The sequence below is a fragment of the Lacerta agilis genome, chromosome 4 (assembly GCF_009819535.1).
Source record: "Lacerta agilis isolate rLacAgi1 chromosome 4, rLacAgi1.pri, whole genome shotgun sequence".
NCBI lineage: Eukaryota > Metazoa > Chordata > Lepidosauria > Squamata > Lacertidae > Lacerta > Lacerta agilis.
Genome location: NC_046315.1, coordinates 75,127,834 through 75,199,922, shown reverse-complemented (window position 1 = coordinate 75,199,922; position 72,089 = coordinate 75,127,834). Strand labels below are relative to the sequence as shown.

Below are 72,089 nucleotides of genomic sequence, written 5' to 3'. Positions count from 1 at the left end.
GAGGCTGATCTACATATGCAGCAAATTACATTGGGAATAAGGTGGTGTCGTTTTGGCATGGCAGAATGGACTGAACCACTTTAGATGGGGAATCAAATTTCAGAATGTTTATGAAGGTGGGGAACCTCCAGATATTGATTGACTGCAATTCCCATCATCCCTGACTGTTGCCTGTGCTGACTAGGGATGGAGTCCAACAACATCCGGACAGTTTTTCCACCCCTACTGTGGTTGAAAAATTTGCCACAAGTAGAAAATTAGTACAGCAGGGAGTAGGCCAGTCTAGAACCACCCTCTACTTTAGATATGAATGAGACTGGGATGTGAATAATAGAATATCACTCCCCATTCCCAGCTCTCAGAGTGCTAAATTCTGTTGGATATTCACTGTTGGGAGTGTGCAGCAAGCAATACTGTGGATTTCGTTGTTTCCTGCAAGAGGACAATGACAATTCTATTCTATTCTATTCTACTAGATACGTGAGCAGTATAGAGTGCTGGACTGTGACACCAAAGGGAAGAAGGGAAGCACATTCTCCAAAATATGCTGCCCAGCTGTTCTGAGTGCCACACTTGTCTTCAACATTTCACTGTGTCTAATGGATTTTTCTGCTTCTGTGTAACAAAACTTCAAAAGGAAGAATAATGACAGGACTAAATGGATTTCTAGGGTAGGTTCACATTAATTTTATAACCACTCAGTGACACTATTATTTGCTAGCTTAAGATGCCTGCTGGCACAGTTCTCTCCCTCTCCCTTGGGAGTTGAAATACCTGTACATTTCCAGAAATTGTGTGTGTGTGTGTGTGTGTGTGTGTGTAAAATAAAGCTTTGGTAGATGTGACTAATAGGCTGTTACACAGTTCAGGCCTCTAATAATTGCATGCCCTTTACAAATGCTGCATTGTTTGTTAATACGGCAATGCAGAGGTGGCATAGAAAGAGAACCTGATCCTCCTGTGTGTGCTGATTAACCGATCTGACAATACGGTTGGAGTATGAATTTATGATCAGTGTAACTAAGAAGCAACAGCCTCAGTTCCAGGCTCAGTTCTCAGGCGAATGGAAAAGCCCTCCCATCTGTTTGCTAATTCCAATGAACTGCTCCTCCTTGTAAAGTGTGTAGGATTACTATAAAATAAATCAAGCCCTGGAGAGTGCTAGTACACGTGTCCTTCTTGTGGACACCTGGTTGGCCATGGAGTCAAACAGGATGAAGGATAGAGAAGATGATTGTTCAATGTTAAGAAATTACTAATGATGATATTCAGTGAACGCAGAAGGTGAGGATGCGAGGAAGTCACACAAAAGATGTTAAGGATATATGATGTTTATTACTATATTTGTATTTTTGTATTTTTATTGTTGTTTGTAGTGTTTTATTGTCTGTAGTGTCTTTATGTTTATATTTTTCTTTTGTTTGAAAAATATTTTTTTTTATAAAAAACAAACAAACAAACAAACAAACAAACAGGATGAAGGACAATATTGGTCTTCCACCTGATCCACCAGGGCTCTTCTTAGAAGGCAGAGAGGTAGTTTTTTTTTGGGGGGGGGAAACTTAGGGTATTTAATTTGCACCTTTTATGAACAACGCCCCCATGAAAAATGGTCAAAGCAGAGAGTAAATTTTAAGTGCATATCAGATGCTACAAAGTAGGACTGTGGTATGTAGGGAGAGGGGTTTAATACCCGACTCCTCTGCTGTACTCCCCCCCCCCCCATGAAGGCAATGGACGCTCCCAGGACCGTGGCAGGAGAGGAAAGGGTGAAATATTCCTCCCTGTGTGCTGCAGTCTTGATATGTTTCACTACCTGACTTTTATTGTTAAAAGAAAACAGAAATATGTCAGATACATTCAGGGCTTTTTTTCAGCCGGAATTCAATTCCGGCGCCATTATAAGAGAACCAGGGAGATGTTCAGAGTGAGTTCCAGCACCTCTCTTTTTTTATAGAAGAAAAGCACTGGAAATGTTTATGTGCTTGTTGTCCTGTCTATTTTGACCCTTAGCTGGACAGCTCCCCTGTTGCTTCAGCAACCTTGCCATGGTCTTGCTCATTTGACTTGCTGGACTGGTCCTTGGCTTCTTTAGTAAGAGATTGACACCAAATTACGTAATTCAGTAGTGGTGGTAGAAAAGGGGTATGAAGCTTCACTGGAAAAAGCCATATCAAGGTAGGAGAAAATTGACATTGTATCTGCTTGCTCCCATGCTATCAAAACTAGAGAAGAAGAGATCCAAATTCTCTGTGGGTAACTGAGAACTGCTCAATATTCTCACTGGAGAGGTTACGTTAAGTAATATGTTTGAACTTTGAATGTGTAAGTTTACATCTAGAGTCCATGGATAAAACAAACCCCATCAGATGTACTGCTGGATAAGTGTTTTATGGTTCTTGTTTTTGTATTTATTTAAAACCGATTAAAAATGGCATATTTCTATGAATCACACATTTTAGTCACAGAAACCTCCCTGGAACGTTGTAAATGACACACAGGAAAAAAAGACACACTGAATAGCAAAACTACACAGTCCCATATTCTGACATACAAACAATGTGGGTGAGCTTGAGCTGTATGCCATGCAGCTGGGATTTCTCCTGACATAATTGGTTTATCTTTCATTTCTCCATAAATCCAATTTGCCTCTTTGACTTCCTGTATTGATACAAATGGAGTAAATCGGAATATGGCTTAAGCAGTCATGTCTAGGCAAGCATTTTTTTCATTCCTGTTTTATCAATTAAATGAGTTGCAATTGCATTACAGACGACTCTGCCCCAAAAGCCCATAAATATTCTTAATGCCTTCTGTCTAGCTGAACCGAGAGTGACGCAGACAGCTGCATTCATGACCTCCTTTCTTTTCATTCCTTGACATATGGCTTGGACAATTGCAATTTGTTTTTGTTTTTGTTTTGCTGCGTGAGATGGAGAAACGGCAGAAGGGCTTTTCTTTTGTCTTCTTTTTTCTTGCTTACACAGAAACATATTCTCTGACTTTTGTTTTGCTTTGTTTTGAATACCGATAGGATGTCAACCGATTTAGCTGGAAGGGCAATTTTACAATGGCAAGGGCTTGCGTTCAGAAAATCACTGTGGAGCAGCCGACATCTGACACTCAGAGTTTATTTTCCAAGTGGCTCTCATTGGGTAGGAAACTAGACTTACAACAAAAGGAAATAGAAAGCAGCATCTTCTGTTTTAATAGACCACACACACACACACACACACACGACAAATGATGAAGTAGGGATGATACAGTTTAGAGAAAATAAAAAAGATTATCCCTAATGGCACTCATCCCTAGATGTATTGTCTCCTAAGCTGTCCTGTGCTAAGTTCCCTATTCCTCCTTCATTAACATATGGTACCACAGGTATATGCAATGGTGGGGGAAGCTGTGTGTCATGAACTGGCAAGACTTCAGGGAGGAGAAAAAGGAGGAAGTGGATCCTGGCAAGGGGTTTAGCTGGGCCTGGAACACACGGGGGCAAGCTGGGGATGGGGAAGGAGAGGTTGGTGTAGGTAGTACTCACAGGGTGACAGAGGATGGTGAAGGCACAGGGGCCTGTTCACAAAGTCGAGCAGTGGGACCCCTCGCCAGGACCGGAAGGGCCCCCATCCCCACGAATACGGCGGGTCTTGAGACGTAGGGAACAGCGAGCAGGGCGCTTCAGGAAGCAGAGGCAGGCCAGGGCCTGCAGGCCAGTTCACTAACTGGCCAGGTAGGGAAGGAGGCATGTGACTCCTTAGCTGGAGTAAGCAGGTGAAGGTCATGTGCCTCATCAAGCCCAGATGCTGCAATCAGCAGGCCCAGTACAAGAAGGCAGCTGAGCCGAGGTGATGTGTCTGTTCAGCTGCCCATGTTGAGGGACCATGTCTTGGATATTCCTGGACCTCCATGGGTTTCTACTTTGGGTTTGACACTGGACTGCATCCTGCCTTTGGACTAGGATTGACCCTGAATCTCATTTCCTGACTTTTGGTCTTTGATTTTGGATCTCGGACTGTGGACTTTGTGGGTGCTGATTGACCCTTGGATTTTGGACTTGGTCTTGACACACTGTCTGGCTGCCAGGTAAGCCAGGGGATAAGGACATTCTCCAGATGTTGTTGGATGTCAGGCTGCTGCCAGCGACTACCACAGCCTGTTGCTCAGCAACATACAAAGACAAGGAATGTTTTTACCATTCACTTTTCATTCAATATTTATAGAGAGGTTATAAAACCCAGCCTCTTGGGTAATGGCGTTGTCCCGAGTGAATCTCCACCCTCTGTCTCTCCCACTACCTCATTCATCATCCCTATGGGTGATGATAAGTGCCCTCTGTCTTTGAGCTCCTTGCTCTCCTACTTTTAAGGCTCGCCGGGTTCTGGGAGAGAGGCAGTCTGGAATGTTTTTTAAAGACACTGTGTCTGTCAGCTGTCACCCCCCTGGTGCCTTCTCTTCCTTATCCTCCTCTCCCATTATTTCCCAACTCCCCCCCCCACCTGCCTCTGAGCTGTGACCTCCCTCAAACCCCTGTTGTAAATCTAAACTGTCTTATTTTTTTTCTGGAAGGGTCAGGCTGGGGAGGCGGTCTCCACCATTCCTCCTCTGCCCAGTCCCTGACATTGGACTCTAATCCCCATCAGTCACAATTGCATATACAGAAAGTTTGAGGTGAAATAATGCTGAACTTTGATGGAATTCACCAACAGCAGATAGTTCCCGCTCCTCCAGCATGCATGACTTGGGATCACAACTAGTGAATTTATTCAGTAGTAGCTTTGTTTGACTTTTTTTGGGGGGGGGCGGCTTTCTGTTGTTGAAAAATAGAACACTTACGTTGATGAAACAAACTACTCGGACGCTGAGCGAGAGAACTACTGCTGTGGCTTGAAGCGTAAAAACACTTTTCATATTCTCTGCCCTCACAGCGTGCAAGGAAAGCTGCAGCTGGGTTAAAAAATGGGCAAAGTAAACAACTAACTCTTTAGATCGTGATGGCTTTGGTAATCTTCACAAGAAAGCACACCATGACACTAACAGGGCCCTGTGTGGATTGCTCACATTTTCATTGGCTCCCAACAATCCTAACTTGATTGCACCATTAGGAGGACAGCAATAATGATGACGGGGGGGGGGCGGTTAAAAGTGGTTTCCCGAAGTATTTGTGCTCTAGTACATTTCACTGTATTTTCATGATCGAGCACATCTGTATAAAAACATTCCCAAGGAGTCAAATGTGTAGCATTTATACTGATTTCATTCAATTCAGCACTGCTAGTATGACTTCATTTGGTATTCTGGCCCATTATGGTTCAAGAAAGGCACGGGTGAGCTGAAAAAGATTCGGAGAAATATTCTGAGCATTGCAAAGACCAGATATTTATTATAGATTGTTGATGGTTGCAATGTGCATTTTGTTAGACAGGTTCGAATTCATGCTTTTGAATTATGGTGCTGGAGGAGACTCTTGAGAGTCCCATGGACTGCAAAAAGATCAAACATATCCAACCTTAAAGAAATCAGCCCTGAGTGCTCACTGGAAGGGCAGATCCTGAAGTTGAGGCTCCAATACCTTGGGCACCTCATGAGAAGAGAAGACTCCCTGGAAAAGACCCTGGTGTTGGGAAAGATGGGGGGCACAAGGAGAAGGGGACGACAGAGGATGAGATGGTTTGACAGTGTTCTTGAAGCGACTGGCATGAGTTTGGTCAAACTGCGGAGGCTGTGGAAGGCAGGAGTGCCTGGCGTGCTCTGGTCCATGGGGTCACGAAGAGTCGGACATGACTGAACGACTGAACAACAACAACAACAACTAATTGAGTTGCATGGTAGTTAGTATGCAATAACTGCTTATGGGATTAGGAGCAAGGTGTTGGTGTATGTTGGGTGTGAATGCAGTTGCATTTGCAACTAGAAAGTGAGAAACTGATTGTGTCTTATTTCAGATGATGTGGGCTATACTCTCTGAACGAATCCTGTGAATATATTTTTTGTTCTTTTGCAATCTACTAATTGGCCTGATCTGAAATTGATTTTTTAAATATATTATAGAGGAAGTTTGTTGTGAAAATGATATATTGTTGTGTATTACCATCAATGATAAAATAAAAGGTAATTTTAAAGAGACCTAGTGTATAATTCTCCTGGAGGTTCTCCTTATAAGCCTCTTTTCTTCTTCTTCTTCTTCTTCTTCTTCTTCTTCTTCTTCTTCTTCTTCTTCTTCTTCTTCTTCCATAAACATGGTTTTTACAATGAGTCGAGTCCGTAAGTGACTGTGGAGGCCAATTGTGGATCCTCGCGGGAGTTGATCACGTTGTGGATTTGCCAAGCGTGCCTTTCTCTTAGCACATTTCTCCCTTGCGTCCTGAGTTCGAGTGTCTTCATAACCCATGACACCTTTGGTAAAGGTTGTTCTCCAATTGGAGCGCTTGCAGGCAAGTGTTGTAAACAAATGGTGGGTAACAAGATCCAGTAGGGCCTTTTCATTCATCACAGCTCTTAAACCTACACAGTGTGTTCTAGGCCTTGAAAGTTTACATTCTCCCTTTATCCCAAAGAACCCACTCTGTAGTTATTACAAGGCAATTTGGTCCAAAAATGTCACACTTTACTCAGCGCAATTCAATATTTAAGATTTTATCATGTTGCAAGAACCAAAGATCAGAGCAACAAAACAAATGTACAAATATATACATAACAAATTGCAGGGTATTGAACAGCCTTAATGATATACATTTGCCAGAAAAATGTAATACATATCAAATGTCCCACCCAGAAATAATAATAAAAACCCAGCCAACTGTAATAGAAATACTTTGGTGAAACCAAAGAAGAGTTGGGAGATGCTTCATGGAAAATGTGGCAGAATAATGCCTGGTTCATCATGGGTTAACCTATCACTCCCATGTTAGGTAGGTGTTCCCTGGGAGGCGGAGCTAGTTGGCATTCTAAAAGGAGGGGGAACAACCTTGAAAGGCAGTTGGGGGTTTGGCAGTTGGGGGTGGAGGTTTAGAAAGAGAAACTGCGAGGTTAGGCTTTGGGGAATGGGAGGAAAGGTCATTACCATTGCTAAAGGGATGCAGGAAATATTATAACTAAGCTGAATTACATGAGAAGATTTGTACAAGTAATAACCCGAGACATCCATGTTTTCAAGTTACCTAATAAAGTTAAATGTGCTTAAACGTTCGCTGACTGTGGCAGTGTATCAGTACCTTAAGAGGTGTGACCAAGAGGAGAGAACAAAGCTTTCCTGTGGAAGAGGAAACTGTTTGCTTATTCTCCTGTCATACAGAGGGCTGGACAGTGAAGCCCAAATGTGCCACGTAGGTGCCTAAAGGGAAGGCAAACTGCAGTAGTTGGGAACCCTGGGAGGGAGATCCCATAGGTGGCAAGAGGTTTTCAAACGTAAAGCCCTGAGGTACCCCAGAGACAACTCCCATATAAACACTGAAGGATTCATCCTAGTTGTCAGTGAAACTTAGGGAGAGTCACTGTTGGGGAAGTATCGGAAGGGGAGGGAATAGGATCCCTCACAGAAGTCATGCTAATGAAGAAAATGTATGGTTATGTATCCAGTTTACATCATTTATTCCAGTCTCAGTGTGGATTTTTTTGGCTGAACAATTTGAGATTTTTAGTACAAAATTAAAGACCCTCTGCCAGAATACCATTTTTATGTTTTTAATCATCACTTGTTCGGTGTTAGTGAAAAACAGCTCCTCCCGTGAATTATTACTGTGGTCTTGGAACACTGAGTATATCTTTTCTTTTTGCCCAGGGCAAATATAACTGATTATTCATCCTTTGGGAAGAGAAATGCACATATGACTAATAGCTAACTTCTAAGGATGGAGCCTAGCATTAAGCAAGGACTGCTTTTTCTTCTCCTGTTTAGGGCACGTTCTCATACAATTATAATAGCACAGAATTTAATGATGAGCCCTTTGAACAAATGGCAGTGATTTAAGATGGGGGACGCTGCCCACATCAATCTGGAAGCAATTTTCCCAACAAACAAAACAAATCACAATGGGTTTCTGTCTTATGGTTTCTCAGAGCTTCTAATAAATAAATCACTCGTAGAATATCAGACCCTTATTTTGTGCGAAAGGGTGTTGGTTTCTATCTCCTTTATGTCTTTTCTCAATAAAGTCAACTGAGTCCATTCCCCAAAAGGCCTATCTATTAGCCATTTAGCAGATTAGACTCTGTGTCAGTTATTTGTTTAGGAAGCCATGGAACTGGCAGTTAGTTGCTGAAAATGCAGAGGCTTAAATAAAGCCCGCACAGCTTGTAATTCCACGATTACTGCCTCCCAGCCAGGGACTTGATAAATCTTATGATTTGCTGCCTGTAAACAAGAAGGACTTATAAATTACCTTCGAGGCCAAAATGCAGAGCTACTGGTCTACTTTTGACCTGTCTTGAATTCTTATCTCAATTGCTTATTTGCATCCCATCAACACACAGGCTTGATCACATGTGCCTGTACATAGATATTTGCAAAGGTCAGCAATGATAGCACAAGATCTTGGGCTTATGAACTTCGTACACCACAAAGACATTGGGTTGCATCCAGTTTGTCTTGGGTGTGTGTACTTTGCATTTTTTAAAAACTCATTTGTTATTTTCTATGATGTTTTCGATCTTTTTTAAAAAGCTATTTTATTATATTGTGTACATCAACTTGAAACATATCATATTTGAAACAAATATATTTGAGTGGACCGCACCTGCAAAACATAGTCTGATTGAAGTGGTTTTGTAGAAGAGGTCTGAAACAGTATGAGATGTTGGTGGTGGGACTATTGCTGCTCTACAAGAAGATGGGAGGTTGCTAGGGTTCCTGCAGGGAGGCACGGACACAATGGAGCAAACTCAGAATGATTGCAATTGTGGGGAACCTGCTAGGTGAGCCTGGGCTCAATTTCTGAGGATCAGGCATTTCCCATCAACTTCCACCCTATAGCGTCAGTTACACTACCTTTTTGTGGGCAGAACTTACACTGGATTGCCTGGTCACATGACCAAGCTGAATGGCCTTAGGGATCCTGCATAAATCAGTTCCCCTGTCCTATTGTTCTTCTACCCCTAAGTTGTGAGGGAGGCCTATGCCCTCCTAAAAGCACATCACTATCCAGTTGCTGCCATGGCAACTAATCTGTTCTTGACCAACACTTTAGACATGTAAAAGGGGTGCTTATAAGCCTGACTAGGGCTATTAACGCAACAAAGAAACTGGTTTGACCACTTTAGCATTTCCTTCTTCAGTCTTACAGATAGAAAATCACAGGCTGTGGCGTTTCACCCCTAAAGGTTCTCCAAGGGTTAACTTGGCAGGGAGGAGATTGACCAATGGGAGCTCTCCAGGCAATTAGAGTGTGGAAGGATGGCAGTTAGGATAGAAAAGGCAGTTAGAGGTTGGAAGTTGGACAGTTGAGTCAGAGTTAGAGAGGGATAGAGAGAGGGAGATAGAGCTAAAGAGCAAAGCTAGAGCAGGTTGAATAATTAACAGGAGGCATTAGGGATAGTTATTGGAATACTAGGCAGAAAGTTGAAATATACTTATCTGAATACCCATACAGTTATATTAAACGTTTTACCAAGTCATTTGAAACCATTATGCTTTGTACAAACAATAAAGAAATTTATGTTTATTTTTACCACAATCGGAATCTGAAGTGAGTTATTCATTGCCAGAGTGAATACTGGCTGGTGGCAGCGGATATACCATATGTCGTTGGGGCAGTTACCAATAGACCCTTAAACGTCCGGGGGTGCTGCTCAGGTCTGAGAGAGTGACCGCGACATGGGCTTAATCCAAACCAACCCCCCTAACAATACCTATAAGGTAGGGGAAATAATTTTTCTGGGACGTTTGGAGAATTTCTTGTGTTTTTCACAAAAAGGACCTAAAACATTCTCAGTGAGTTTGGCAAAAAAAAAAAAAGGTGGGGGGGAAGCTATCCCATTTATCATGTCAGCACTCTCTCTGAGTAGGATGACTTTCCAATAAATTTCATGTCAATGTAGAAGACAAGGGAACTGCAGATGCTCTGTGTGACAGACTAACCAGCTTCTTCTAGGCTATTGAGAGAAATGTTGAACTCCTAGGGACCTAATGTTCATGGTATATCCTGTACAAACCAATACAAGATTCTCTGAAATCTGCACTAGGTTTTGAGCAAACCTCTGGTTTTATATGTTGGTCTTGATGTTTTATTGTACTCTTTTATCCTTTTGCGTGTCGAGGTTACCGGTCAGCTCCCCTTATACCAAATAATTCAGTCATCACACATAATTTTTGTTTAAGGTTTTTGGCATAATTTTGGCCACAACTTTGTTTAAATACAACCAATTGTGAGTGGTTGTTTAGGCATTGGTTCCGACTACTGTCCCCCGCCATGGGACAGCTGACTTTCGCTATTGAGCGAAGTCAGTAAGGGTAAACACCTAAGGGAGAACCGGAGCTGGGCCACAAACACACGGTTCTCCCCCAAATGCTCCCAGGGACTCTAGCATGGCCCAATCCCCCCAAATGAGGTGGGGGTACTGACAAAGCAAGATGAGTCCCTGGATTATTTTAACAGAATACCCTTTCTGCAGGGGTAGGCCCAGCCAATCCATACCCCTGAAGCAGCAATTCCTAGGGGCAGGCCCAGCCTATCCTGACCCCTAGTCCAACCAATTTTTTAACCAATGCCTAACCGCAACCTTACAAGTTGTGACGATTTGCTACGCAGTAGGCAAAACCAGTGACAACAGCCAATCAGCCACTTGGACAAATTCCTACCAGGCTCCTGCTCCAAAGCAGACAACCCCATGACAGGCATAGCAAGGTCAAAGCAGGAGACGCTCTCCAAACCTAGGGAGGGCGGGCGGGAGATCCGTTGCACGCAGCAAAAGTGAAACCAGAATTCAAACCCCAGTGGTTTTATCCAAACCGCCTGTCAATCATTAAATGGCAACATGCCCAACTCCCCAGCAACTCGCCCAACCAATCCCCTAGCTGTGGCCAAACCAAAAACTGCCCAGCAACCAAGAGCTGCACTTTAACCCTTCCGCAACCCGTGCTCTCCTTAATGGGAGAACCCGCTTTGTCTTTTCAGTCCCACTAGATGTGAATTGAAAGGAGAAGCTGACAGTGGCAGTGTCTGGTGCTGGTGTTACTCGCATTTTATAAAAATTCAAAACCTTTGCTTCCTTTCTGTCAAAACAACTGACTTTCTCCTGGCAATAAATATACATAAGATAACCTGTCATGACATTTGGTACCAAACCAAAGATTAGTCATCAGAGGAGAACACTGTGTTTGCATAGCACTCATTTCATATTTTCCACCATCTACTTTCTGAGGAGAAAATAACAGCAGAACTAGAAATAAATCATGGAATGCAGTCGTGACTTGATGAACAGTCAATAAATCATTTCTGCAGAGAGCAAAACTCGAGAGTTTTTGATTTTCCTCTAGAGGTGGTGGTTGTCATTATCATCATGAGCAGCGGTTTGGAAAGCAAAACAACAACAAAGTCATCCCCCCAAATGGCCTGCTGAGGCATCTTGGAGCATGGACTGCAATGAGCAATAAAACCCAGTCACAATTGCCACTCATCCCCTAAATACTTCAGACTGGTGTTCATGTGGTTAATCCAAGCATGATTGTACAGACCTACATAATCAGCTCTGATTGCCTTGCATACTTTGTTTTCTGTTTTGCAAAGTCAGGAAAGAATTAAAAAGAATTCAGGTACATAGAACTGCATTAGAAGCAAGTGCAGGAAACCTTTGGACATCCAGACATTGCTGAACTACAGCACCCACCAGTCCTGACCATTGACCACACTTGCTAAGGCTGTTAGGGACTGTGGTTCAACAACATCTGGAGGGAGAGATGCTCTCTACACCCAGGGCTTTTATTCTCAGCCAGAACTCACTGGAACTCAGCTCTGGCACCTCTCAGGTGGGCGCCATTGCCATTATAAGGGAACAAGGGAAGTGTTCATTGTGAGTTCCGGCACATCTTTTTCTAGAAAAAAAAGCACTGCCCAAACCTGATCTAAAACATGCATGAAAATATGGGATGTGTATATTTCAACATGTTTTGTTACCTGATTTTGGTCCTTGCTGGATAGAGAGTATGGATGATGTTGAAAATAGTAGCAGCAGTAGCAATACTACACAGGAATAAAGGGATCCATACATCACGGTATTGGGGAATTACTGTTGCATGGGTAGCACAACCCATGTTTACTTTCCTTTGCAAATGAGAGCACTCGAGATATTACAAAAACATATTATATTATATTTGCTTTGTTTGCAAATAAGCAAGTAGGCCCACCAGATCCCAGAGGCAGGTGTCCTGCACCTTAAGTGTCCTTCAGTTCTCTCACTACTCTTCCCTCTCTCTTTTCTGAATCACCAATCTGTGCTTCCCCCTCTCTTGCGCTCATAGACCTATGGTCAGAGCCGGTCCGCTGATGTGGTGGGGTGAAACACCCACCTCAGGTGACAGAACTGCCCAGCCCACTGCTTCCACCACTGCTGGAACACTCCCCTCTCGCTGGTGAGAGGGAGGAGTCCTGGTGTGTGGCATTGACACTCATCCCCTCCTGGGGTGGAGAAGACAAGCAGCTATGCCTTGTGGAAAGCCCTGGCTCTCACTGAGTCCAGTGAGAGCCAGGGGGTTTCTGTACACAGTGTTGTTGCTCGTATTTGCTGCCCTGGGGCAGAGAAGATGAGCAGCAATCCCTTGAGGAATGGCCCATCTTTCAATGCGTTTGGTGAGAAGGGGGGCATTCTGGCAGCGGCGGAAGTGTGGCAGTGAGGCTGGGGAGGGGTGGGACAGGGCAGGGCAGGGCAGGGAATGGCACAATCCCCTTTCACCTCAGGCGGCAAAATGCTATGGGCCACCTCTGCCTATGGTGACTTGATGAAAAAGAGGTCAGGGCTCCTCCATCTTTAATGTAGAAGACAGACCTTCAGGATGTGTAGCTAATCTTTTTTTTATTAGTACATTCCCTTCTGTGAGCACATTACATACTTGCATTTCAGAGCATACAGAGTATTTAATTATGTGTTTTAGATGTAATTTTGAATTGGAAATATTTGTCTCTTTGGACCAAAACGCAATATATAAATAAACTATAACATAATATTTACACAGGACCACACAGTTGTTTCCTCTATACTGATACCTGTAAATCCAGGATATTTACTACCCTCAGATTCTATTATCACAGTTACTGAAATAATCCTGAATAACTGTAAGGTTTTTTTTGTTGTTGTTGAGTCCTAACTTGAACAAAACTATTCAATGGATGGACAAACTTTATATTAAAAAACAAACAATTTAATATTAATCCTATGGGACTATATTTGGCTTTTTAAACTTACAATATTTGAAAGAAGGTACAGTAATGACAAGAAGAGGGTGGGGTGGGGGGAATCCCCAGAACTTCGTAATTCAGACACCAGTGTCTTCTCTTGAGACCTCACATCCTGGTGTTGAACTAGACCTTCTGCTTCAATGAGATGTGCTGGATCATATTCCTGTGACACAGCTAGGAGCTGGAATTCCACCATATGGATGTGACTGTATTATGAAAAGGGCAAGAGAAAGCGTGAACCTTTGACGAAGCTCAGCCAGAAGATCTTGGCTAGTTCTCAATGCCATTAGTGCTAATGAAAATGCACATTAGTCATTGGAACCTAAAAGCCTGCCACTCGGCAGGTCAGCTGCTGTGCAATGTTTGGCAACACAAATTTCCAATCAGTCAGGAGGACCTTTTAGCTAGCTAATGAAAATGCTCTGCTACCTAGAAGTGTACTCAATCATTCATTTGCGGTTTTGGTGCAAAGGATAGATATTGTGAACACTGTGCCGCAAAATATTTTCAGCCTCTCAAATCCACAGCACCAGTCTTTTTCATGAAGTCCCAGTAATATGCAACTCACAATTTGATCATACACATGCATTTTCTGTATCGACAAGTATCTTGTGGGAGGTATCTGTTGAGGCCTGCTTAGACCAAGTTTGGTTCCTGGCAATCATGGAAAAATTAACTCACAAGGTGCCCGTACTCAAGGAACAAATTAAAAGAGACACGCTTTATTCCAATTTATTATGCACACAGGAAACGAGGAAACAACTCAGAGGGTTCCAGAAAGTTATGCACTTTTATGGAATTTGCAGCCCACCGGCCAAGTAATGTGTAGAAAAGTGCATATACTAGGACAAAGTGTGCATATATATGCAGATCTTAGTGAAAATCACGCAAAAATCTATTATATTAGGCAAAATCCTATGGTTCTGTGGGATAATAATTTTTCAAGTTAAATAAGAAAGGGAAACATGAATCCTGCAGGCCTCCTTTCTTATCATTACTTGTATGCAATTAGCAAAGGAGGGGAAAGGTGATCTGTTTGGGGGATCAGATTTCATACCTTTATGTGAAATCCCTTTTCTCATTTCATGCACCAAGGTAGAAATATATGCCAAAGAAATTAGAACAAACCCCTCCGTTGAGATGTATGCCTTTCGGCTAATATATCAAGGTTAATTTAATAGATGCGTGAAAGAACAGCAACTGTGTTTATTCAGTGTGCAGAGGAGGAGGTGAGGGAGTTACCAGTATTTTGAGCTCTGGTTCCTGAAGCTTGACTGCTTCAGAGAAGGGAAGCAAATGCATGCTAAATCCTCAATAGAATATATGCAACATTATTTGGGGCTGCATTGCTACTCCATGAAAGAGAAATGTATGCAAAGGGCGTCTTAACATCAGCAATACACCCCTGGTCACAGGTTTGTGTTCCTGCTAAGACCACTGCAGAACCAAAATGTGTTTCTGGCTCATGGAAGTATCTCTCTCACTCTGTCTTGCCTTAGCACAGGTTATTTTGCTTGGCTGCAATCACAAAATGAGATGAGCCTTGAGTCTTGGAAGGTTACCCTTGAAAAGAAATGCAGCCACATGATGCCTTTGTCATTCACTCATGTACCCCTAGGCAGGTTTTCCGCTTTTATAAGTGATGAACTTATTAAGGCTCCTGCATCTTAAAAGCCCCTCCAGACAGACATTTGTCTGACTTTTTGCTTGCCTGTATTTACAGTTTGCAAGCAGCGAAAATGGGGGTGCCTCTTTTCTCAGACTCCCCACCATCTCCCGACATGTTATAAAACAACACTTTGTGAGGCTGAGCAGTTAAGAAAATGCTGCTGGAGACCAGCTTTTGTTTCTTCTTTGACATCAGAGCTGCTTGTGAAGGTAAATACACCTTGCTCTTCACTAAATGTAAGAAATGATGCATAAGAGTATTTGAAAGTACAAGGATCCTCCTCCCTGGAATAGAACAACATTCACAGGGGTGTTTGTTTAGAGAAAGTACGTAGAGTGGTTAGCAGGTTCGGTTAAGGAGTTGCTGCAAGTTTCCAGCTAAAAGTGTAGTCAGCCCAGGGGTGCCAACTTGAATAAAATATCCAGGTGAGCCCATCACATCATGTGGCGCACACACCCCATTTGAATAACAATGCCCATTAACTTTGCGTGGGCCTGGCCCCCACAAATGCCTTCTCCTAGATGGGCTACACCTTGATGGCAGAAAGTGAGGAGGAATTAAAGAACCTTTTAATGAAAGTCAAAGAGGAGTGTGCAAAATATGGCCTGAAGCTCAACATCAAAAAAACTAAGATCATGGCCACTGGTCCCATCACCTCATGGCAAATAGAAGGGGAAGAAATGGAGGCAGTGAGAGATTTTACTTTCTTGGGCTCCATGATCACTGCAGATGGTGACAGCAGTCACGAAATTAAAAGATGCCTGCTTCTTGGGAGGAAAGCAATGACAAACCTAGACAGCGTCTTAAAAAGCAGAGACATCACCTTGCTGAAAAAGGTCCGCATAGTTAAAGCTATGGTTTTCCCAGTAGTAATGTATGGAAGTGAGAGCTGGACCATAAAGAAGGCTGATCGCCAAAGAATTGATGCTTTTGAATTATGGTGCTGGAGGGAGACTCTTGAGAGTCCCATGGACTGCAAAAAGACCAAACTTATCCATCCTTAAAGAAATCAGCCCTGAGTGCTCACTGGAAGGGCAGCTCCTGAAGTTGAGGCTCCAGTACTTTGGCCACCTCATGAGAAGAGAAGACTCCCTGGAAAAGACCCTGATGTTGGGAAAGATGGAGGGCACAAGGAGAAGGGGACGACAGAGGATGAGATGGTTGGACAGTGTATTCGAAGCTACTAACATGAGTTTGGCCAAACTGCAGGAGGCAGTGGAGGAAAGGGGTGCCTGCCGTGCTCTGGTCCATGGGGTCACAAAGAGTCGGACACGACTGAATGACTGAACAACAACAAAGATGGGCTACCTTCCCAGGTTGACAAACCTCATCTGCCCCTCACTTCCCTCTACGGCATGTGCAGAAACTGCCTTCTTGACTGTTTAATCCACTATTGGTCTTGTCTGCTCAATCCACATTCAGGGAAGTCCCTAACTCACCAAAGGTTTGAGACCCATTGGCTACCCTCACCTGGTTTCGCTGGCCAGTCACAGCCATTTCCTAGGATGTGGCCCCTGTTGCATACTGACAGCTTCTAGGAGCCACAGGTGAGAACTGAGTGCAAGGTGGAGACCAAAGGTGGACAAACTACCCTAGAAGGAGCATGACATGTCTTCCACCAGAGGTACAGCCCCTCCCCTAACACCCCATACAACCACAGTGTGAATAAAACCAATTCACATCACCCCACCCTCTTTAAAACGAACATGCAAATGCAACGGAATACAACAGGGCAACATCTAAACCCCAAAGCTTAAACCACAATAACTAGCCTCCCCCCCCCCAAATGCTATAGGATGGAAAACAATTATTAACCCCGTAAAAGTGGGTAGTAAATACTATCCAAAATGAAACCATGTTACACAATACATTATTTATTGAGGAGTCAGTGTTGCTTTTATGTACTGGGAAGGAGATCTTCATCATGCGAAATCTTCCATGTCCTTCTCAGCATTGACCTTGCGTTTGAAGCTTTGATTGCGAATGGATCAGAATTGATGGCTGTGATTTATACCTCATTTTCCTTGCTTGGAGTCACTTGATTTCTGTAAGAAACAACTAAACTGCAAAATCTCCCCCAATCTCTTAAACTCCGAAAGAACAACCGCTAATGCATAAGAAGCTTAAGGCTTTAAGGAAAGTGACCTTAAGCCATCCACTTTAACTTGAGGAAGTGAAAGCATTGTGGGAATGGTGTCAAACTTTTTAGCTGCCTACAGTGGGGCAGCAGAGAGCCTGTTGGTGTGATGAATTAATCTGAAGCTCTTAAAGCCGCTGAATCTCACTTGGGTGGGTGGTCACTTGTAACTGGGTATCAACTTGACCAAAAGTGACTTGCACCACCAGTACTATGATTATCACTTGCAGGACAAGAAGAAAGAGAAAGAAGAGGGAGGGAGGTAAACAGAAAGAAGGAGACTGAGAGAAGTCAGTCAAATCTCAATTTGAAATGGGGTGGGTGTTCTTGAGCCTTTTAGGATAATACTCCAAACCTCCTCCTCCTCCTCCTCCTCCTCCTCCTCCTCCTCCTCCTCATTATGTATTTTTTCTTGAGGATTGTTTGGTTGTCAGACCTTGCCTTGCGGCTTCATTTGGGATTATGAAGGACAAGCTCCTGCCTGTCTTCTAGTGTAAGATCTCCAGCCCCATGGAATGGTTTTGTACAGGAGCTATGAAGAGTCCAGTCATCCTCATGCTGTCAAACAGCAGGGCTGGATTCATGTTTGCATCAGTGTTTAAGACTAAAACGTTCCGTTGTCAGAGCCTGGCATGACCTCGTCATCTTTAATCAAAGTCATGTTACATCCAGTTAAACTGCTTGTATTGTAATCACAGAATAATAATTTTAAAAAATGATGCGCAGTGATTTGGGAAAGGCAGATCTATCGGCAAACAAAAACAAGGTGTAAGTGGACTGCTAATATATTATGAGCTGCAGTCCTATTCCCAGCCACCTGGCTATGGAACAAGCACCACTGAACATCTGGGTCCTTGAACTCTCTTGCTTATCTGGATGGGAGAGAGCTGTTTGGGTGCGTCTAGAAACTAGCATCCTGCACAAAGGCAAAATTTACATTAATTGCCCCACCCACTTTTGCCTCTGACCTTTCACCTCTGGCACGTAGCCCTCGAAAGATTGCACCAAAGGAATGTAGCCCTTGGAATGTGGATCCCATACTCCACAGCCTTCATGTCTGCTGCCTCGTTTTGCCAAGTGTAGCTGGGTGGGAGAGGCCTCCCCATGCCGTAAGATAGAACTGTTTCAGTGTATGATCAAGAATAATGTATTTCTAAATCGGCTTTAATTTTTCAGTATCAAATTACACTCTGTACCTACCTCTGCTAATTGGATAAGTGCTATTTATCAACCCCACCATCTCTGGAATTCATCAAGCAGTCAGGCTCACCTGTTTATCTTCATTATGCCGCTCGGGAAAAATACATGTTCACCAGACTCCTGATATTGTAGGCTAGACTTCAGCTGTCAGGTCTTCTGTATTGACTCGAGTGTTTTCTGAATATTGGTTTTATGACATCCTCTGTCATAATGCAACCAGCATGCCATTACTCTCTGAGCTGCGCTGACAAATTTACATTGCATTTGTGTTGTAGGGCATTTAATAAAGAAATATTGTAATTGAAAGCGAGCTGAGAGCTGCAACCCCCTTCCTCTTGCCATGGATTTCATAGAATCACAGAATTGTAGAGTTGGAAAGGACCCTGAGGGTTATTTAGTCCAACCCCCTGCAATACAGAATTTCAGCTAAAGCATCCATGACAGATTCAAACTCTGCTTAAAAACCTCCAATGAAGGAGAGTCCACAACCTCCTGAGGGAGTCAAACAGCTCTTACTGTCAAAAAGTAGCTTTAGTTGGAAGCTCCTTTCTTGTAACTTGAAGCCATTGGCTCAGGTCCTACCCTCCAGAGCAGGAGAAAACAACTTGCTCCATCTTCCCATATGACTGCCCCTGAGCTATTTGAAAATGGTGATCATTTCTCCTCTAACTCCTCTTTTCCTGGCTAAACATACCCAGCTCCTTCAACTGTTCCTCATAAGGCTAGGTTTCCAGACCCTTTATAATCACGGTTGCCATCCTCTACACATATTCCATCTTGTCAATATCCTTCTGTTGATGCAACCTATAATAGCTTAATTTTTCCCTTTTTTCTTTTGCTACTGCATCACACTGTTGACTCATGTTAAGCTTGTGGCCTACTAAGACCCCTAAATCCTTTTCCCATGTACCACTAGCAAGTGCCACCCATCTTGTATCTGTGCAGCTGGTTCTTCCTGCTTAAGTGCAGAACCTTACATTTGTCCCTATTGAAATCCATTCTGTTAGTTTGGGTCCAGTTCTCTAATTTGTTATGGTCATTTTGAATCCCGATTCTGTCTTCTGCAACATCTAGTTTGGTTTCGTTTGCAAATTTGATGAGCATCCCTCGAGTCCAACCTGTATGGCAGAATCTCTATGGATATGGCACACCTAGACTGACTCTATGGAGTGTGGTACTCACCTCAGGCAGCAGTGGTAGCTCCTTAGCTATAGTTCCTGAGATAGCTGCCATTGACCTCTGTTGGAGGACAGAGTTGAATATGAAAGCCACATAGCTTGGTCTGGGCCTCTAAACTATCCTGGTGCTTCAGGTGCAGTGGAAGAATGCAGTCCCATTGCCAGTGTTGAAGTAAGATTCAGCTGCCAGTCCAATGGCCTTTCGTATGTGGAATGGGGAGGGGAAACCATATTGCTTTTGCTTCGGGTGGCAAAATATATTGGCCCAGACCTGATGAGGCTCCATCACAGGCTTAAGCCCAGGACTCCACTATCTCTACTGTCTTAATCTAGTCTTGATAACAGTTTTCAGCCTTTCCTGAAATGAATACTATATCAGAGAGATACTAATTGGGGTGAGTATTGGGCAGAACATGAATGTACAGGAGATAAAGTCCTGAGACAAAGACCAGAGAAAGTCATTGGCTGTCATGAACAGCTTGTACAAGTTCCATTATTCATGTCAGTGGTCCTCTTGTGTCAGTCTTGCTGACTTGATTCCCCTCATTACGGTGCATGCGTGGCAGGTGAGAACTGCAGCGTATTAGCCAAAGCTTCCATGCTTTCTCTGCCTATTATTTCAAATTAATGTGGAGATCCTTAATTGAAAATACAGAACAAGCCCCTTAACTGCAGGCTACCCACTTCCTTCTGACATATTTGGCATCCATGAGAGAGGTAACGTCTCTACTAATTAGTGAGGGAAAGAAAAAGGAATCTGTATTCACAGAGGCAAAATCAGGGTGCAGTGTGAGGTTGGTTTATGGTTATTGAATGAAAAGATAACCTCATGAACTCTAAGGGAAGATGTTTTGTTTCTGTGTTGATTGTGTTACCAACAGCTCGTCGAAGTAAACAACTATATTTTCTAGCTTAAGAAGTCTTTATATATTACATGGTTGACTTACTTTTTTTAACCTTTGCCAGGAAGCAGAGATAGGAAATGATTTTATTTCCACATCAGATTGAATTGTAGACACTTAGCCAGCCTCACTGTTGGCCTCAGACTTACACTCTCACAAACGTCCTAGAATACTTCACAGAGTTGTTGGGAAGCTAAAATGGCATTGTATCTCGTCACCTCGTCACTATAGGTTTGTATGGGTGCCTGGGTATTGTTTTATTTTTTGGAGCGGCTGGTGGAGGTGGTGGAGGGCTCGCTGGCTTGGAAGGCGGCTGGGGTCTTTTTAGAGACATATTTGGTTCTTCTAGAGCCATTTTGCTGCCTAGCACATATATATATGCGGTAGGTGTGGAAATCTTCCGGGCGAAATTTGTCTTTGGATTCCTTTCATTTCCACGACTGGCCTGCTCATCTTTTGCCTTCTGTTCATTTTTCTTCTGTCTTCACAAGAACTCGGACGGAGTACAGTTGAAGAAAAAGATCCGCGCTTCTTTCTAAACTGATGTTGTCTGATGTCATCGCATTCCACAGGTGCCCAGTGGTCCTTGTGTTCTAGATGCAGTTATTGAGCGCTGCGATTTGATCTTGCGAGGACAGGGCTTAGGTGCCCATTCAGGTCAAAACACAAACGCACCAACAATTCCTGTTCAGCAAAGCACATACCCTCACCCTTTTTGAACTGGGCAGCAGCCTTCTCCTGTGCTGATGGGGACTTGAGTTCAATCCAGGCTACACCTGTTTTCCTTCCAGGTGTTGGGGACCACAGATCCCATAAGCCCCGGACTGCACAACAGCATTGTATCTAGAAATCTGTCTGATAGCCATAAATGACCAGGAATCCCAGGTGTTCTTTTCTTTAAAACTGTGCAGATATTTCAAGAGCAAAATGTTTCATTATATATCAGACACAATAAACATTGCTTAATAATAAAATAATGTCTCTTTTTTTTTAAATAGCTGGACAAAAACAAAGCCAAAACTAGACAATATGTGACATTTCCCCTCTGAACCTCTTGGGTACTATTGAAATACATCACACATGCAGAGAGAAAACTTACACATCTACAGCATAGTTCTTCTTAGATCCAGCCATTTTTAATATATTTCTGACACAGACAAAAATATACATGTATTAACAAATAATAGCCACAAATACTACCCTGTTTAAATAGCAGACTTACAATTATATACTGACGAGTTGCACATTTTACTCAGTCAAATCAGCTTGAAGGGTAGATAGGTGATCTTGACCATTTTCTTTCTACAATTTAAAATATTTTAGATACATTTCAAAGATTAAATGGCCATACTCTATGAAAATAAAAGGCTAAGATCTTATTGTTGCTGTGTATATGATTAACACCGTTAATGCTTACATTCATTTGAGGCTCTCGTAAGGTTAGTAATGCACATCTATCACCAGCCCTTAAGGGCAAAATAGATAAAATAATATTGCACTGTTGACATGGACTCATCTGTGGACAGGCTTAGAACCTGGTCTTATCACCTTCTGTTAGCATTGCAGAAAATGAAGTCCTGCAGCTTCTAGCTTGTGCAAAGCTGTGCCACTGTTAATAGCAGTGAAACTTGATCAATTTGGGCAAATGGAGCACTGCCCCACCAACCTCAGTTTGTCCCCAGGCAACTTCCACCCTGCCCCTCTTTCTTGCAACCAGTCCAGGACATGCCTATCAGCTTCCACCCTCAAAGACTCAATGCTTCCCTTGTTCATCGCAGCAAGGGGTAAGATGGGGATGGAACTAGCATTAGTTGGCTCTGACTGCTATTGGCTCTGGTTCCACCTGTTCTTGGTGACCCAATGGGTGCCCGTTCCAATGGGCACAGGATGGCGTGATGGAGGACCCACTCTGTGGGCTTTACAGGGCTTGGCTCTCCTGTCCATATCTGAGCCTTTCCTACCCTAAAAAAACCACTTGGCTGGGCTCTTGCGCCATGTTGCTCTTGCAGCAACATCAATGGGCGAGTGAAGTGCTAGAGCTCCTTGCGACAGACATACAATTTCAATAACCTTTGCTAGTTATCAGAAGTCATGGTGGGGAGGCTCCCTCTCACTCATGTACAGAAAGAACAAACAACAAATAAAAATAAGAAAGAGCGTAATCCAGTCCCACACAGGCACAGTGCCCACATAAATGGAGGATTTTTGTAATTGCAAGAGACCCTGTTTCTCACCCCTCCTCCCTGCCTGCAGGTGCAAAGGCAGGCGAGCAACGAGGTCTCTGTTGAGCCTATGGGAATCCTTCCTTCATGGACTGGGCCTGTCCTGGTCCAGGAGTCAGCTTTGCCTGTTGAACAGCAGCCTGAGCTGGCTCCGGCATTCTCAAATGGAGCTCTCAGCAGCAGCCTGTGGTTCCCAGCCCTAGCTAGCTGCTTCCTGCTCTACATCTGGACCCTTGGTCCTGTGGATTCTCTGTCCTCTGAACTGTCTGACTATGCAGATTGCTGCCTGCCTGACCCTCAGAATGGACTTGACTTCAGATGTGGATATTGCTGTCAGGCCAATGTTTCTTGGAGACTTCTAGCCCCAGCCAACTCGGTAGCGGGACTCAGATTGGTCCGCCATTTTTAAGTGTATGCATTAAATGTTTTGCTTGAAGATATGAAAAGGTCATAGAGGGAAGAGCGGCTAGTTCCCAGTTCTGGGAATTCCCAGCACAAGAATTACCTTTCAGTCTTTGGTTGTACATTTCTTTCTATATATCTCAGTGTACAGGTGACAAAAATGTGCACCCAGCCAATTGGCTCAAAGACTTCCCATCCGGCATATACAGCAGAATGATTACAGATCATCCGCCAGCTTTTTGTGGTGCTCTGAACAGTGCTATGGCAAGGTTTTTGTCCGTGAAGAACTACAGGCCGTCCTGTTGTGCAACAGTGTATGCTCATACAATCATTTTAAGAGATGACCATAGGGAAGGCTATGCAACTAGGGAGGCCCTCTGAACCTTTGGCCATCGATGTTGTGAGGGTCCCTCTGCAGAAAACATATGGAAGCCACTGCAAAATATTGCTTCCTTCTCATCTACCTTGTGCCAGCTGTCCTGACTTGAAATAGTGTGTGATGGGCTCAAAACATCCCTACTTTCTTTTTCTTGTTAAGATACTCCCTGATGCAATACAGGAAGATGAGTCCTGATTGCTGAGCCATGATAAACCTGGGTACAAATGTGGGAACCTGCTACACTAGAAATGTACCAAGTTGCAAAAAAAAAATGATTACTTAAAAATGCCCCAACTTATCCATAGTTTTGCTTTGACACTCAGGAAAGTACATTTATAGCAATTCATTATTTGTCCCCGTCCCGCCCCCCCGGTCCCCCATTTCATAAAGGGCAGGGTGAAGTAGTTCTCAGAGTGAACTTCTAGAACTCCCGAGATATTAATAAATGTTTTTAAAAATGAAATACTTTTGGATGGAAATTTGCATCATTTAATTTTGTAACGAAACAATTAGCACAGTTCATTATCCCATTATCGGATCTACTCAGGATCAAATCATGTGCTATGTAAGAGATCTGTGAATGGATCTCTCCATGCAGTTTTGTTCTCCTAAATGGAATATCGGTGGGCTAGGGAAAGAGGAGATCTAAGCCTTGCACTGTATTCCCATTCCTCAGCCATCATGGCCCATGGTCAGGGATGCTTTTAGCTAGAAGTGGCAGCCAGGAAATATAGTTTTCCGCAGGGGATCATGGGATTTGTAGTTTTCTCTGCTTCACGAATTGAAACCCATGATCCTTGTCAGCAAATACTGGCTAAGATGCATAGCATTTTTAGTTCTCCCTGCCTCCCAATTCAATATGAAGGGAGAAAATGACAAATACCCTTATTCCCAGCGGGAAACAAGACTCCTTAGCACCTGTTTCAGTTAGAAGGAGGCACCACAAGCTTCTTCCCTTATGTAGTGAACCCTCCCTTGATGTTGGTTGCTCATGTTCCCTTTGCAAAAATATGGTTTTTATTGCAGGGGAGGACTGCCTAGCAGTTGAGGTGCTGAATACACCAGTCAGATGGGTGGGGTACAAATAATAAAATTATTATTAGTATTATTAGTAAACCACTTTTAAGATGGATCCAAACTCAATGGAGTGATGCCTCTCCAATTGCCCTTCCAATTTGCAGTTCATTTCCAAGTTTAAATGAAACATTCAGTACTGTCCTACACACTGAAATGGTACAACCAAGCCACAAATGAATTGCATGGGGCTTCTGTTCATCTGTAGTAGGGATTGCTGATTACACTTCCTCCGAACCAGATGCTGAACATTCATTATGGCTATAGCTGATTCTTTCAGGTACCTGAATAAAAGTAATTTTAAAATAATAAAAGTTACTTAATCTTTTTATTTTCAAACATTCCCCTCCCAAATACCAAGGTATTTGGCTTCATTCAAATGCTAGCAGAGCAACTTATTCTATTCCAGCGCATTTTATCATAAAACACAACAATTTATTCCACAGACTATTCCTAGAAATGAGCTGAAGAGGATTGTGCAGTGGTTTTTGCTTGTTTGTTCCCTGTCCATTCTGTCTCCCTCAACTAAAACGCCTCTAATCTACCTTTGCTGCATACCCTGTTGCATTGTGGGGGATGTGAAAGCGATCTCTCCCCTCCGTTGGGCCGTTGTCAATTATCTTCTGCTGCGGATACATCGGGACTTGAATCAATATCACTGAAGGCCTGTTTGTTTGTGAAAGTGGTGGTGCTTAGAGTCAAACTGTGCCGAGGGTTCACAGGGGCCAACTCGTTTAAAACAATATTGTCACTTTTCACAAGAGTGGCCTTGTCCATGTTCTCCTTACTATACTTCGCAACAACGGCATCCAAGAAGTCAAATTTGGGTGTCAAAGTGCCGCTTTCAAATAGGTACTTTGCCAGGTAGGATACTCCAATGTTAGTGAAGAAAGAGGTAAGCATGGCTAATGTTTTAAAAGGGAATCTCTGCATTTGCTGTTCTTGATCCCAACCAGGATAGAAAATCAAGGGTTGCAAGTGCAAATACGGTTCTCCTCCAGTAATTCGGAGTAGGACACCAAACAGATACCCTGCGATGGCGCCGTAGGTGTTGGTTCCTTTGATGAAGAGGACGCACAAGAGCTGGGGGAAGATGATGATGTAAACCAGGTCAGAGCTGAGGTACCAGAGCCCATAAACTGACTGAGTTAGTAGGGCCATTGCTGTTGCTGCTGCTCCAAACACAAAAATGGTAATTCGCATGACCCAGACTATTTCTTTGTCTGATGCCTGTAAAAAAAAGGAACGGGATTGTATTGTTTTATACCACTGAGTTTTCTTACAAGAACATCCATAAAGGACAGAATTATATAGATTTAACGCGATTAGCGAAAAAGAAACTCTTGAATCTTAGACATCCATAACCAAACTGACCTGAAAGGATTCTGATGGTTATCAAGTTCACTCTTCAAATCTCCAATGACTACAGAGCTTTGGAGAGGAAATCCCATTGTAGGATATGATGCTTAATTAAGGTTACCAGATTTTTTCAATGAATCCGGGGACACTTTTCAACTTCAATGGATTTTGTATGGGGACTGATTTGTAAATCCGGGGACTGTCTCCGGGAAACGGGGACATCTGTTAACCCAGTGTTTTTCAACCGCTGTTCCGCGGCACACTAGTGTGCCACAAGATGTTGCCTGGTGTGCCGTGGGAAAAATTGTGTTTATTTGATTCCTATTCAAGAGAATTACTTTATATATAGTCAATATAGGCACAGAGTTAAATTTTTTAACATTTTCTAATGGTGGTGTGCCTCGTGATTTTTTTCATAAAACAAGTGTGCCCTTGCCCAAAAAAGGTTGAAAAACACTGTGTTAACCTTATACTTAATATTACTGAAGTCAAGAACAGGTCTCGAAATATCACAGACCATGAGCTATATACAATAGAACAAACATTGGTTGCAGCTTGAGGTTAATCTGGAGAGACCTACCGGTAAACAGTGACCCCAGATTAGGAAGACACACTAAGCCAAACTATGACTTAGCTCAGTGCAGTGCCACAGCAAAATGAAAGGGGAGGACTGTGAATCATCTTCAACAGCTAGCTTGAACTGAGGCAGAGGATCATTGCTCAGAATATACAACCACTGAGTATACCAAGAAAATCTGGACTTCTTTGTGTACCAATTTAATGTGTGCTCAAGGTATTGAATTGCCTTCCCTTGTTCCTTGTGGATGGAACCGGGAAGGCATTTGCACACAGCCCAGAGTTTCAGGGCACCAGAAGCTGCAGTTGTAGCTTCCTTATATCCAGGGCTATTTTTCTAGAAAAAGAGGTACTGGAACTCACAATCAGCACCTCCCACATTCTCTTGGAATGGCAATGGCACCCACCTGAGAGGTGCTGGAACTAAGTTCCAGTGAGTTCTAGCTGCAAAAAAAGAGCCCTGCTCATATCTCTATATTTTGTGCAGCTCAGAAACAATTAAGTGCTCATTTTTCTTTCTCTGTTCATTGTGCCACCAGCCACTATTGGCAGCATTGCTAACCCTATCACAGAACGAAACTGTGGTTGCAATAGTGAATCTTACACTTTGCCGAAAAGAAAGCTGGTAGATGTTCCGGGCAAACATGGAACTCGCCGATAAGATGGAAGAGTCAGCAGACGACATGACAGCAGCAGACACTGCCCCGAGGCCAAAGAAGGAGATATACACTGGGCAAAGGTACTGGAGGACGATGGGTAAAATCATGTCAGCTTCATAGTTGTTCTTGGGGTCTGAATTACCATAGTCTGTCTGGTTCCAATCTGTAATGCAAACATGCAAGTATTATGACCAGATCAGCACGAATGAAGCTTCAACTTCTGCACTGCGGGAAGCGTTTGGAGCCCAATTTGGAGCATTTCACTTTGGAGAAACTTTTTCGGGGGTGTTCACTGCCAGTGGTGGTTGTCGCCAGAGACAAAAGTTGGGTGGATCAATGGATGCGATTCTTACCTTTGACAACAGGCAACACGGCACTCACCTAAAACTCAGGTTTTTACACCAATTCACCTCTCCTTCCAGACAAGCAGAACACATTCAAGGACACCTTCCAGCTAGGCAAAAACTCTCAAGGAGGGTGTGAGGCAAAAGCAAGAAGAGGTGTTGCTTTGGCAGGAGCAACGAGGCAGTGAAACAACTGAGGACCAGATAAATTGGCCTGGAGGACTACATCTTGGCCCTGAGCCTGATGTTATCTACCTCTGCATTAACCCTTCTTTTATAAGAGTAATATTTCCAAGTATGAGGTGTGTGTGTGTGTGTGTGTGTGTGTGTGTGTCTATATCTGTCTATATTTATAATCTATCTATCTGATTTTGGGATGGGATGGGGAGAAGAAAGACTTCCCAAGATCACACACACACACACACACACACACACACACACTTTATTTTCCAGTTTCTAAAAATGCATATAACAAACAATCTCCATATCCCCACCCCAAGTGTGGCAAGTGCTGAATCCAGATTTTCTAAGAGTCAAACCTTGATTCAGCCTTTGCTTGGTAGGTGGCTGATCTTGGGGACATCCACATATTTAACATGTGATAATGTAAATGTTCTATGCATCTTTGTGTGCTTTAAAAACGGAACTTCAAGGGGAATCAAATCCAGACTACAGTGCAGAGGACCTTTCCCTCCATGTCATGGTCCCGATGGAAATTCCCCCCTCACCTGCAAAGCTGCTGTTTGCCCCAGAAAGGAAGCTGCTATTGATGCCAGTACCAGCTTCCCTGGTGGGTCAAAAAACATATTCAACAGAAGGAGAAGTGCTAATCCCTTTCACCAGTCACTGTGGTCCTGATCATTGTCCAAATATTGTATTGTAAAATTGGGATAAGTGCAATTTATGGATAGTTATGTTTCATTTTGCATATTGTTTCAGAAAGTGCAAATTCTGTAGATTTCATTTTAAATGAGAACTGAATTGGATTTCTTCACCATCCCTGCAGTACCCACTGCTTTAAGTAATGGTGATCTGGACACTCAGTGTACCTGTTGATGCGCCAATTGCACCAATGAGTATGGCGGGCACTGCCATCACAAGACACCCAAAAGCTGCCAGCAAGGATAACACTTGTGCGTATGTAGCAGAAGAGGAAGAGAGAACTCGCTGGAAATATGCTTGCCATGGGATTCCTCCTAGCGTCTGCAAATAAAAATCAGGAAACCCTCCATCATTTCTGGGCTAACAGAAGATCATTTGAGTTCATTTGAATACATGCCAAGCTACTATTTTACTATTTCAGAATGATTTCACCCAGCATTTAAACCATCATGAAATAGCTGCACCTTCAGCTTGAAAATGTATTCCATAGAATCATAGAGTTGGAAGAGACCACAAGGGCCATCCAGTCCAACCCCCTGCCAAGCAGGAAACACCATCAAAGCATTCCTGACAGATGGCTGTCAAGCCTCCGCTTAAAGACCTCCAAAGAAGGTTAAAAGAAATATTAAAAACAAATATTGGAAGGGTTTTCTTCTGATGGCAACATGTGGGATTGAGGCAAGAAGGTGTTTGCTCCCATAAAGCTAGATTTGCTCAGGTACCATTCCTTTTTGGCTCAAGTGTCTAGAGAGCAGTATCAGAGGAGAACCTGATGCAAACACTTGCGCTCTCTTCTTTCTGGACAAAGCGTAATCCCAGAGAGGAGCTCCCTGGTAAAAGGGAAGATGTGGCAAGCCTCAAGAAACATAGTGTACCCTGTTATGGTGTTTAGAAACTCTCTTCTCAAACACAGCATCCTCCCCCCCAAACCTTGATCATTTCCAGTCTTGTTCAAATTATTTACCAGTCTACTTTCCTTGCTCCCTCATTAATTATCCATTCTATCCTGAGTGCCTCCTTCACACAAGATGCTATGGAAACTGCATTAATCACTGTTAAGCTTCTTTAACTTATTCTGTAGCCCAATCTTCTTCTTCTTAAAAAATAAATAAATCTATCAAGGGCCACCATTTTCCTCTCCCTGACTATTGGTATCCCACCTTCCCACTCCTTTTAATTACAGATTTAGTCACCTAATGTACCTCAGTATCCAGCCAATCCAATCACAATAAGAGTTTCCTAAGTCACCTGCAACAGAGGTGTCTGTCCACTTTGTCAAAGCTGCTACATTAATGCACGATAGCTGTTAAGTGGTGTGTGGTTTGCTTCAACATATGGTTAGATAATTAAAAAGCAGTTATTGAGCATCTCTTGCTTAGTTGGTTTGCAATTGTAGAGTTTGTAGAGTAAAACTGTGAGTGGCAGGCCATGGTTTGTCACAGGAGTGCTCACCAATAAGAGGAAATTGTCAATCCACTTGTAGATTTCAGGTTTTTTAATGGTTCCAAGCCAAGGTTCTTGAAATACACTGTGTACAGCTGTGTATCCAATATCTGTCACTGCAGGATGGGACATGGCAAATGGAACACTGATCCACTATAATAAAAGAGAAGCTATCATTCAAAACTGGACACTAAGGAAATAATGAAGTAATAGCAGCAATATTAGATTAATTAATCTCCCTCTTTTTTCCCTTTTCTTTTTAGCATTATTCAGGTCCAAATACAGATTTATATAGCTAAGAAAATACAGGCATTACTTTTTCTGATTACCAGGATTTATTTCAACCAGAAATAAAATTTGACACAGAACATAGGTAACAACAGATTCAAATGGAAACATAAAATGAGTATATTGCAGACAGGATATGTTCTAAGCTGAGCTTATAGGGCAGGTATAATAACTGCCCTACCTTGAATAAGACTGATAAAGACCTGTGAATGTAATGTGTAGGATATTCTCTTCTGAAGAGTGAGGACACACTATGCAGTATTTTACAACCAAAACACATACACAAGTTACAAATGAACTAAACTAAACGTTAAAAAGGATAGACCCAACAAAATAAAATTAAAAAATCCCCTTCAAAAAAACACCAAGCCAAAATCAAACGGCAAGGCAATATCTCTGGAAGATACTTGGGTTCTGATTCTGTTAAGTTTCCAATGGGAAAGAATGTGGACATTTCTCTGTGCACCCCTACCACATGCATTGAACACAAAGTTAAGATGTTGCTCTGATTAATTTTGGATATAATAGCTGTAAAATAGAAAAGGTCAAAACTATACAAGGTCAAATTCAGCCTCTTGACTTGAGCCTGAAGCATAATAGGGATCCAGTGCAGGAACAGAGCAGTGGTCTAGTAATCACTCTTGTCAGAAGACAATTGTGTCTACCACTACTTATCATGGGCTGCGCCACACACAAGTCATTATAGTAGTCCAGCCTTAAGGGTCACAGGGGAATAACAAAGAGTCCAGTGTTTCTCTCAAGTTTGACTCCAGCTCTTGTTGGACTACAACTCCCATCATTCCTAGCTAGGAAGACCAGTGGTCAGGGATGGTGGGAGTTGTAGTTCAATAACAACTGAGGGCCCAAGTCTGAGAAACACTGTGGGAACAGTACTAGTATTCAATCTGGAAGCTTTGCTATTGGGGTAAGGTTATCCTGTTGTTGTAAAGAGGTGGGCACAAAACATATTTGGTTCTAGTTCTTTCCTGACCAATAGGAGTCAGTTAAAATTGTAAACTTTGCAAAGGAACAAGGCATGTTCCTTCTGCACATACTACAGACACTATAATCATAATTACACCTGTACAGTTTGACTGATGAGAACATTATTCCCTCCTTCCACCCACCCACAGAGTTATGCAGCACCTCTCTCACAACTCAGGCTTAAATAAAGCACTTGCAAGACAACCATAGTCTCAGACACATAAATATTATACAGAAACTTACCAGTCCAAGGAAAATGCAGAACAGCTGGACCACATCAGTATAGGCTACTGAGTAAAGTCCACCAACCAGTGTGTACAGAGTTGCAATTAGGGCAGAAACAGCAACTGAAATATTGATATTGATATCAATGATCACACTTATGGTGGCACCTGCAGCAGAGGTTGGGGTTAAGGAAGGGAAACAAACCTATTTTAGAAATGCATGCCCTTTTCAATGTGTTTCAGTTTGCCCTGGTTTCTAAAACAACACTATTGCTTGCTGGAATCTTTTAAGACAGATTCCGAAATAGTCTAATCTTTTGTAGGAAATGTATACTTTTTGTGCATTCTGCAAGTTTGTTCGTTCTGCAACTATGTCTTTTCAGAAGTCCGAGGTACAAGATTTCTTAATTAAAAAAAAGTGGTTGCTTCTTGAAAATATATCCATGTGGTATTTTCTCAAAACTACCACTGTCAAGTTGCTCTTCCACATGACAGAGTGTTTCAAGTCTCCACTGGCCATCATTAGAAGCATTCAGCACTGGTGTGAAAATTCTGTAGGCCAAGCAGAAGAATTGCATGAAGCACTATCACCACAAACTATTCTGTTTGAAAAAGTGACACCTGCATGTAGAGTTGTGAGAAGAAAACACAGAAAAAAGGAAGAAGAAAGATCTGGCGAACCCTGAGTTCTGTGACAACAAAACTCTCCAAACTTGCACAAAGTAATTATGAGGCAAAAATATTCAACGCATGCTGACATATTTTACTCTAACTTTAAAGGCAGCTCCAGTCTCTGAGAGGAAATGCTAAAGGCATACCTAGAGGGGTAGGCTCTGGTCTGCTTTGGGGTTGTAAGTCAAAAGTCTGGGCCAGATTCAACTAAATAGGTGTGCTAGGAGGAGTTAGTCCCTTTGCTTTCCCCCCTTTTCCTCACCTCCATCAGTGCTCTTTCTCTCTCTCTCTCTCTCTCTCTCTCTCTCTCTCTCTCTCTGTGTGTGTGGTCAGCTCTCAGAGCAGTGCATTTGGGGTGGGGGAAGAGGGGAGATCATTCCATCTGAAATAGAACCTAAACACACCCACCCACACACACACACACACGATCTCTTGAGTTGTGATCTGATAACCCTAGATCTAGAATTTTAAAAAATCTAGCCACCCAGAAGAGATCTTTTCCTATGGCATTCAATAATGTTATATGGCAGCTACACCTCCTATAACCTCTCTTTGATGGAGAGGCTTCACATGACAACTTGCTGTTCACTTTCTGTGGCACAATAGGGTCATTCACACTATGGCTCAGTTTCACTGCACTTAATTGCTATGCACTTGATGGCTTGCCGCTGAATAGTGGGGTTACCTGACCCCACTTAAAATGTTGCATTTGAGGTGATCTGTCAGTTCTATCTGTGGTGTTAAATCTGCAACAGTATTTCTGAGCGTTCATGATCACACATGCATGAGTCAACCAGCACTAAGTGGATAGGAAGGACCAACAAGCTCATGCTTGAGTATGTTGCTCTCCAAGGTCCTAGCTCAGAGTTGATTTCAGCCATGCATTGTGTTGCCTTAACGCTTATAACTGATAAATTCCACCTAGCTCCTAGTCTGCAAGTTGCCCTTTTATGAGCCTACCAGGTTGAAAGGCATTCACAGTGCTTGCTTTCTCATTGTGAAACCACAGAAAACCTTTATTAAGTTTGAGCTGTGCTTTTTTTTTAAAGAACACGTTTTAAATTCCCTGAAAGTTGTTTAAGCCACTCAGTTTCCATCACCTCAGCATGCAGTTATTCTCAGACTCTTGAGCACTTGCAATAAAATTATGGTTAAAAAGCTCCCCATTGATTTCCAGCTAATCAGAGCACAGTTGGAAATAAGGCTGATTATTTTATTTTTAAAAGAGTGCAACACCAAACAACTTTATATGTGCAGTTGATGGGGGTTTGTGTATGTGTGTGTGTGTGCTTTTTAAAGTAGCAAAAGTTGCAAAGGCCACTTACAGTAATTCATCTGAAAGGGTTTCCCTCCATGCTAGAAGAGCTATCAAAGTTTGTTCTTGCAACAGAATGAAAAACATTCAGATACAAAATTCCACCAAGGACTGAAATTCAGTGATTTCATACTAAAAACTCTAGATAATAATTTTGTGCATGGAGTTTCTGTAGGGCTCAGTTCATTACCTCCGGAATATCTTTTCAATGGAATGCATCATGCAGTTTCATTACTACTGGCTGAAAAAAGATCTTTTTCACATGTTAGAGAAGTGCAAACACACACATGAAAACACACACACACACACTCCCACACTTTTCATACAAAATATGAAATGCAGACATAGCACAGACACAGGTTTATGTGTGCACAGACAATCCTGTAGGTATGTAGTAGTAATATCCCATGTTAACTTTCATATGTGGGACATGCCACTAGCTCCTCTACCAACCAAACTGGATCCTAGATTTTTAAGGCTGCAATCCTATACATACTTGGTAGTAAGTTCTATTTAACTCATTGGGTCTTATTTCTGAGTAGATCTGTATAGGATTGCATTGCACATCATTAGTTCAGATTAAAAGATATACAGTGGTACCTCTGGCTACGAACTTAATTAGTTCCGGAGGTCCGTTCTTAACCTGAAACCATCCTTAACCTGAGGTACCACTTTAGCTAATGGGGCCTTCTGCTGCTGCCGCATGGCCGCTGCACGATTTCTGTTCTCATCCTGAGGTAAAGTTCTTAACCCGAGGTACTACCCAGGTTAGCGGAGTCTGTAACCTGAAGTGTTTGTAACCCAAGGTACCACTGTATGTATTCTACATTATTTGATCAGTCCCAGTTCATTGCATGCAGCAGAATTGGGGGGGGATTCCCATTAAATCTTCTATGGTAATCAAAGTACAATACCCAAACACTAGTAATGAAAGATATCATTGCTGTGTTTTGAGCTCCTCACTACAAAGGCTGAATTGCTTAAAATCAACAAGAGCATTTTCAATTGCAATGTAATCTCTTTATTATTAAAAAAAAGTTGGGTAGCTAAAGCCTTTCATGATGAACATTCTCAAATGTTACTATAAATAATAATGGCTCTTATTTTGTAGTCAGTTTTCTGATAAACAAGTATCACCACATGACTAGGGTCACATGATTTTATGGTGAGCATTTGTGTTCAGCTATACATTTCTCTATGCCAGTGCACTTCAGGCTTGGGTTCCAGATATTACTATACTTCAGCTCCCATTGTGCCCAGCCAGCTTAGCCAAACATCAGGGATGAGGGAGTTGTATTCCAACAACATCTAGAGACCCAAAGTTGAAGAACGCTGCTCTATACCACATGGATTATTAGCATTTGTATTGACTGCTTTTCAATAGTTGTCCTGGAGCCACTGGTTGGATTTCTCAGCTCCATGCTATGACATAGTATTCCTTACCTAATGCAGAAAAGATGGCTGCAGCCCAGAACATTTCCCCCATTAGGGCAGGTATGAAGATAAGCCCTCCCATTCGTTTTCCATAAATTTGCTGAAAGGGGTCCAACATTGTCACATAGCCTTTGGAGCGCATGGGTTTAGCGAAAAACAAACCACCTGAAGCAACAAACATGAGAAAGACAATAGACATGAATAATAGCAAGTGATCTCAGACATGCCTGGTTCCATGTAAGCCCCATCTCCAGTAATCAATCAAAATCTGTGGCTCTGCACTATTTTAGTATATTTTCCCCATTTAACAGAAGACGTCAGATATTCACTGGACCGGTAGTGGTCTTCTTGGGATTGCAGTGCTCGCCTGACCTCCTGACAGCTGAGTCACTGCTGGGAGGAGAGGGAAAGGGGTGAACTGGCGGGAAGGTCAGTGGGGTGCAAATGGACTGGTGGAGCCATTTGCACCACACGGATTTCCCCACTGCCTTGCCCCATTCCTCTTCTGGTAAGTGGCAGTGATTCAGCAGAGGGGACATTGCTACTGAAAGGGACCATGAGATTTTGATTATAAGTACCACCTTGAACACATGGGCATGTTTCACAACCCTACACAGGCAGATGATTCCTGTTCTTGCCTCTGAGAGAAAACATTCTGTTTACACAGGGGGAAGTGAATGTACCCACTGCAAATTACTTTTCATTTAGATGAGAAGAAGGAAACTCCCTCCCATATTCAAGACTCTGGAACAGTTCCCTCCTTAAGGGCCATTGATACAGACCTGAATGAAGTAAATCATTGCACCATTCAAATTCAGATTATGCCCAATTGCATACTGTCTCAGGATGCAAGAAAAAAACGTTAACTTTGTGAAGTGCTGAAAGCATTGAAAAGATTTTGGATTCTCATGAATTCCTTAGTTTGGTGCAGGCAACCAAATAATGATGGTGCTTAGCAGTTTTAATGTGCTGCTACATTACCAAGCTTGTGAGTAACATAACTGGTGTCTAAGCACAGACTAGGGCTTTCCCTCTACCCATAATAAACTGTCCAATGCACCATTACTAATTACTGCCAAAGAAATGGCAATCTGGTCATGGGATCGGCTCTTGTTGCTGCCAGCTTGACTTATCATCACAAAGGTGTAGTGAAAGAAGTACACATGACAGAGAATAACTATGGCAATCCTCTCCAAGATCCTTGCAATGTGCTCTTAAACAAGACTGCTGTTATATTGCAGGTATATTCTGCAACTTTGTTCTTAACACAATGCTATCACATCATTGCTGTCTTATAGTGCAACAAAAACCGGTCAAAAATAAATCAAAACATTTGTGGCATAACGAGTTACAGGATTTCAACAGGAAGTTGTGGGATATGCACTGATTCAGGTTGAAGCAGTGTGACTGCCCCAAACAGTGTTAAAAGTGGGAATGAGTCTTACTGTCCCAATAACACCATGAGCAGCAAATCATCAAGAATGCACAAGTAAAATGATGTCTGGAGAGGCCCCATGTCTTACTGCAGGCCAGTTAAACATAGGTCCCATGGGCATGTCATGTCTCAAGTGCTGAGTCCCTCCTGCCCATTTCCCAGAAATATGTCTTAATGAAAAGAGGAACAAGGAGACAGTCAGTCTTCTAGCTGGTGGGCTCAGTGAAACAATTCATCTTAGCTTAAACTTTAACTATACTGTTTCAATTAAACTTGACATTTGCTTGGGTCATAACTCCAGCTTACCTACGACAAGGCTAAGTGCATATCCGATGGGTGCCTGGGCCCAGGCCAGCCCATAGCCTGGTACATACACAGCCTCCGCTGTCCCGTTTATGTAACCGCCTCCAACCCAGGTGGCTGAAGAAATGGAGATAAGTGTTAAAGCATGTCATAGACAGGAAAAAGAGAAACAACATCCTTTATTTGTGCATCAAACACAGAATCGTAGAGAGGAACAAAATAATCACATCTCGGCTAAGGAATTCATAGTAGATTTACAGCACAGACTCAACCACATCTACTAAGACACCAGTTCTATTGAATTCAGCAAGGCTTACTCGCAGGTAAGTGGCTTGGGTCTGCAGCCTTAGCTACTCTACAGAACTAGAGGTAACTAAGAGAGAGAGAGAAGTAAACTGTAATAATCTAGTACACCCACCCATGTGTTAACCTTGACGTCGTTTGCTATTTTATTTCAGATGCATAGCTGAATTAAGCTTTGGCTTTACTCATATGTTTTGTCTGCACACACACACAGGAAATGGTAGCATCTGCGATGTAGCTCTCTCCTGAGCAGCTAATGAGTTGATTCTCAGTGGCGTCTCCATCAAATGGGGGGGGGGTGTTGAATGCTCTTGGGCAGCTCACAGACAGAACAGATATGTTATTGTTATGAGTTTGGTGGGGGAGGAGTAGACTGTATGCTGAGATCCTTTGCCTGGGTCTCCTTCTAGTTCTTGGACTAGCAAGGGTAGCTTCCTGATGAGGCGATTGTCTGGGTGATGGGCCATTAGGGGGAACAAAGGAAGTGGATCTGTGTGAGATGGCAAATGGGTGGGGCGCCCTCCCCCAACTTGTGGGTAGTTAGAAAGACAAAGCCAGAGTTGAGAGCAGAGTGTAGAGTGATGTAAGCTAGAAGCAAAGCTTGACGTAGTACAACATCATAATATAACGTGGCTAGTTATTCTTCCTGTGATCTCGCTGAAGGCAATTGTTGGTCTATCATTAGACTGCACACCACCACCTAGTTCCTGACTCACTGTGGGATAAAATCCCCACAGACTGAAAGGGATACAATAAAGCATTCACCCAGTACTATGTTTCTGGTGCTTTAGTGATGGATATGTGAAGCATGTATCCCGATACTAATTGCGTACATGCTACCAACCTCCCCACAATGGAAGAGTCGCAAAGGAAAAATAATAGCAAAACTCCTGTTGCTATCTGCTCTGCTTGTGGTCATGGCATGGCTTGTGGTCGTGTACTTAGCATGGTTGCCTGTCAAGAAAATGCAGTGGGATAGCACAGATGGTCAATGCCACTAACAATCTTTTGTGTGTGTGATAGATATATGGGTAGATTCTTAATCTTCTTTATTACGCGACGCACATACATGATCTGCTGAGTGATTTTGCCAATTACTGAAGCTCAGAACTGCTGACTCTTCAGGTTAATTTCATTTTATCAGTACTCAGTTCATATCTGAGGTGTTTAGGGGTTGTTATTTTTTTAAAAATCCATTAAAGAGCACCATCATCTAGGGTGATGCCTTATTAAGTAATACTCAGATTAGACCGCTTCAGATTAGTGGATTTAAGTCACATGGGTAGACTGATTTCAGTGTCTTCACTCTGAGTATGACTAACATCAGAATTCACCCCACGACTTTATTGTTATCTATTCAACAGTAGGATTATCAAATACCAGACCCTCTTTACAGCCAATTTCAATACTTTGCCAAAAACATTCCTGTCAGTGCAAATGACTCCCAAGTCACTTTCAGACAAATTTACTCACCCCCCCCAAAAAAATCCATGCACTAAGATTGTTCCATCTCCCTTAAGCAAAGTGCTGAACTGTATGCTTACCTCAGAGACTCTGCATAGAGCCGAGGGTTTCTACAAGGCACAGTCTGTCTCCTATGCAACACGGTTACAGATAGATATTGCCAGAGGCATGCAGCTGTTATCATTATGCCATATAGAGATTCATTGTATATTGTTGTAGTAGCTATTTACAATTCTAACTCACTCTTCCTCACAAGAAGCCCAGTTCAGCAAACAAAACAAAACAGGTTTTTTTAAATGTCCACCCCCCCCAAAACCAGCCTTCTTTAGGAGCCCATTTCTTACACCTGTATTTGGTGTTTGCGGTATAAACTTAGCAAATAGAAAAAGATATCTGAATCTGGAGATGTCTTTCATCTGGTTTTAAGAGCATTTGCTAGGGTGACAAATGGCAGAGTTTTTATTTTAATATCTAGGCGGTCCCTCCCCACCCCTGGTAATCTTAACTCAGGATATTTTAAAACTAGGGAACGTTATGTTGAAATAAAGTTACAAATTCAGTCAACTAAAGGGAAGAATAGGCGTAACAATGCAAAGGGGAATGTAAATAAGGAGAGAAGGAAACAGACCACAATCTTCTGCCTCTTTAGAGTAAGCCCTGTTTAACACAAAGAGTTGTCTCCAACGCCAGTCTCCTCCTCAGAGCCCTACCCATTGACATTAAAGGACATGACTAATTTAGGTGCATTCATTTCAAAGGTCTACTCTGACTATATTAGTTGTATATAACCCTGTGAGACTTACTTCAGAGTAAACATGTAGGACATAGCTGTCAACTTTTCCCTTTTCTTGCAAGGAATCCTATTCAGAATAAGGGAATTTCCCTTTAAAAAGGGAAAAGTTGACAGCTATGCACATAGGATTGTATTGTTATTGATTACAGTCAATGGTCTATTGTGGATCAGCTTCTGGCTTGTGGGGCAAATAGAATACAACAATCTAAGAACAAGCTCATTGACTATTTTGGGTGTGTAGACAAAATGTGTAGCTGAATTGTAGACAAACATATGCATCTGTATTTTATTGGAATGCAATCAATTCCAAACTCAGGAAGTTCATTTATTTTGGAGATGAGATTTTAAGTTTTTTTTTTTAATACTAGGAAAAACGATTATATATGCGGTGCTAGTTAAATGTGTTTTGCTATTCCTTGTGTCTAAATCTGTTTAAATGTGTTGTTTCTTCTTAGTCCTGCCAGTAGGATTTGTTTGCATTTTGTGAACTGACACATTTAGCTTTGAATTCTTTAATTTTTTTGCAGTCTTATTTGTCTTATAGATATCATTGAACACATTTTGCAACTTTCTAAATATTTATTAACATCACTAATCACAGTAGACAGCTGGTGTTTCTCCTGACGAAACTGCCTGCAAAATTCTCATCATTTTCACGGCTGGCAATCAGTTCTGTTGACAGAACTGCATCTAGTTTCCTTTGAAATGTTAGAACCTTTTATTCCTGGCTGACAAAACACAGACCAGCAAACATCCCCCTGGCCGCTATTTTACAACTTGCACACTAAAAAAAAATATTTAAAAAAATCACTGCATAATTACTTACACTGCAAAAGTATAAATGCTAGCAGAATTGGGAATTATAACCCTACCAAATACTCTCTTTTCTTTACATGGTGTATGAGTGGGTTCTCTAATGTGGCAGCTGTAGACACCCTGGAAACCTTAGAAACTCCTATGGCATACACCAAGGTCCTCTTCCTTCCCAATTTTTAAAATTTAAGTTTTCCAGGGGAGGTTTTTAGTTGTGGAAGCATGGTCTGTTTTTTGGGTCTGTGTTTCTTTCATTTGTGAGGCATGTGTGTGTATGTTTTGCCTATTTGAGGTGTTGTTGTTCAAAGTATCACCACTTCTCTTCTGTGAAACAGGTATTTTGTGGTGTTCACAACTGTTTCTTAGATTTTAAAATGTGTCCCTGGACCTAAAAAGGCTGGGGACCCCGGGTGCATGGCCCCAGAATCGAACATTTTAGACAAAGAGTCTTGCGACTCTCCACTTCATCAGTGCTAATGCCACAATAAATTGATGAGCCTTCAAGACTCCTTGTTGTTTTTGCTTCCACAGACTAATGTGGCCGCTACTCTGGAATTTTTGTTCACAATAACAAATCATGAGCAATAATTACACCTTGAAGTAAAAGGAGAATAAAGGCTCCAATCCTTTAATCAAAATGGTGGAAGAAGGCAGACTTTTACTTGCTTTAACTGATATACTATTTCCCCTCCCCAATTACAAATCTGAACCCCAACCCTGTATTTGAATGAAAATTTCAACAAAATCAACAGGAACTCATTCGTTCAACAAAGTTATGCACTTATTTGCAAATTAGTGCTGGACAAGTTTAATCGTAAACCTGAAACGACTGCACAAAGAGGGGAAGAAAACTCTGAAAGAATAATCAAATTTGGAACTGAAATGGTTTTTCTTTTGAATGAATTCATCTTGTTTCTGGAGCAAAGCCCTTTATAACAAGTAGAGTGGGGACATTTCATATCCCATGCCATTTTGCACCAATCTGAAATGCCACTTTGGCAATTCTTGTAACTGAAGGCCCAGCCACAAACATTTTAAACATTTTGGTGCATGATGACTCACCGTTCGGCTCCTTTGCCCTCTCAGATGATGTCACCATGGAGTCAATGCGGCCTGACATTGTGTATAGGAAAGTAGACGTGTAGATTGACCCATCTTTTTCTTCTGATATCTGTGCAACATGAAGGCTCCAATCCTATGTGACTCACTTGGGACTAAGTCCCATGACACAGAGTCAGACTTACTTCTGAGTAAACATGTACCAGATTGCATTGCATGAATTACTTAACTATGTTGGCTTAACTGAAAATATCTTGCTAAGTTGCTTTGAGGATCACCATGTGAGATCCCAAATTATTTGGTTAAATTATAATAAGGCTGGCCCAGTGAAATTCTTTGTGAAGTGCTACTGTAGCTGATGGCTACGTTTGGTTTAGATTTAACTTGGCGCACCTACAGTGGCATCTGTCGCATGATATTTTGATCCTTCCCTATATGCAACATGCTTGTCCTATTCCGTGCAATGTTCAGAAGCGCTCTCTCTCTCTCTCTATATATATATGATGCATGCCCCATTGATAAACTGTTCTGGCTCCTGTTGGATATTGTGAAGGTAATAGGAAATGCGACTCATTCGTTAGATAGTTTTTATAATGAATAACAAGGGGTGATATTCGATAAATCATGGTTATATCGACCTGTTCATACTGCATTATTCAGTAAACCCAGTGGGGTGCATTTTCCAGAGGTGAAAAGAAAACACAAAAGAGAACAGTTCTCAGTGTGGCTACTCAGATGCAACTGGTTGAAGCCTTTGTGGCAGAACTATTTATGTGGCATGCAATTTTACTGGAAGCTCAGCGGCACCGTGAAGTTGTGCCTTTGCAAGGCGTACATTTAAATCCGTGTCAGATGAAGGATGTAGACACTTGAATAACAGGTAAAAAGAGAGGAACATACCAGTCATGGTAAATCCACCAACCAGCAAGCCAATATCTCTTCCGCCAACTATAATAGCTTCCCTACGATCTCCATCACTACCGCTGTTTTTGGTTTTCCATGCAGCCCATATTCCAACAAAGAGGATAGCCAGGTAGAACACAATGATAGCAATCAGTCCTGCCACATGAAAAGCCATGTTGAAGTCTCTCGACACTTCTCTGGATTGCTATTTCATTAACATGAGAGCTAGACAGAAGGTAATAACATATTATGCATATCAGTTGTACATGGCAAAAAAAACCCCAACAACCCTGAGTCCAAATCAGACAATAACATGATTGTCTTATCCTACAGTTCATCCTGATATGATTATGCTACTTCAGATGTAACCTGTTTTATGTTTCAGATAATCCACACACATTTCCTAAACATTGTAACATCTCCAAACAAATATTTCAATCTAAAAATCAAATTGTTGGCTGGAAACTTGGTTGAAACAAAGTCACTTTATTTAAATCTTTCTTATAGATGATAAAATCGAAATGTCAGTTCGAAATCAAAGAATTCTCCATAAAACTCAAGAATATGAAAAAAGCAGCTTAAAATAGTATACAATGGTGAGCACATTTACTTTTTTGGTTAAAAAAAAAAAGAGCCAGCTCTTCCTTAACCAGTATAACAAAGCAATTAAATTATTGCTCAATGAATGAAGGTCAGAAATGAACAAGTTATTCCTGCCACTTTTGCAAGTGTAGTTTTCATTTTCATAAGAATGACATTTCTATCCCTTGAGAAGGTCTGCCTCAAGTTTGCCATTAGGAGAAACCCATCACTAGAAGATTTAAAGTGCGAATAGAATCCAACAAAATCAATACCTCACATGAATGAATGACAAAAAAAGAGCAGAACTATTATCAACAGTTGATGTACCTTAGTCTGTCCGTCCCCCCCCCCCGGTTCCTTCACAATTTACTTTTGCTTTCATAGCTAACCTACATTTAACATGGAATTGAAAAGTGCATTTTTGATCAAAACAAGAATGTCCATGAAAGGTTTTCTGTGTGACATAAATATTTAAGTGTCTATAAGAATCAGAGTAAAGTATGATCCAATTAGCTGACATAAGCAGGGGCATCCAAGCGGGGCTTGGTAATTCCTTTCCCTCCACCCCATCATTAGTGACTATTTCCTTAGAAATTGTTGATCAGCTTCTAAAGTTTGAGCGAAAGCAGGTTGCCGGAGGTGACATTTGAGTTTACACAGCCAATTTATAAACTCCCAGACTAGCGTTAGTAACAAGTTAGATTTATTGGATTACTCACAACCCTTGCAAAAACAGGCATTGTTCCCAGCACAACTATCACCTCCTCCCAACTCCCCCCTTTTGTTTCACTTATCCTCATCCCCAATTCACCTCTTTTTCCAGCAGATATCCTCTTCTCCCTTCTTCCTCTGCGCTCTGCCTCTACTTTCCCTTGATCTGGCATCAAGCAGCTCAATCCCAGCACCTTGTGTTCACCCACAGAGGCAGAGTGTGAGAAGCAGCTTTCCCTTTCTTTAAAGGGACAGGCACAATTGCAAAGAGCTCCAGTCCTACGAGAATTTCAGGCTAGTCTGTACACATCCAGGGTCCTGTGTAGCACAGAAGGGAAGCCAGACATCTTCCCTTCCCTAAGAGGCTGAATTTCCTCACTTTTGGGGAACTAGTGCCTCCCCTTCTATTTCACCCCGTTCCCAATGGTTCTGTGAGACTACAGCTATGGAGGCAGTCAGAGCATCAGTCATCCTCAATGGGAGAATTACCTAGGGCTCCACTCTCAAGGGAGCAGCAATTCTTTCAGGAGCCGACCAGTAACAGCAAAACAGAAGGCCCTTGGCCTGGATTAACCCAGTTTGCCCAGCCCACTGCCACAGGTTCAGAAAAGATGCTGTTTCCCTTCTTCTCCCCCTCCTATTGAACCTATGCTCGTTTTGGGGCCTGCGTGTGGTTATTGGATTAAAAGAGGCGATTCCATTATAAAGGAGTGGGGTGCGGAGACTGCATCCGTCAGAGCTGGGACAAACACGTCACAGGGCAAATGGGGGCTGTGGGGCAGAGATGACTCAACAGAGCGTGATCTGCTACGTGGGGGAGAGAATGAAGAGAAGAGTGGAAAAAGACAAAGAGTGTGGGATTGGAACATGAGACAAAATGCCAAGGGGTGAGTTTTTAGGGTTCAAAACTGTATACTGAGCAATCAGGAAAGGGAGACTTCATCAGCAGTAGAAGTTCCCCCCCTCTCTCTGTGTGTGTATTTATGTGTTTGTAACATTGTTTGAAAACATTCAAGAGGCTTAAGTAAAATTATTAGATTTATTAGATTTTGATCCTGATTTGCCTCCACAAAAAGGAAAGAGCGCTCATATTACTTTTGCTGAATTCAGGAATTTTACCATCACTATGGGGGTTCTCTATTGTCCCAGTAACTTGGTTGTCATAGTGTTTAGCCATAAAATTGCAGAATCCATGCAAACCATCTCCTATAATTTCCTCCCATTCCCAAATAATCTATTTCATTTGCCAAGAAGACCCAGTCAAAACTTGAATGGTGAGCACCAACTTCCATGTGGGGACCATTGTGGGCCATTTGCCCACGGTCATCTTCTAAAATGAAAGTTGGTTAAATGAGATTTGACAGTCCAGCAACATATGGAGGGACACAGGTTCCCCATCCCTTCTTTACGATAGTAAATAGCTGCAGACGGGGTTAAGTATTAGTGACCCCATCATAAAATGAGTGCTGCTACTATCCCAGATTGTTTGAGCATCTTTCTCTGGGTGGTTAGTGTGGGAGATTAACACAGCCAGACTTAACAGTGCATATTCACCAGTAAGAAATGGGTTAAGGATCACAAAGTTCTGTATTGGTAGAGAAGACTCAGATTGGTGGTGACTTCTCACCTTTGAGGAGAGCCAGTGTGGTGTAGTGGTTAAGAGTGGTAGACTCGTAATCTGGGGAACTGGGTTCGCGTCTCTGCTCCTCCACAAGCAGCTGCTGGGTGACCTTGGGCTAGTCACACTTCTCTGAAGTCTCTCAGCCCCACTCACCTCACAGAGTGTTTGTTGTGGGGGAGGAAGGGAAAGGAGAATGTTAGCCACTTTGAGACTCCTTCGGGTAGTGAAAAGCGGGATATCAAATCCAAACTCTTCTTCTTTGGGGAGGGAGGAAGCAAGCAAGGGTTGTTTCCCCCCCTCTCCTTCCCCCTCTTTGAACCATGTAACTCAGCAGACACCTGAGGCTGGGGTTCCAAACTTCTGTATTTTGTAACCAAGAATACTTTACCAGTGTTGTTTCTGCTGTAGCATTCAATGATGCATGGGTGAGACCTCTGATTACTGTAAGTAAAGCATTTAAACTTACTTAAGGTTGTAGCCTATTCACTTTGAGATGGGTAGAAGTGGGGAAGCACATTATCAGTGCTTAACACTGGGATGTTTACAGGTCTAAAGGTAAAGGTAAAGGGACTCCCTGACCATTAGGCCTAGTCGTGGACGACTCGGGGGTTGTGGCACTCATCTCGGTTTACTGGCCAAGGGAGCTGGCGTACAGATTCTGGGTCATGTGGCCACCATGACTAAGCTGCTTCTGGCAAACCAGAGCAGCACACGGAAATGCCGTTTACCTTCCTGCTGGAGCGGTTCCTATTTATCTACTTGCACTTTGACACGTGCTTTCAAACTGCTAGGTTGGTAGGAGCTGGGACCGAGCAACGGGAGCTCACCTTGTTGCGGGGATTCGAACTGCCGACCTTTTGATCGGCAAGCCCTAGGCTCTGTGGTTTAACCAACGGCGCCACCCGTGTCCCATTCACAGGTCTAACAACCTATATTTCCCACACTTTGCAAATGCTGCACAGTTTCTGTTTTAAAATCTACTGGGGTCTATTTTGGCTAAAGAGTGAGTTGAGCCCCAAATTATTTAATTCAGGCAGTGAGCTTTTCTTTCTTTTTCTTTTTTTCCCTTTTGTAGTTTCCCACACAAGTGGGATTTCAGAATTAACTGGTATCCCCCAGTTATTTCCCAACAGTTAGATCCTTATATATGAATATCTGTCCATGGCTCAGGCTGCTGATTTCTAACCCTTCATTTTCCTGGCTGCAGTCCTTGCTTGTGCAAGGGACATTGCTGATCAAGCTATAGGCAGGAAGAGGAAGGTATACAGTGGGAGGGGTTGGCAATCATGAAGATTGTGTGGAGTATGGGCAGAGGAAGCCCATGTCTCATGCAGTTGAATTATACCTAGTCAGCTCTTAAGAGGGCTCAGATCCAGGCTGCCTGGACAATGGCAGTTTTCAGGTGCAAGGGCACATTATCCAGGCACTTGGCTCGAGATAAACAGAACAAACAAGAATAATACTGCAAGAAGTTGTATTGCACTTGTTTTCTTTATTGCCATACTATCCTGAAATCCTAAGGGCATTTTTGTGGAAACAAGTTTCCACTGAAATCAGTGAAACTTGCTCAAGTTGGCATGCACAGGACTGGCTGTATAGATCAGAAATCACAAAAAGTATATATAGCTTCTTGATTTACATTTCACAGACATTTGTTTTCCCTTATTAAATTTGTGCACTTGTATTGCACACAGGCGTTCTCACAGCGGCTTACAAAACTAGCTTTAAATTTAAATGACAAATTCTGCAAAATCCAATATGTCACCCTGTTCCTTACAGTCTTTTTGACTTTTTAAATAGGATATCGCAGGTGAGACATTCAGCACATTCAGCTTACTGACCTCTTTGAACAGAACTGATATCTGAATAAGTGTCCTGAGAACAACATCCCTTGCAAACTTAATTCCTTTATGGTGCAGGCTGTTATACATCCTTAAGTGATGGAACAGATATCTTTCCAGGGGTGTAGACCAACATTTTTCATTTTTAAATAAGGCTATGTAACATGGAAAAAGAGTGAAAATATACCCAGTGAAGGTACAGTATCTTAATGTGGCAGGTGGCAGTTGTGTTTTTGGGTTCACCCCCTCCCTTGCAAGTATTCTGATTATTTATCCTACACAAAACAGGCTGAAACAAAGTACTATAGTGTGCTTTCATATGGAGTATAAGACTATTACCCAAATGAAAGAAGCAACTAAACTGTCTCATTTGCTCTCTGTGAGTTTATGACCAAGAACCTCATCACTATGATATATAGGCTCTCTGGGACTCCAACAGCACAGGAGCCCATCCACATCTTCCCTCAAAGCAATCAGTGACTGTTGATTTCCTTCAGAAAGATTTTCCATTTCCATGCCTTCCTTTCCCCTCCCCACTCAATTCCAGGCAGGTGGTTTGTCTAATCAATGGCTGGATAATTTCTTTGGGGACTCTGTAGTTGCTTAAAGAAATTGTACTGGGACACTCAAGATGAATGACATCCTGAAAGCCACCATTTCGGTCTGCGGCCTTAGTTCTGTATGTATGTATGTATGCTTTCTGATAATTCTGCTGTAAAGCATTTCTTAAATTAAGCATCTGCCACCCAAAAAGTTTGTAAACCTGGCTTTAATGGGAAAGCCCATCCTAACAGAAAGCCCCATTTTCAATTTGATTACATGTAGTTTGCCATTCCTTGTTTTATATTGTTTTAATATTTTTTAGCGTATGCTGCTCTGATCTCCTTCTGGGGGAAAGTAGGCTATACTTGATCAATACAATAATAAGACTGAGATAAGTGTCTTACTTTAGCCATGGTGATTGGCTGTGCAGAGAGACTGATCCTTGTGACTATGCACTGCACACTTTAGAACTAAGCCACAAACTCCCCAAAAGCATAGTCTCCTAACCTCTGCTATAGGTTCACCTGTCACCTATCTGAAGGATGAAACCCCCGTTCTAGGGTTGACATCTCACAATCTGGATCCTGGACACACCCTGTTTACTCCTTCACTAAAGTAGTAGATGAGCTCTACTGCAGCTCTTCTTCCCTATTCACTCCGTGGTCCTGTCACCGGATCCTTTCCTCACCTGCTATGGTCTACAGATTTCAGGGTTTGCTACCCAGCAGATGAGGGAGGGAACAGGAGAAAGCATTGAAAATGGTGGGAGGAGCCACAGCCATTTTGTCTTGCTCCTAAATGAGAGATTAAAAAGAGTTGTGCTTGACCATCTGGGTTGTGGAGGGTAAACGTTATCCTTTCCCCATTCAGTCCAATTGGAGTAGGGCTAGTTGAGAGGCTCCTTGCAGTGTTAAGCAAACAGTCCACGCAGCCAGCTGAAGGAAGGACAGAGCTGGAATTAGAAGGGGACCAGCCCCTTCACTTTTTGTGATTGACCCTAAATTGATGCTAACAGAAAGATATGTTTGGGCTAAAATTGCAAGGAGGGCTTTTGGAGGATTTTATGATGCCCTTCCCTCTCCATCATTGTGGGACAAATGGATGGTGCAGTCATTTTACCATTTTAGCATATGATGTTTGCCTTGCCTAAAGGCCTCATCTCTTTACATGACAGCTGTGATGCACAGGGCCTCATCATGGGAGCCCAGTTACTTCACTGACATGCCACTCCTCACCTCACTGAAAGCCTAAGGCCAAAGCTTTGTTTGGCACATCTTTATATATTCCCCCCCCCATACCTGTTATCCAGTACTGTTCGTTGACCATGCCCAAAGCATGTCCGGATAATACTTCAGAGGGCCTGCATACATATACCTGTGTGCTGGATAGAGGAGAATAAAGAATCATATACAGTGGTACCTTGGTTTAAGAACAGCTTAGTTTATGAACAACTTGGATTAAGAACTCTGCAAACCCGGAAGTAGGTGTTTTGGTTTGTGAACTTTGCCTTGGAATAAGAACATGTTTCGCTGCCTGTTGAGTGTATTCCATTTGTAAATTGAGTCCCCCGCTGCTATGGGAAAGCGCGCCTTGATTTAAGAATGCTTTGGTTTAAGAACGGACTTCCAGAACGGATTACGTTTGCAAACCAAGGTACCACTGTATAGAGAGAACAGATTTGCTTATTTAGTTTGTACAGTGAGGAGACACATGTGGATTCATAACATGGATCTGCAATATTTAATTTGGACCTGGTTCACTCAGCTTTTCCAGGTCTTCTCCAGTTGTATTCATTTTTGACAATGTAGACGGAAGTGCCCATAAAGAAGTGAGACAGAAAGGCCATAAATTAGTCTATTTTCACAAAGCTGCTTTTTAGTACAGCGGTGCTTCTTCAGATTTATTAGGAGGTTGTTGCAGACTCTGCTTTTATAACTTTAAACAAATTACACAGAGACTCTATGCTTCCCCTCTTCCACCCCCAGCCCGGAAAGCTTTTTATAAAACCATATTTCAAAAGTGGTTCATAATTTATTATGTATACACTGGAGCTATGCAAGCGACACAGTTGTTAGACCTAATGAGAAAACATGAGAGGCCTTGTGCAATTCAAATAGATGACATAAAACCTACAAGAACCTGAAATCCTCTCAGCTAATGTTTAAGGAAGCCTCACAAAGTCAAATCATGCTTCTTATTCCATTCTTTACTCATGCCAGGGCTGCCTATATTCACCACGGGGGCTAATTCTATCAGTTTTTACTGACAGAAACCCCTCACAATCAGAGTCTCACAAGGGCCCTCTCCTTTCTGTTACTCTTGCTCCATAGGGTTAGGGAACCTTTGGTTATCCAGCTGTTGTTGTTGCCCTTCAGATCCCATCAGCTCCAGCCAGTGTGGTCAAGTGTCATGGATGATGGGAGTTGAGATCCAGCTATACCAGGAGGACCACAGGTTCCCCACTCCTGTCCCAGAAGAAGCCTTTCTTCAACTTGGTCTCTGCACTGCTTATCCATTTAGAAGCAGGATTAGCCCCCTCAAAAATATATTTTAGAAACATGGCAGATATTTCTGGGTGTCTAATTTCAGTTTCATACCCCATGATTTTTTTTTTTTTTTGCCCTTTCCTGAAAGCACTCAGTGTAATTGGCCAGGGTCATTTAGGTAGCCAATTGCATTACTCTTGGGTGCCATTTTGTTTTCTGCATCTAGGTCACACGTGCTCTAGATCTATAATAAGTTAGTCACTCCTTACTCTGTGAATGTTAGTCTTGCCCCTCTACATTTACATGTATTAACACTCTACCTTTTTGTATTTAGAATATTTATATTGTTCAATTATTTTTCATGTATTTATTGAACTTGTTGTTATGAATGAATGAATGAATTCCATTTTTAACCCACCTTTCACCATCAGGTCTCATGGTGGGTTGCAACAACTTAAAATTCAACATTAAAACAAATTACAGTCACATGACTTTTTTGTTTTCTTGATATTATGTTGATATGGATATTTTATTGATACATTTTGATGATGTGCTACTGTCAGGTGGTTAGAGATCAACACTGTTGATGGAAAAGCTATTTACAAATATTGAATGTCTGGAGCATGCGTGGACTATGTCTGTCTTGAACAACTTTGAGAACAATGTCCTTTTCCATCAGCAGTTTTTTCAACCACACCTTGATTAGTATTTGGTAGTGTTGCCAGGGTGTAGATCACACTGCTTTGGGATCAGATTGTGCCCATGGGTCTAGACCTTCTCTAGACCTTTTTGCTTTATTCTTGCCTTTTCTGTTAAAAAGAAAAGCTTGTACATCAGATTACAATATCTGACCTTTCAAGATATCACAAGTTCATGTTACAAAAAGGGATATGACAGGCACACAACAACGAAGTCACAAAAGAGGAGAAAAGAAGGGGAATGACCAAGATGCAAGTGAAGGCTGGATACATTGGGTTGGGTCCAGTCCAAGTTGTTCACACTTGGTTTCCACTAACACCAGTGAGATGAGCACCCATCATCCCCGATTATTGGCCATGATGGCTGGGGCTGATGGGAGTTGTAGTCCAAAATGTCCTCATGGCATCAAGTTGAGAGGAAAGTTGCTTTAATAGAATTATTCTATAAAGAGGGTCTCTCAGTCAAGTGAGACTCACTTATAGCATGGGATGGCTAACCTGTAGCCCTCCAGATGTTGTACTATAACATGTATCACCCCTAATCACTGAACATGTTGTCTGGGAGTGATGGGAGTTGGAGTCCAGCAACACAGGTTTTGAAGCCAAATTTGTTTTAACATTTTCTCTTGAGGGACCCCCCCCCCAATAGAAAGCAGATCCAGTTTGAAAACTTCGAAAGGAAAAGCATAAATGAATGGGGCACTTTGCTCTCTGTCCATGGTGCTGATTAGCTGTGTGCTTTGTATTTCTCCAGCATATAATAAGCAGAAAATAGGAATAGCGTTGTTTGCACCTGCTGGAAAACAAATTAGGTATATTACATAAACATATTACATCCAATTGCATAGACACTTCTGGGGAACCTCAACTACATATCTTTTATCTGAACTGAGCCATAATCCTTTCCTCGGAATATGGCATTTAAAACGATTACGAAAGGAATTGGAATGGTTGAGTAGCTTTGGGAAGATTAGTCCTTGGATGTTTGTAGTAGTCACATTTCAGATATATTGTAGCTGCAATCCTATACCTATTTACCATTTAATTTAGTGGGACTTACTTCTAGGTGGGCATGTAGAGGTAAAGGTAAAGGTAAAGGACCCCTGACAGTTAAGTTCAGTCGCGAACAATTCTGGGGTTACGGCACTCATCTCGCTTTACTGGCTGAGGGAGCCAATGTTTGTCCGCAGACAGTTTTTTTTCTGGGTCATGTGGCCAGCATGACTAAGCCACTTCTGGTGAACCAGAGCAGCGCATGGAAACACCGTTTACCTTCCTGCCAGAGTGGTACCTATTTATCTACTTGCACTTTGACGTGCTTTCAAACTGCTGGGTTGGCAGGAGCTGGGACCGAACAACGGAAGCTCACCCCGTCGCAGGGATTAGAACCACCGACCTTCTGATCGGCAAGCCCTAGGCTCTGTGGTTTAGACCACAGCGCCACCCACGTCCCTGGTGTAAAGCATTATTAAAACAGCAATCTTATACACACAAGGCTGGGAGTGAGACTGCCAATTTTGGGGATCAGAAAGACATTATCCAGTACTCTCAAAGGGATTGTGAGAGAATAGCATTTGTCAAAGAAGGGTTTGTGTCCTTGGTTTTTTTAAAAAATTATCTGAAGGAAAACTAACTTGGTTGTTTTTTTTATAACAGAACACACCCCATAGCTTTCCTTTTGTCTCCCTGGGCCTGTCATTCTTGGTGACAAAGGGTAGGAAAGTGGAGGAAAAGATGAGTCCCATATTGAAATTCTTGTTTCCCTATCTCCCTTTGCTGTCTCAAAAAATGAGAGAACATGAAGAAGAGCCATAGCTCAGTGGTAAAGCCTCTGCTTTGCATGTGGAGAATCCCAGGTTCCAACCTTGGCATCTTCGGGCTAAGAAAGACTGTCTGGTCCGTATCTGATGCTGTAATTCCACTTGTGCAACAGCCTTCTGTTACCTGCAGAACCTTTGCACAAAGTAATCTCTGGAGGGCTGGGGACCAGAGCAGACTTGGAATGTGTATGAAGGGAGGAGAGGAAACAGAGGTCCCATTGTACTAGTGGAACCCTGCTGGTGTAACAATGGATACAACTCCTTGTCTGAAATCCTGGGAAGCCACAGCCAGTTAGTATAGGAGACAATATTTTGTCAATTTAGTTCAGAATTTATAAACATCCTTACATTCAGAGAATACATGAATGGTGTACAGAAACAGAACATGAAACCCTATACAGATAATAAAACAGTGTTAAAGCATAAACCCTATCAAGAATTAAGACCAGCAACAATAAAATAGACTAATCTGGGAAGGCTTAAGAGACATAGGGAGCCTGGTGGAGAAATTGCCTGGTTAATATAAGGCAGCTTTGTGTTTTCATATATCTCTATGCTCTTTCATTTCAGCCCCCTGAATGTTTTGCTTTCTAATTCTTTTGCTGTACTTTTAGATTTCATAACAAATGCTGCAACCGGACTCAACTAAACCATTATACATCCATGTATTATCAATAAATCAAATGTTGGGATGCAAAAATAAGAAACAACCCCCCACTCTAAAAAGAAAAGAAACAAATTTGATCTAGAATCTTAAGAATGTTTTAAAGAAGGCTAGGATATGTCAGGTGACTTTTTCGCTGCCAAAATCTGTTAGCTGACAATGACTTGTCTGTGACATGCTCCCCTCCTCCCGCCATTCCTCACATCAATCTTTCATGCAGCAACACAAAAGGAAATATAGCCAAGCATGTTAAATGACCTGAGGAAATATGGAGAGCAAAACAGGATAATTTCACTGGGTCTATGAAAAGACAGAAAAACTATGCTATGAAGGCAACTGAGCAAACAGCAATAGCAACAAAAACAAAATGGTAAACATGGATGGAAGCTTGCCCAGAACTCAGCTAGCCAACTGAAATTTGTTTGTCCAGATGACAATAATCAGGGCACCTGTTCCATCAAAATTCCAATCAAAGCTATGAACTTGTATGAATTATAGAAGCACAAACAACACTGTAATATGAGTGCTATCTTGACAGTTCTTTTTTTGATGGCTTCTAACTCATCCTCATCCCAATTGGTTAAGGGAGCACCTCTCACAGAAGGAGAGAGACAGACAGAGACACAGAGAGAGTATGTGTACACATAAAGTACATATAAGTAGATACCAATCCAGGTCTGTACCTCAACCTCAACCTGGGCAGCCAAGTTAGTTTTGTTATCTATTACAGGATCTGCCTACTGCAGATGATTATTTTAGGGCATGTCATTCGATTGCCTCCTATTCATAAAAAAACCTACTGACCGATTACATTTCTGTTATCATGTCCTGAAATTTCTCCACTTTCTTGCACAGGTATAATCAGGTACTCTTGGACGGAGGCCAACTCTGCTTTTTTCTGACAGAGGGGAAAGTAGTCCCCCCCATGGGTGCAGACATTATAATGTTGCCTGCTTGATATTAAAACTGTCAATTTTCTTTCTTTGCAGAAAATTAAGAAGTACCGTAGTATATTCTCTTTCATGTTTGCATTGATGTGATTCCCATCAGTTTACTGCCAAGCAAGCCAACTGAAGCAGAGCAAAGTAGTGCAAACATTTTATTCATTGAGCTGGAATATTTATATATTTTTTTAAAAAAATTGTATGCTGAAATATTTCAATGCCTAGCTTTCTTGAAATACCTTTAAAGTAATTCCTTCAGGATGTCTGCCAAATTCTGCATATAAGCCATTGATTGTTATTGTTCCTGTTTGCTCAATTTTGATAGGAATGGAACTCTGGGATCGTGAGAGAAAAACTCCTGTCAAGCAAGGATAATACTTCATGCATTTGATTAAGTAAACCCTAGTCCAGGAAAGTTTATGCTTCAATAAATGTTATTAGTCTTCTTAAGAGTCCTGGCTGTTTCTGCTAACTCTGAGGATGTTACTCAGATTGCAGTTTTGTACACAGTGTCACAACTTTTCCACAAGTTCTGAGCCCAGTTTATTATCTGAGGACAACCTTCAAGTCCATGTGAACAGTTTCAAGAGAGCTGACTATGATAACAGGCATTTTTGGTACCTGAGGTAAACAACAAAATGGTGCCTCACCAAGCCAGAGAAGAAGCACTGAATGAAGAACTACTTCAGGAACAAAGTGGGGGGTTAGCATAAATATCTACATTGAGAGCAAGTGTAAAACACCCTCCAATTTATGATGTGCTTTTATTTTATTTTGTTAAGAACATTGAATAAAATAATTAAACAAAGCATTGCCAAACACAAATGACAACGGGATAAAACAGCCATACTCCTGGACAATGTTGGCTCATACATTTCTCAGATGAGGCCGTGAGGCTTTGAGTGGTGAGTGACTTTTGCATTGTTTTTCAATGCGACATTTGAAGTTTTGTTCTCATGCAAATCATCCCGACGGGAACATCTGCACACTTTACTGGATGCCGGTTCCATGAGAGCCGATGACTCCTGATCAGCAACAGAGCTCAGGGGGGTAAGTAAATAAATGGGAGAGGAGAAGTCTGGGTGTTTGATTAGTGAGGAGCAAAAGGAAAGAGAGAAAGGGCACTGGAACGTGTGAAATTAGGGGTGTTTGTTTGTTTGTTTGTTTGTAGGGGGTGGAGTTACACTGAGGTTTGGGAGTACTGACAAAAATACCTATATCGATACCTATAGAACTTGTATAGTTCCATATAAAATCCATTTGCCTTGCAGAATACTTAAAATGAGATTTTAGGGCAGGGCAATAATATTTTGACACCTGAGGTGAAGGATGGCAACCCTTCACAAGTTGTCATACAGAAGTCAGGTGGCTTGGCAGTTGAATCTCGCTTCACCTCTGGTGACAGGAGAGCATCGTTTGCCACACCTGAGGCAGCAGGCCAGTTGAGGGACAACAGAGGTAATTGGCAGGGAGTGTGTCCCTTTTGGTTCCTCTCAGTTTCTCATTTTTCTACTCTTTAAGTTCAGGACTTCTCCACATTCTGGCACAGTTTGCATTTTTAAAAGAAGTCCACATGAAAACCCACCAGCATTTTACTGCAAAATTCTCCTAATATACATACCTGAATGCAATTTTGTTTAATATGCAAAGCAAATGCCCACAATACAATGCATTTCTGTATATCCTTTTTTTGACTAGCGTATGCATTTATATGCACAACTTACTTCAGCGTATGCATTTTTTTTTGTAAATGGTACTTGCCTGTAGAAGTGCAACTTGCAGCTTTGCTTCAGACCTCATCTTGTTTCAAACAGTGAAAGTTAGGTAAGTTTGCATTTAAATGTGAACTGAATCAATTTTCTGCCTCATCCCTATTTCTGCCAGAGGTAGTGGCTTCACTGTGGCTAATGGCATGGCCAAATTTGGGGCCAGGTTGTGAAGCTATTATTTTATTTTATTTTATTTATTTATTTTATTTTATTTTATTTTATTTTATTTTATTTTATTTTATTTTATTTTATTTTATTTTATTTTATTTTATTTACAGCCCCCCATCTGTAGATCTCAGGGCAGTTTCACTGCATAAAAAATACAACATACAATTTAAATCACACTGGCACATTCCTAAAACAACCAGATGTGGTATAGACGTTTGGAATAATGAACACAACAGACTTTGGAATTGTTAAAATGACTTATTGGGTCATTAGGTTGCTGTTAAATTTCAATATGGCCTCTTGCCTCTGAGCTAGGAACAAATTTGACACATGGCTTCATGTATGCAGTACTCAGGTTAAAAAAAGAGTCATGCCTGCCATACTGATCATCAGTATTGTCTATCAGGAAACTTAAAACACAAATAGTTCTTTCCCCAAATGTCATGACAAAAGTTGCTATGTGGGATACAACCAGCAGTAAAATAGGTAGCATAGTGTCCCCTGCTGGACAAAGGTAGCATATTTTGAATCTAAAGAGAAGGCAGAAAATATAGATCGTTAAGGTTCCAAATGTATCCCTATCGTGTTTTATGACTTCCCTGATATTGTATGTGAACTGGAACTGGTCTGTGACCGAAATTAATAAATTCAAATAATTAAGGTTCGTGACTGTGTGGCATCCTAAAGAGGCTTGGAAGTAAGTGCCATTTCTTTGAATGGAATATATAGCAAGCAAGGGCTGCTTCACACAGAGGCTGTAATGCTATGGATATTTATATAGCAAAAAGCCCTGTTAAACACAACGCAGCTCTTGTGCAATTCTAAGCCAAACCACGGCTCCGTGGATGTGTGAGGGTGAGGGTCCCTGGAGAGGAGCATATTGTGGTCACTGGGCTCCTCTCATTGGTCCTTCTGCCGCTCACCTTTCTCTTGCCACATGTACTCCCCTTACGTGGCATTGACCTGAGCAGGGATAAGAAACCTTTGGCACCATGGCAGCCACATTCTTTTCTGGGCAACCTTTTGAGGACTGCACGCCATTGGTGGGTGGGGCCACAGGCAGAAATGGGTGGGGCAATTGATGTAAATTGTACTATGGGAGCCAGTGTGGTGTAGTGGTTAAGAGAGGTAGACTTGTAATCTGGTGAACCGGATTCGTGTCTCCGCTCCTCCACATGCAGCTGCCGGGTGACCTTGGGCTAGTCACACTTCTTTGAAGTCTCTCAGCCCCACTCACCTCACAGAGTGTATGTTGTGGGGGAGGAAAGGAAAGGAGAATGTTAGCTGCTTTGAGACTCCTATGGGTAGTGATAAAGCGGGATATCAAATCCAAACTCCTCCCCCTCCTCCCCCTCCCCTTCTTCTTCTTCTTCTTCTTCTTCTTCTTCTTCTTCTTCTTCTTCTTCTTCTTCTTCTTCTTCTTCTTCTGTACAGGCAACCCACCCCACCCCCATTTACGCAGGGGTTACGTTCTGGGCCATTGCGCGTGTTGGTAGAGCATGTGGAAGCCAACCCTGCCCCATTCCACTCTGGCCCTGTCCCCATTCTGCCCAGTTTCACTCCTGTCCCACCCTCTTCCCATGCCTAACATGGCACGCACAACAGCTCCAACGCCATAGGCACTACTGGTGAAACCTGAGGGAAGAAAGTGCCAGAGGCCTTGAACCCAACGACACCCTTGCAGGACCCCAGGATTTGGAAATGGCTGGTGATGGGTTGAGTCTGCAGATACTCCGAAAGGTAGGGAGGTGATTTTTGAAAAATGCATTTAATACACAGAGTTGAGTATTCAGCTATCTGTGCTTGTAGGTAGCCTTGCATTGGGATGGGGCTTTAAGGTTTGGGAGAAGGTTGTTTTAAGGTATGGGAGAAGGGCACGTAGCAGCACCTGTAGGGATGACGAATGAGGAAGAAGGAGAGACAGGGCGTGTGTGGAGATTCACTTGGGACAATGCCATTATCCAAAGGGCTGGGTTCTGTAGCCTCTCTCTGTAAATACTGAATAAAAATAGGACGGTAAGAAACATGCCCTTGTCTTTGTACATTCCGGGGCAACCACCCGGGAGTCGGTGGCAGCAGCCTGGCACTTGGAAGCCACTGGCCTAGGAGGGATATCTATATCTATATCTATATCTATATCTATATCTATATCTATATCTATATCTATATCTATATCTATATCTATATCTATATCTATATCCATTTGGCTCTTTCTTTCTTTCTTTCTTTCTTTCTTTCTTTCTTTCTTTCTTTCTTTCTTTCTTTCTTCTAAAAAAAACACAACAGTTTCCAGAGACATATTTGAATGGCAAGAGATCTGTGGCTGATTTCACCCACCACTAACTTCCCTGGTCATGAGCAGCAACTGTACCAAGCTGTTTGGTGGTAGAACTGAGCCCCTACCGAGAATATTTGCTGCGTGTCTTACATAATCCTGAAAACTATAAAGATGAGAGACATTAACTAACATGTGTGTTGCATTAGCAGGCAAATGGAATATCTTTCATGTGCAATACTCAATAGTAAGCTAACAGCCTTGAAATGACCTCATCCAGTATGTATTTTTGGCCTTAGATCAGCATGCGCCACCATGCATGGCCCTTTTAAAGGTTCTGCACAGTAAATCTACATTTCACAGGAAAAGGCTCATGACTCACCTACTGTAAATTTCTGTTTCCCTGCATGCCTTTGCACAGAAGATCTTTGTCTGCCTGCTGTAAATAATTGGCTTGGCTGCCGGCCTCCATTGTTACTTCCTGTGACTCAAATTAATTGAGACACAACTGATGCCGAAGCCTGAAACAAGAGCTACTCCAATAGAGTTTTTAAACTGACTAACAGCACACCATTTAGACATCAATTCCAATTAGCTCCACAACTGACAGCCCTTTCCTACATTCTACTTCTGTTCTTCTGTGCATTCTTCTTTGCTAAAAAAAAAAATTGATTTATGAAGACTCCATTTCCTCAAGTGGCTTGTGATGGGGCTACCAAACATGACCCATAGGTGGATGGGCACAGTGGAGAGAAGTCTTCTTAGCTGCAGTCTTCTGGCACAATCTGTTTAATCTCCCCTGTGCCAGGGATTTCCACCCACTGATGTGCTTTAAATTGTTAGAGTAAGTGCACATTCTCTATTTTTTCATGGTTAAGGCACGACTCATCTGCGCTAGCTGATCTTGTGTCTGCATTCTTGCTGCAGAACATGGAATCTTGTTGGAGTTGTTCCAGGTACAGCTAGATCAACAGCATCCTTTGCAAGAACCTAGAAACCAGGAAAGCACTGGGTGATCCACCAGGCAATGGCCATTCACCCAGCAACCTTTTGGGGGGTATTTTTCTCATGAGTTTGCTATTGCCTTGTCGGAAGTGCAAACAGGTAAAAAAATGTTTAAAATGATTATATATGTAAAAAAAGCCCGGAAATGTTTTTGTTAGGGGATTATAGGGGTAGAAATCCCCACCCCAAATATTAAAGTTGTTTATGTATGTAACAACAGCAGCTAGGATTCTATATGCGCAGAAATGGAAGGAAGGAGATGTTCCAACGAAAGAAGAATGGATAGGTCAAGATAATGGACTATGCAGAACTGGCAAAATAAACAGCAAAATTAAGAGAATCTAATGATGAGTGTATTATGGAAGAATGGGTGCCTTTTTTGGACTATTTAAATATTATAGTATGATGAACTCATGAATAGGATTTGAGCTATGGGCAACAGAAGTAATTAGATAATAATATTGTGGTTATGATTTGATAGACAGAAGATTGGATGCAGCAGCCGTAGAGAAATAACTCCATGGAGAAAGGGGTGGGAAGTCAACAAAAGCAAGAGAAAAGACAAAATTGTGTTTTGACTGTATATGTTTAAAGTGTTGAAACGGAATAAAATATAATAATAATAACAATAATAATAAAACATTTGTAGCCTTGTCTTTTACAAAAACAAACAAAACGTAAATAGATAATGGTTGTGAGTACGTGTCTTTTTTTCTAACTAGGTGTGGTGGAGTTAAGTCTGATAATTAAATTAAACATAATGACAAAAAGTCGATTTCTCACCCACCCTTCATTATATGTTCCCAGGGCAGAGAACAAGAATGAAAAAAATTGCAATATTGAAACACATCATGGCCATGATAGTCAAAGTCCTTGGCCGAATTTTGACATGAAAGGCCAGTTGGCAGCAGGATTGCCTGCCTGAACTTGACCGAAGTGATCTAATACGAATCCTACTCAATACAGTTAAAGCCCTAATTTCAAATCCAATACCTTTATTAGGCTCTGAGGGAGAATGGCTGGGGTTATTTTATTGGCCTTTCCATGCCATTTCCCTTTCAGCAGAGGGCGCTGTAGGAGAAAGAATCCTGACAAGGATCCGGTAGCTCGAGAAAATTAACGGGGATGTGTCTGAAGTCTGGGCTGTGTGAGGCGACTGCGGAAAACGACTCTTGCCGCTCAAATGTCAAATCAACATGGAGGCAAATCATGCTATTTGTTTCCACTGCCCCTGTCCCGCCTGGAGAATAAGCCTTCTGGTGGCAGTTCTGCGAGCTCATCTATCACGAGGAGCAAAAAACGTTTAGAGGGTTTGATCTTGCCTTGGTGTAGCCAATTAAAAAGTTTACACAAACCGTCTCCTCCTCGCGGAAGGGGCCCCATTAGCTGACACTTTGGACAGCTCCCGCAATTTGTCTTTCTTCTCCGGACGGCTTCTACAATTTGTCTTTCTTCCGAAGAGTGAAACGCCAGCCCTTTCCTTCTAATGAGGTTTGACTTCGGCTGCCATTTAAAAATAATATTTTTTTTAAAAAAGGAAGTTGTTTTGGAATCAAAATATGAATACAGTATCTCTGCATACAGTACATTAATCCTTCTAACAACATGGCAGTCTGCCAACTTCTTGGATAATTCCGCCCTTATTCCTTTTAGGAGATGGCTGACTGCACATTTGTGCAACTCTTATGAAAGGAGAGGATTTTCCCCTCCTCCGCTGGAGGGGTCTACCAATGACATCTGCAGCTCAGTTTCTCGCCACCTTATATAGCCTTGCCAATGTCCCCCTGTCCCAAATGCAAAAGTAAGAGGCAAGCCCCTACTTTCTATTTTCCTTTTGTTTTTGTTTTTGCGTGTGGCCAATTTAATTCCCTTCCAAATCTCATTTGTTCAGACTCTCAAACAGTGATAATATCCTCTTTTGCACTGAGTATAAAAATGGGGGGGGGGGGGAGAGGAGGACGTGGAGAGGAGTAAACAAAACACCACTTATATTCACAGACTGGGGTCCTTCTTTTCTGAATCATACGCCTGTTCTCGAAAGGAATCAGCAGCAGTGGCTGTGATCCAGAAAAATAGAAGAACGCAAAAGGGATTCGCTTGTGTGCCTTTCTGCAGGGAGATGGCAAATCCTTGCATAGGCGATGTACACAATTATCTGGGTGAAAGAGGCTTACAAATGAGGAACAAATCCTCCAATTGTCATTCGCTAACCATATATGACGTGTATGTGTGTGTGTGAGGCACACACAGAAGGACAGATTTTTAATTGCCATTCTGGAAATATACACTGCGATTATAAATGCACACAGAGCTGGCTTGCAGAAGAAGGCCTCTAGACTGCATTGATAGATCAGGGGTAAGGAATATCAGACCAAAGGATTCCTCTGTAGATCTCTCTGTCTGGTCCTCTTGACTCTCTCCCAAGCAGGTCACATCCCTCACTTGGTCCTGCTTCTTTGCACTCTCTCTTCATAAAATATGTACTCTTTATTTCTCAATCTTCCCCACAAATATACAGTTCAGTGCCATATTATGCAAGTAGTGTCTTAAAAACACTACAGCTGCCAGTAGTCTGAAGGGGAGGCATTATGGGAAGGGGTCATGTCATCCACCATGCACTTTGCACTTTCTTTGAGTGTTTTGGCCTGGATGGACTATGTCCTTGAGATCTGACAATGCTTTTTGGTTGCCTAGATGGAGGATAGAGAGCTGTGTGCAGTAGAAACTGTCCTACTGTACAAGGGTAAAATGCACATCCATTGCTCTCTGCCAGCTCTTGCCTCTGACCATACCTGGTTGTTGTTGTTGTTGGGTTTTTTTTGTCTCTGGTAAGTTCCCCAGAAGCAAGTGTGGGCCTCAGACTGGAATATGTTAGATCAACCCAACATCATGTATCTACCAACAGCTCTACTTGGAGATGCCAGGGATTGAACTGGGGAAGTTCTGGATGTAAAACAGAAGCTCCATCAAGGAGCTACAGCCTTTCCCCAGACTTATGGAGGCAAAATCCAGATGGGAAGCTTTTAACACCTTTGGCATAACAAGCCATACCTGAGCTTCTACAGAGTTGACACAAGTAGGATGCTGGTACCTTTCACCTGGTCTGTATGGGAAAGGTTCATCCATAACAGAAATCGAAGAATAGGAAGAATAGAAGAAGAAGAAGAAGAAGAAGAAGAAGAAGAAGAAGAAGAAGAAGAAGAGTTTGGATTTGATATACCCGAAGGAGCCCCAAAGCGGCTAACATTCTCCTTTACCTTCCTCCCCCACAACAAACACTCTGTGAGGTGAGTGGGGCTGAGAGACTTCAGAGAAGTGTGACTAGCCCAAGGTCACCCAGCATCTGCATGTGGAGGAGCGGACACGCGAACCCGGTTCCCCAGATAACGAGTCTACCGCTCTTAACCACTACACCACACTGGCTCCCAGTATAGGAAAAGTCAGGAGCTGTACTTAAAAAGAGAGAGAAAATAATAATGATAATTTATACCCCAACCATCTGGCTGGGTTTCCCCAGCCACTCTGGGCGGCTCCCAACCGCATATTAAAAACATGCTAAAACATCAAACATTAAAAACTTCCTTAAACAGGGCTGCCTTCAGGTGTCTTCTAAAAGTCAGACAATTGTTTATTTCCTTGACATCTGATGGGAGGGCGTTCCACAGGTAGGGCTCCACTACCGAGAAGGCCCCCTGCCTAGTTCCCTGTAACCTCACTTCTCGCAGGGAGGGAACCGCCAGAAGGCCCTCGGAGCTGGGCCTCAGTGTCCGGGATGAACAATGTGGGTGGAGACGCTTCTTCAGGTATGCTGGGCCGAGGCCGTTTAGGGCTTTGAATTGTGCTCGGAAACGTACTCTCTTCATTTATAGTCTCTCTTCATTTCATTCTGTTCTGGAATGGAATGCTGTTCTTTATTTCATAAAAAATGTACATTGCCATGAAATATGGATCGCTAGCAGGTACAGACTTACAAATTCAAGCTAAATTATTTGTGTTGGTTTTATGATCTGCAGTACGGAGCTGCAGGTCCCAAAGTGTCTTTCTGGGAGTTTTAAACATTTTAAAACAAAGGACAAAAGAGAAGAGAAGAAATAGTTGCTGCACTTCAGGCTCAAGGCAGAGCAGTATATTCAGAGATAGGGCAGAGATGTAACTGTGGGATATCAGTATGAATAGTTTATAAATACCAAAGTGTTGCAAAAGGTGACTAGATGCTGGATGGTCCCAACTTGTAGCTCAGAAAGGGATTGGGAACCCAAGCGCTTCAGGCTACATTTTGCATTTTTAATCTTCAATAAAGCAGGTAGCCCTGAAAACAACATTTTAAAGGAATACACCACAGGACAGGAAAGGGCAGCGAAAAGGAAATCAGAGGTACAAAAATAAATATTTGTAGTCTGCTTAATAATTAGATATGTCAAGTGCCATAATTCCTTGGCTTGGAATATGACCTTGGTGATCCATAATGCTTGCTTAAGAAACAAAGATTACAGTCTTTCCCTCCATCCCACATTCTTGTATGTCCTAGTTTTAACCTGAGCCAGAGAAGATCAAGTCTTCCTTCCAACCAACCTACCAACCAACCAACCAACCCCTAGCTCCTTGCTGAGGGAGACCAAGATGATAAAGGGTCTGGAAAGCAAGTCTTATGAGGAATGGTTGAGAGAGTTTGGCCAGGAAAAGAGGAGTCTGAGAGGAGATAGGATAACCATCTTCACATGGAGGATGGTGCAAGCTTCTTTTCTTCTGCTTTGGAGGCTGGGACCTGAACCAGTGGATTCAAGTTACAAGAAATGAGGTTCCGACTAAACATCAGGAAGAACTTATTTGACAGTAAGGAATTATTATAGCTCTGTGAGGTAGGAAATGGAAACCACAAAAATGGTTGAGCATTTTTTTAAAGGAAAATATGTCAGAGGAAAGGGGTCTGTTCAGAACTCCTAACACCCTTAACAAACTAAGGATTCTTTGGTAGAAGCCATGATGGTTTAAAGTGGTGTGATGTTGCTTTAAATTTATGGTGCAGATGGAGCCTTACTTCTGAGTAGACAGTACTGAGTGTACAGTAAATCTGTAATTTGCACACATTTAACTTGTATGCATTCAGCTTTATGGGCTTGCAAAAAATAATAATTCAAAAATAAAAAGGGGAGAGACATCCGGGGAAAATAACTTTGGCAATCCCACCCATCATTGAACCCAGTGTGTTCTGACCATACACAATCTTGGCTTTAGATGTGATCCCTAGAGTGTAACCTTCACATACGTTTCTGACTTACTGTTTAGCATTGCCCTGTATCTTTCATTTCCACGCAGTTATTAAAAATGCAGGTGCCCTGTCCTCTTTTGATTCTGGCCCGCCTAAAGATCCACAAATTTATGTGACCTGCATAGTACAGTGGTACCTCTGGTTATGTACTTAATTCGTTCCAGAGGTCCGTTCTTAACCTGAAACTGTTCTTAATCTGAACCACCACTTTAGCTAATGGGACGTCCCGCTGCCACTGCGCCGCCAGAGCATGATTTCTGTTCTTATCCTGATGCAAAGTTATTAATCTGAAGCGTTATTTCTGGGTTAGCGGAGTCTGTAACCTGAAGCGTATGTAACCTGAAGCGTATGTAACCCGAGGCACCACTGTAGTTCAAGAACCCTGGACTTAATTTCCAGTGTCAAGCCACACTTGAAGTAAGACCCACTGAACTCAGTAGAAATTCTGAACAATGCCTAGTAGCCTTCATGAATTCCATCATGTCCCTGGTTCCAATTTCTGTTGATATTGTTTCCCCATCATTTCTAACCCACAGCTTCCATCCACTTTGGCCTTTGGCTGTATAACCAACTGCTATGCACACCAATTGCTTCAGGTGTTCGGTGCATGGCCTATTTAAGAATGCAATGCCACAGAAAATGTACTCCCAGATGCTCCTTGGTGCCCCTCTTCTCCCCTTAGAATTCTCTACCTCCTAGATAATCCCATCAGTTTTAGCTGCTTTAATTCTACCTGCTGTTTTATCCCCATTTATCTGCGGCGAGATCAGTGAGAAGACGCTAAGAAGCCCAAAGTGGCGGTGGATATAGCCTGAAAAAACCAGTGCCTTTGTGACTCTAGCCATGCACCATGGCTTGCTAAATCAAAATACGGCAGGTCATCATGAGACTTTAGCACCACATCAGAAAGCTGAATGAGAACACCACCGTGCCCTCACATTAGAATCTCAGAATGTCACCTACCACGGGCTGCCTCTCCTCTAAAATAATGAGATGTGAACCGTTGGCTTAAGGCTGTTCTTGACACAGAATATTATTACATTACTGAAAGTTCTCTAGAGTAATCTTCAATCTCTTTCTGTGGGCTTCTCCTCAGCAAGATTTTATTTTTATTCCCCACCTAAGACTTGCTGTCACCTTTGCTATTTCTTCCTAAAATATGAAATACATTGGAAAGAACCATTCTCTCTCTCTCTCTCTCTCTCTCTCTCTCTCTCTCTCTCTCTCCCCTTCCCTACCCTCTGATTAATGAAAACTCAAGCTTGAAATCCATTTGAAGATTAAGGGCACTGTCTCCTCCATGGAGTTACAGCAAATTGAATGTTATTTATAATTTATAGGAATACTGAGTAGGAGGAGCACTTCTGCTTTCTTCCATTAATCTAATGAATGTAATTATCCCCTAAATCTGATGTATGTAGGTCTTTCTATGGAGGAGAAATAGCTTCTCTATAGATTTTTCAAAAGAACATTATCACTAAAACACATTAAACTTCTGTGAATGCACTGCGTTCTGTGGTGGACCAAACACCAGTGGAATAATATAACACTTCCAGGTTCTAGGTTGTTGCAAAATGCTGTGTGTGTGTGTGTGTGTGTGTGTGTGTGTGTAAAAGCAATATAGGATAGGGCAAAAGATAGATCTTATAATACTAGAACCTCAAATGAAGCTGAATGTTGGCAGGGCAGAAAAAATAAAGTTCTTCATAATGTGCATAGTGAAATTATGTTCAGTCCCACAAGAGACAGCTATGGCCACTAACTTAGATTAGATTAGAAGACAATTGGGGATGTGGGTGTGGAGGATAACACTATCAATGGCTCCTAGCCATGGTGGCTGTGTACTGTCTCTAGAATCAGAGGTGCTGTTGCGTTCATGTCCTGCCTGAGGGCTTCCCAAAGGGCATCTGGTTGGCCACTGTGAGAACAGGATGCTGGACCAGATGGGCCTTTCACCTGATCCAGCAGGGTTCCTCTTCCGTTATTAGGATCTACTAGGAAATCTCTGGGTGATCTTCAGTAGAATGGCAAATGTTTTTGGCTTTCAACTATCTAACGATGGCAGCAGCAACAAAGCTCTGCCTCCCCTCAATAATAGGATGCTGAAAAATAAGGCAGGGTAGTGTGGTGAAATGGTACCAGGAGTGGTTTTTTGTGTGTGCAAACACTTGTAATAATAATAATTTATTATTTGTACCCCGCCCATCTGGCTGGGTTTCCCCAGCCACTCTGGGTGGCTTCCAACAAAGATTAAAAATACATGAAAATACCACACATTTAAAACTTCCCTGAACAGGGCTGCCTTCAGATGTCTTCTGAATATAAGGCAGTTGTTTATCTCTTTGACATGAGATGGGAGGGCATTCCACAGGGCGGGCGCCACTACCGGGAAGGCCCTCTGCCTGGTTCCCTGTAGCTTTGCGTCTTGCAGTGAGGGAACCGCCAGAAGGCCCTTGGTGTTGGACCTCAGTGTCCGGGCAGAACAATGGGGGTGGAGACACTCCTTCAGGTATACTGGGCCGAGGCTGTTTAGGGCTTTAAAGGTCAACACCAACACTTTAAATTGTGCTTGGAAACGTACTGGGAGCCAATGTAAGACTTTCAGGACTGATGTTATATGGTCTTGGTGGCTGCCTCCAGTCACCAGTCTAGCTGCCGCATTCTGGATTAGTTGTAGTTTCTGGGTCACCTTCAAAGGTAGCCCCACGTAGAGCGCATTGCAGTAGTCCAAGCGGGAAATAACTAGAGCATGCACCACTTTGGTGAGACAGTCCGCAGGTAGGGTCTTAGCCTGTGTACCAGATGGAGCTGGTAGACAGCTGCCCTGGATACAGAATTGACCTGTGCCTCCATGGACAGCTGTGAGTCCAAAAGACTCCCAGGCTGTGCACCTGGTCCTTCAGGTGCATAGTTACCCCATTCAGGACCAGGGAATCCTCCCCACCAGCCCGCCCCCTGTCCCCCAAGAACAATACTTCTGTCTTGTCAGGATTCAACCTCAATCCATTAACCGCCATCCATCCTCCAACCGCCTCCAAGCACTCACACAGGACCTTCACTGCCTTCACTGGTTCTGATTTAAAAGAGAGGTAGAGCTGGGTATCGTCCGCATATTGATGGACACCCAGCCCAAACCCCCTGGTGATCTCTCCCAGCGGCTTCATATAGATGTTTAAAAGCATGGGGGAGAGGACAGAACCCCGAGGCACCCCACAAGTGAGGGCCCAGGGGTCTGAACACTCATCCCCCACCACCACTTTCTGGACACGGCCCAGGAGAAAGGAGCGGAACCACTGTATAACAGTGCTCCCAGCTCCTCTAGACAGTCCAGAAGGATGTTATGGTTGATTGTATCAGAGGCCACTGAGAGATCCAGCAGAACTAGGAAACAGCTCTCACCTTTGTCCCTAGCCCACCAGAGATCATCAACCAGCGTGACCAAGGCAGTTTCAGTCCCATGATGAGGCCTGAATCCCGATTGGAAGGGATCCAAATGGTCCGCATCCTCCAGGTGTGCCTGGAGTTGTTCAGCAACCACCTGCTCAATCACCTTGCCCAAGAATGAAAGATTTGAGACTGGGCGATAGTTGGCCATTCTGGCCAGGTCTAAAGATGTTTTTTTAAGAAGTGGTTTAATGACCGCCTCTTTCAGCAGGTCTGGAAATGCTCCCTCACAGAGAGAAGCATTCACCACCCACAGAGCCCATTGCCCAGCTCTTTCTGACTTGCTTTTATTAGCCAGGATGGGCAAGGATCAAGGAGACAGGTGGTTGGTTTCATGCGTCCAAGCAACCTGTCCACATCCTCGGGGGTAACGGATTGGAATTGATCCCATGAAACATGACTAGACAGGGCTCTAGCACTCTCCCGCCCCAGCCCTGCTCCCATGGTGGAATCTACCTCCTTCCGAATCTGAGCAGCTTTATCTGCAAAAAAAACTTTGCAAAAGCATTGCAGGAGATCTTGGGGTCCCTACCAGGCCCCGATGATGAAGGTGGTTCTGATAGATTGCGAACCACCTGGAAGAGTCTCCTGCAGCTGTTTTCTGCTGATGCAATAGAAACGCTGTCACCATTGCCACTTGGTAGGCTCGAAGTTGAGCTCTAGCCAGTGTCTGGTCTGATTCAGAATGAGTTTTTGTAACCTTGGTCCTCATATTATCATAATTTGTTCTATCAATATTGTCAGTTTGCATTTCTTGGTGCAGAAAGTATTGATCTGATGTGTAAAGATCTTTCCTATTCTAATTGATTCAAGAGGGTGCTGGAAGCTTCTCTGTGTGAAAGTAACAAGCAGAAGGTTCATGATGTTTGGGTTATTCCTTCAGAGAAGATGAGTACAACTGGTGTAACTGGTTCTGTTATCTCTTCTGTTCAAGGTCATGCTGACTATAATAAGAGGCCAGAAGGAGCCTGGATGTTGTATTCTCTTTCTATCTCTCTTCCTTTTGGTGTGGTGTTCTGTATATAGTTTTAAGGTTTAGACTTAAAGTTATTGTAAGTTTGAGTTAAGTCTGCTGCAACTGGATTTCTTATGGACAGTGCCAATGCTAAATGTATTGGATTTGTGACTATTATGCTCATTTGCCTTCAGTAGCAGTAAAGCTCTGCTGGATGAAATATTAATTGCCTCTGGTTTATTTTTTTGGGAATCCCGCAACGTGGTTTATTTTTTGGGAATCCTGCCTGGAGTTCTGGATCAATATTGAGTAGAATTTTCATGGAAAATATATCGTAACTTTTTAAAAATAAGAATAAAAATGTGCCCTCCAGGCATGTTTGAGTTAAACATGGGTCTCAGGTCTGAAAATATGGAAGACTCCTGGGCTAGCACATGTAAAGAGTAGATGCCACAAGAAAAACAACAACCTGCAGTTGTTAGCAAGGAAAAGGTGATGGAGGTAAGGAAGAGCTGCTCCAATTAGGGAAAGATTTTTTAAACTGAACCTTGTGGGAGAGAGGCCTGTTTGTTGGCACAGGGAACACATACACTTCGAGACAATTAAAGGCAAGTGGATGGAGCGCTTTTAAAAATCAGAGACTTTCATTCAAGGGGAGGGAGGCCAGTGACTCATATTCCATTTCAGGTGTGAATATGTCTTAAGGCCAATATTTCCAGAGAGTTAAGTGGATTTCATTTCCGGGACAACCTGCTTTGCATTCACTACCCCGAAAGAAAGTTCCAATTAGCTCAGATAATAGTAAAAGTAAACTGCTTTAGTTCGGGGAAGAGAAATTGGCAGTTAAAACATAATAGCAGGCTTGTAAACATGCTTGTTATTCTTAGTGCTTGATAAATCATCCCCTTTTTTTGCTCCTGCAGACACGCGGGAGCGCTTACCTCTTCAAACGACTCCGGCAGATCAATTCAAAATTAGTTACATATAGTTAAGCCACCTTTTTATCTTCCTGATAGGTAGACGATTCATTTATTATGCTTTTATTTCTCAGCTATTATGGGGAAAGGGGAAAGGCAGCGGAAAGGAACAGGGCTGAATGCACAAGCCGGACACCACCACTGCCTTTGGCCACTTGCTCAGGAAACGATGACCAGACATATGGTGTTTCTTCTCCTTCCTCTATCTAGTTGTATCTCTCATTTCCACCCAAAATGGCAATGGTATTAAACTTCTCAAAACTTCCACGAAAGTTATTGTTGTGGGGGACTGACCTTAAATTTTCAGTGAAAGGCAGTCTCTGATGGCCTTTCATGGGCCACCAGATCATTTGTGGACATAGTTCAGGTGTAACTCGAGCTGAGCCAACATTTATCAGAGGACATTTCCTGAGAACATTCCTGAGATTTTTCTCTTTCTCCCACACCAAGAACAAGAAGGCAGAATTGATAGAATTTTCTACAAATATCTCACACCATGTCCCCCCCCCCCCAAATCTGGTTCATTGCCCCAGAATAACACTAGATCTGGAACATTGTAGAGGATGCAAAATTATGGCCAGGACAGTAACACTGCTGCTGCTGCTGCTTGTACCAGGAGAAAAACCTAAAAACCATAGGAAGAACAGGAAAAAGTTGTGCGCCACCCCCCTGGGTAATATTTCATTTCCCAGGAGAAATATGGTGAAATTGTCCCTAGTTTCTCTGCTCACAAATATAGTGGGGAATTTCAAGAAACTATTCTGCAAACAGCTTTAGGTATACTGACTGAGAATGTTATGCTGCCTTTTGAGTGCTTTCACATGTATTCAGTTCCATGAGCTGCATCTTCTTAGGCCTCTGTTATCAGGTGTTATTGTCGAAGGAGCTGCTGTATCAAATATTGTCCCCATTGTCTCCTATTCACCAATATACTACATGTTGTTGTTGTTCAGTCATTCAGTCGTGTCCGACTCTTCATGACCCCATGGACCAGAGCACGCCAGGCACGCCTATCCTTCACTGCGTTTGGGTCCTATATATTTTTGTCTTTTATATTCCACGGTAATGTTTCAGGCTCATAGATATAATAGGGCACTCAATTTCCTGGCAACAACTTTGTTATACGGTATGTGCTATTTGCTGATGGATCATTTCTGCAGCAGTATTATGTTGGTGTAAAAATAGTCACAGCTACATAAAATGAGGAACCCTGCCGATCAGTATTATATGATTTGTCCTAGATTCATATGTTGGCTGTGCTTATATATAATAGTTTTCTTCATTAGAAGTTTCCTATAATCATCCCTTTTTTATTTCTTGATTCTTTACAGCAGGGGTGGGGGTGAACAGGAACCTGTCAGTGGGGTGGATTCTGACATCCCTCATCCCATGGTTGATTTTGGCAGTGGGCAGTATCATACCCTAAACATGCCACAGAGGAAAATAGGGAGGTGCGTCTTTTGGGGCCATGCTCCCGCATGACTCACATGACTCGCAGAGTTGGAAGAGCTCCTAAGTTGTGTAGTTCTTTTTTCCTTGACATCTGATGGGAGAACGTTCCACAGGGAGGATGCCACTGCCAAGAAGGCCCTCTGCTTGGTTCCATGTAACTTCACTTCTTGCAGTGAGGGAACACCAGATTCTTCTTCTTCTGCTTCTGCTTCTGCTTCTGCTTCTGCTTCTGCTTCTGCTTCTGCTTCTTCTATCACTCATAGCAGAATAAGATTGTCTTCCATAAACACGGATTTAAAAATGAGTCTGTAAATAACTGTGGAGGCCAATTCTGGATCCACACGTCCTTCCACAGTGCGGACACAGGTTTCCGGGTGGGAGTTGATCACGGTGAGGGTTTGCCAAGCGTGCCTTCCTCTTAGCGTGTTTTTGGAATATGCCTGTGCGCGAATTTGTTTTATGTGTAGATCAGTGCACACTGACCAACACACAGTCTTCGTAGTAAGGCTCTATACCGATGGCATGAGTAATCATGATGACTGGTAGATGCTTATCTGCTGCAGCCTTCATCTGCCTTCACAGCCATTGTAACATACCGCTTGTTATCTTCCGCCTGTTCTGCCATTGAGGACTTTTTGGATCGCTCTTTGTCTAGCTCCTCCCCTTTGACCTTACCACCTTGGGTGACCCTGCTGCCAGTACGAGACTCCCGACGGCTTTGCTCACAAGGGTCATAGGAACATGCAAGCCCACTCACCACGACAAGGTGATGATCCAGAGAGTGAGGAGGGAACTAGCAGAAGAGTTTGGATTCAATATCCCGCTTTTCACTACCTGAAGGAGTCTCAAAGCGGCTAACATTCTCCTTTCCCTTCCTCCCCCACAACAAACACTCTGTGAGGTGAGTGGGGCTGAGAGACTTCAAAGAAGTGTGACTAGCCCAAGGTCACCCAGCAGCTGCATGTGGAGGAGTGGAGACACAAACCCGGTTCCCCAGATTATGAGTATACCACTCCTAACCACTACACCACACTGGCTCTCGGAGGTAGACCTCAATGTCTGGG

At 42.5% G+C, this 72,089-nt stretch overlaps 1 protein-coding gene across 4 annotated transcripts; it reads right to left on the bottom strand.

The window, feature by feature from the left end:
* Positions 1-24,863: 24,863 nt before the first annotated feature.
* Positions 24,864-54,393, bottom strand: SLC5A7 (solute carrier family 5 member 7). 4 transcript variants are annotated; one of them, XM_033147661.1, is made up of 10 exons: positions 54,362-54,393; positions 48,398-48,480; positions 41,799-42,026; positions 36,470-36,583; positions 34,738-34,893; positions 31,327-31,475; positions 29,821-29,964; positions 28,536-28,689; positions 27,088-27,305; positions 24,864-25,778 (listed from the first exon to the last, which is right to left on the bottom strand). In XM_033147661.1, the coding sequence occupies exons 3-10, from the start codon at positions 41,974-41,976 to the stop codon at positions 25,161-25,163; spliced, it is 1,731 nt and encodes a 576-aa protein (XP_033003552.1). In that variant the 5' UTR covers positions 41,977-42,026; positions 48,398-48,480; positions 54,362-54,393; the 3' UTR covers positions 24,864-25,160. The 4 variants fall into 4 exon arrangements, with proteins under 4 accessions (XP_033003552.1, XP_033003553.1, XP_033003551.1 ...); XM_033147662.1 differs by lacking the exon at positions 48,398-48,480 and having other exon boundaries at positions 54,362-54,382; XM_033147660.1 differs by lacking the exons at positions 48,398-48,480; positions 54,362-54,393 and adding an exon at positions 43,195-43,618.
* Between the last annotated feature and the right edge of the window lie 17,696 nt (positions 54,394-72,089).

Excerpts from the sequence above, each read along its gene's own strand:
- SLC5A7 (XM_033147661.1), bottom strand. The coding sequence starts at position 41,976 with ATGGCTTTTCATGTGGCAGGACTGATTGCTATCATTGTGTTCTACCTG. Across the intron at positions 31,476-34,737 it reads AGCCATCTTTTCTGCATTAG|GTGCCACCATAAGTGTGATC; the intron begins GTAAGGAATACT and ends CCTCTGCTGCAG. Across the intron at positions 27,306-28,535 it reads TGCAATTGGCGCATCAACAG|ATTGGAACCAGACAGACTAT; the intron begins GTACACTGAGTG and ends TTTGCATTACAG.